The sequence below is a fragment of the Ursus arctos genome, chromosome X (genome assembly GCF_023065955.2).
Source record: "Ursus arctos isolate Adak ecotype North America chromosome X, UrsArc2.0, whole genome shotgun sequence".
Taxonomy (NCBI): domain Eukaryota; kingdom Metazoa; phylum Chordata; class Mammalia; order Carnivora; family Ursidae; genus Ursus; species Ursus arctos.
The window spans coordinates 21,579,987-21,652,075 of NC_079873.1; the positions used below are offsets into that span (position 1 = coordinate 21,579,987).

The following is a 72,089-nucleotide window of genomic DNA, read 5'->3' on the forward strand; positions in this document are numbered from 1 at the left end:
CCTCCAAAATACACTTAGCTACCAAAACCACTAGCAAAGCCATCAAATCTAAACTGGGCATTCTCAAATTCCTTCTGTATGACAGTACCGAAAAGAATCCCAAGAACTCTGATTCATTCACCATCACCAGGAATCCATCCCATGTTCTGGGCATCTTCTCGTAGCATAAAAATTTATGACCCCTCTCCAACTTTTAACCCTCTTTCATTCTGTTCCCCCAGAAAACCTCATCTTTTGTGAATGTTTTTGCTCTGACTGAAAGCACACATTTCCCTGAGGACAATGCTCTCCACGTAATCTCAAGCACTTGCTCTCTTGCCACTGTGACTAGAATAAGCATCAGGGCTTTACTTGCTTCTCACCACCACTCCCAGGCAATTGCATGGTTATTCCCTATCTGTGGAAACTTCAACTTGAAAGGTAAGTACATTGACCTGTCACCTGCTATTCCTCTTTGATGCAGGCATGCGTACACCTCCAGTCTTTCTCCCTCATTATTGAACAGATTTAGCTGTTGTCTCTCTCACATTCTCTCCAAACTACTCATTTCCTAATTCCTGGTCATCTCTGGTTCCAAGTAATTGCCCATGTACTTGGCCTTCTTTCGTGTTAGTATGGATAAATTGGCTGTATCCCTGGTTAAGGCTAACGCTTGCCTTAGTGCATAAAATCATCTCTTATTTACTTAGGGTCACTTTTTCTGCACTTCTCCACTCCCTATTATTCCTTTCCCTCACTGTGAAAACACTTCAATCACAGTGGAGTCACTTAGTGACTTAAGTGTTCTTCTTTTGAGATATATATAGATCCCCAAATCGTCTATACTCGCTGTTTATACGTGCTTTCCTTCAATTCTTTCTTAGTTTGGGGTCAAGCAGGATTTTTGGTTTAACAAAAACCTGTTTCTGAAGAGGTCACATAAACTTAGCACATTTATTGGCCAATTCTCAGTTCTGAAATTACTGGAATTTTTAGTAGGTTTTCACATCATGTTTGACACCTCCTTTCTCAAAGACTTTCTTCAAGTACACCTCTCACTCTGGGCTCTCCTCCGACCTCCTTCCTACGTTTAGCTGTCTTTATCAATTCTTATCTTCCCTTCTTCTAGTTGATGGAGTGTCTTTGTACTTAAGTCTTTTGATTATAGTTCGGTCTCTGTGCTAGGTAATCTCAAATAGACTCAGGCTGGTAACATTCAAATTCATGCATCCCTTGAATGTCAGACTCCTTGATTTAACTGCCTACTTGACATGTGAATTTGAATGTCAAATAGACATTTCAAACTTAACAGGTTAAAAACTGAATTACCAATCTCCCCCTACTTGGCAAAACTGTTCTTCCCATAGTCTTGTCATTTATCTCAAAATAGAAACAAAACCCTTAATATGAACTACAAAGTTCTACATGAGGTGGACCTCTGAGACTCCCCTGACATTATATTCTACTACTCTACCTTCACTGAGTCTACTCCAGCCAAATGGCCTTCTTGCTAACTGCAGAAAAAAAAAGAAAGAAAGAAAAAAAAAAGAGAGAGAGAGAAGAAAAACATTCAGTCCCTGACATAGAGGCACTGGGCTGACACCACCAGGCCACAATGTTACTATAAGCTGTCCTGATGCCAACAATTAGGTCTCAATATTAGGATAACTGGTATGATGTTCACAGCTAAGCCATATTGTTTCCTTGATAACATCAATGGCACTATATAAAGTGCCAGGAATGTGGTCAACACTCAATCGATATTAGCTGAATAAAGAGATTAAATCAATAAATGTCATAAACAAAGGCACATAATATGGATTTTTCCATTCTAATTATAGTATATCTGAGGTATATGGATGGTTCAAGTTGGAAGAAGCCCAACTACACATGTCTGAGCATGTTTAAAGTAGATTTTACTAATAATCATTATCTATTTCATTTAGCTTGCATCAACTTCTAACTTATTTTAAAATTTGCTCTTTTCTGCTTATTTCATCTTCTAGAAGTACGTAGCTAACCATTGATTTGATCCTGTTTTTACAAGAATAAGAGGACTTGATTTTGGTTTTAGGTTATATGTCTTGTGATTTTGTTCTAACTTGAACTTAGCATCTCTCTATAAGATCAAAGGAGCAATTTTTCTTTCATTATGGGTTCTTTATTCATTGCAGCTTAAATTCTTGGCTGTTGTTAGTTGCCTAGTTGTACCAGTAGTTCTGGATAAGGCTTGAATATAGGGCTGCACTGTGATTTTGTTGATATGTTGAATTTAATTTTTTTTTTCACCAGGAAGTCACATTTGCCTGTTCCCTGTATATTTCATTTGACTTTCCAAACTTGTTATTTAGGATGTATGTAGGTAAACGAAGAATTTAATCAGTATTTACCCTTTCAGGAGACTCCTGTCTAGGTGGAATATAAGAAATCACGTTGATAAATGTGTTTTTGATAATAAATTTTCTATAATTCTTTTTTTAATGTATGAAAATGTGCTTAAGATAGGTTTAAAATTTCAAATGTTAATTTATCTACTTCAATATTATACAGTCACATTAGAATAAATATTAGTTCAATCATAGTGAATATTAAATATTCCCATTATAACAGATCTTAATAGGCTTAGGTATGAAGAACACAAATGTATAATATTCATTAACTAAGATAGTTATAATTTGTGTAAGTAATTTTTTAAAACATTTATATAATCTGTTTTCAGGTTAACTTATTTCAATGGAGAAACATTTTTAAGTTTTTATTTGATTTATACTTTGTAAGGATTTATCATTATTGTAAGTACAGAATACCCGTAACTTTTTTTTTAAATATCACATTCAGTAAAACAAATGTGTATTTATTTGTCTATATCTAAATGTGGCTATACTGTGAGTTTGCTTATAGAATATATACTGTGAAAAACAGAATTTATTTTTGGTATTTTTTATTAAAGAAATAAACTGAAAAATACTGATTTTAGATTTATCAATTGATAGCAGTGCAGCTAGGTTTTTCATCTGTTAGATTCTCTGAAGTATCTTACCAAGTCCCCTTTGCCCCCTTCAGGAACACCTTCATTTTTACTCGAAGAGAAGAGGGACAGTTCAATTCTTCAAATATTTTAAAAAGTGTCTCAATCTCCTAAAGGGCATATATGAAGTGTTTACAGCTATCACCAAACTTAAACATGCTATATGGAACACTGTTTTACTAAATCTGAGAAAATGAGAGTGTCCGATCTTACCACTTTAACACTGTTCGATAGTCTCCCCACTGCCTCCCCAATCCATGGTTTTGTATTCTGTGGTCAAACTGTCCACAAAGTCAACAAAGGTCTAGAGGCAGATAATCCTCCTTCGGACATATCATCAGGTCAGTAGTAGCCTAATTGTATGTCACAAATTCTTATGTCATTCACCTCACTTAATCTCATCTTGTGGACATTTTATTATCTCACATCATCACAGGAAGAGTGTAGACTATGAACCAATAACCATTTGAAGAGAGAAAGACCACATTCAAAGAACTTTCATTACAGTATATAGTTTATATAGTGTTCTAGCTTCTTATTATTGTTAATCTCTTACCATGCCTGATTTATAGTTATCGTAGGCATGTACGTATAGGAAAAAACACTATGTATGTTTAGCCACTATCCATGGTTTCAGGTATCTAGAGGGGAGCTTGGTATGTATTCCCCAAGAATAAAGAGGGATTACTACATTTTAGGTCAAATCAAGTGCAATTAGGCAAGAAAATGAAACAAAAGTATAAGGTTTGTCACACAACAAGCAAAACTCTCCTTAAGGACAAACAACATAATTGTCTATATTTAACATCCTAAGGAACCTTTGTTTTTTTCCTAAGGAATCTTAAAAATCCTGTTAGAATAAGTAAAATGCATATGCAAGTATCAACTGTATTTGTTTATGAAAGGAAAAACTTGGAAAATAAAAGAACTGTTCCATTTGAAATGGCATAAAAATTTAAATAGAGAATAAATTTGACAAAAGATATACCACTCTTCTACATTCCTAAGTCAAAGAAAAACTAAATAGAGTGCTATCTCCAAGTTCATATAGTTGAACACTTAATATGGCTAAGATGTTCTTTCTAAATTGATCTAAAGATACAGCACAATCACAGTCAGTATCTCAGTGATCTTCATTGAAACCTGTAAATGCAGGGACACCTGGCTGGCTCAGTCAGTAGAATGTGCAACTCTCAACCTCAGAGTTTTGAGTTGGAGCCCCATGTTGGGCATGGAGCCTACTTTACCAGAAACAAAAACAAAAAAAAACAAACAAAAAAACATGTAAATGCAACAGACCTATCACTGCCACCAGAACAATTTGAAAAAAAAGAGGCAAAACTGCAGGACTTAATACTACATGATTTCAAGACTTCCCATGAATCTTCAGTAGTCAAGGCAGTGCAGTTTTTATAGGATGTTACGCAATTAGACCAATGGAACAAAAATCGAGTCCAGAAATAGACCCACACATTTATAATGAATTGATTTTCACAGAAGTGGAACAATTCAATGGGGAACAAAAAATTTCAACAAATGATGACAGAACAACTAAATATCCATCAGGAAAAACATGAGCCTCAATCTCTACTCACACACACAAATTCAAAGTGAATCACAGACATAAAGGTGAAAGCTCCAACTATAAAACTTCTAAAACAACAAAAATCTCTGCAATCCTGAGAAAGGCGGTGTAGACAGACAATAAATGCACTAAGCCTAAAACAAACACTTAGAAATTGGTCTTTGTCATAAGTAAAATCTGTTTCTCCAAAGACCATAAGGAAAATAAAGTCAAGACTCGAATCAGAACAAAATACCTGTAATACACAAAGACCTTGTATCCAGAATATGTTAAGAACTCTTAAATCTCAGAAGTCTGTTTTGTGAACACACTTTATAAGATAAAAAACAACAACAAACTTTTTTGATATTATTTAAGTAATACGGCAATTTCCTTACCTGAATCATTACAGAAATATTCTGGAAATGAGGCACGCTAATCACCTAAATCCATTCAGATATACCTAGGAATACATAAAACACAGTTAAATAAAAAAAAAATTCCAACCCAAAACCAAAGATAATAATCAAACAATAAAAACACCAGTTCTTTGACTAAAAAAAGCATTATTTTATCAACAAATATATTTTTTAAGATTTTATTTATTTATTTGACAGAGAGAGACACCGAGAGAGGGAACACAAGCAAGGGGAGTGGGAGAAGGAGAAGCAGACTTCCCGCTGAGCAAGGAGCCCGATGTGGGGCTCGATCCCAGGACTGTGAGATCATGATCTGAGCTGAAGGTAGAGGCTTAACCAGCTGAGCCACCCAGGCGCCCTCACTGTCCTTTTCTGTAAGATATTTTCTCAAACCTTCAAAACTCTCATATATATTTTGTTCTTTTTGATGATTGCATATTTGGTTTCAGGTTTTTTTTTTTTTTTTAATTTTTAAAGATTTTATTTATTTATTTATTTGAGATAGAGCATGCAATCCGGAGGCAGAGGGAGAGGGAGAAGCAGGCTCCTTGCAGGGAGCCTGACATGGGGCTTCATCCCAGGACCCCAGCATCATGATCTGAGCTGAAGGCAGATGCTTAACCCACTGAGCCACCCAGGCCCCTTTCAGTTTCTTTTCTTTCTTTATTTGAAGTTCTAAAATCTGGTAACAGTGTAACTGTGTATTGCTAAAGTGATTGCTGGACATATTAAACATCCATTCAGCAAATTTATGGGACATCCATGCCAGGTCCATAACTCACAAATGAAGAAAATAGATATGATCCTTGGCCTTATGGAACTCACAGTTTAGCAGGGTTGATGAATAATAAATAAGTAAACAAATAACTAAATAAATAACTATAAACAATGGGTTTTTATGATGGAAAAGGGCGGTATAATTTCAGTTCAAATATAAAGTCATCAAGAACAATTCTCTAGTTATTCTCCCTTTCTCTGGTTTCTCTACACTTGGTTTACCAAGTCTCAACACCAAAAATGATCTATTTATTTTACCTTGAAACATCAATTTTCAGACTTGACATTTTAGGTTGGAACGTCTGGGGAAGGATTCCGTAGAAGATAGTATCAAAATGTGTATAAGATAATTTTTCCTAACTTAATCACACTTGACATTGACTCTCAAATATAGAATATTGGAATTTCATTAAAATTTGCAATTCTTAACATCAATAGCTAGTTAATGACAATAGTGCTAAGACCTGTTCAAAAATTACAAATTTCAAGTATTAATATTTGGATGTTTAATTCAATATGCAAAGTCTTAAAACCATCATGAATATGGTATTTAGAACATCTTCACATTGATAAAAGACTGGATATAATTTAAGGGAACAAGATTATATGTTATGCATTTATGCATATTTCCACAGCTGTAAATTCACAACTAGCGTAAAAGGACTGAAGTAAGTAATGACGGTGTTACAGTGTTGTGGGTACTGCTTAAATAAACTTTCTTCCAGAACAAAGCGCATCATGGAGGAGAAATTAGGTAGTATAATCCAAATTCAAGAAGACAGGAACAACAGGAGCAAAGAAAAAGTTTAATAAAATTTAAAGAATGGAACACAGAAAAAGAGTGGAACACAGAAAAAGCAGAGTTCAGAATATCTAAAGGAGGATTCATTGTTAATTCATGAAAACAATAAAGAGCAAAGTCTAGAATCATGAACTTAGAAAAACTATCCTGACCAGTTTACTCTCTTAAAAGCACAGGAAAACAAATTTGATTTCAAAATGTCAAACCAACAACAAATAGATCCTGGTCAAAACTCAATACAAAATTACCACATGAAGAAAACCTAAGTACCAAAATAATGTATAAACACTTAATGAAAGGGAATCTTTGCCCACAAACTAGATTTTTATTTTTATTTTTTTTTATATTTTTTTATTATGTTAGTCACCATACAGTACATCCCCGGTTTTTGATGTAAAGTTCGATGATTCATTAGTTGCATATAACACCCAGTCCACCATGCAATACGTGCCCTCCTTACTACCCATCACCGGCCTAACCCATTCCCCCACAAACTAGATTTTTAAAAAGCAAAATTTCAATCTAAAACTATTTTTTCGGCTGTGCTGAAATACATTTAACATATAATCTTGTGTACATTTAAGGTATACCATGGGCTATAATACACATACATACTGTGAAATGGATATCGTAATAAAGTTAACACCATATCCACCACCATGTATGCTCATGTTCTTTTGTATGTAAAGAGAACATTTAAGATTTATTCTCTTAACAGTCAAGTACATGAGATACCCCAGTAATATTCATCCTGTTAAAGGAAATTGGTGCCATGTGACTAACATCTCATTTCCCACAAGCCCCCCGGCCCCTATCATTTACCATTCTATATTATTTCTCTGGGTTCAGCTTTTATTAGATTCCACATGTAAATGAGATAAGGAATTTGTCTTTCTCTTATTCATTTCACTTAGCATACTGCCTTTCAAGTTCTGTTTTTGTTCGAAATACCAGGATAGTGCTTTGTATGGATGAATAATATCTGAGAAAAATATCTCATTATTTTAAAGAAAATAAACATTTTCTTTATCCTTTTTTTTTCTTTTCAAGATTTTATTTATTTATTTGAGAAAGAGAACATGAAAGAGAGAGCAAGTGAGCATGGGCGGGGTGGGGGTGGGTCAAGAGGGAGAGGGAGAAGTAGAATCCCGGCTGAGCAGGGAGCCCAATGCAGGGCTTGATCCCAGGACCCCAGGATCATGACCTGAGCTGAAGGCAGATGCCTGACCAACTGAGCCACCCAGGCACCCCTTCTTTATCCTTTCATGTGTTGATGGATACTTGGGTATAGACTGTTTCCGTATCTTGGCTATTGTGAATATACCACAATAAACATGTGGGTGCAGAGATCCAGATAATGATTTTTTTTTCCTTAGGGTATATATTGCTGGGTGATATGGTAGTTTTGTTTTTAATTTCTTCAGCAACCTCCCTGCTGTTTTCCATAGTAGAGGCACCAATCTACATTTGCACCAACAGTGCACAAGGGTTCCCTTTTCTCCACATGCTAGCCAACACTCATTATCTCTTATCCTGATAATGGCCATTCTAACAGGCTTGAGGCTGCATCTCATTGTGGTTTTGATGCTCAACTCCCTGATAATAGTGATGTTTAACAGCTTTTCATGTACTTGTTGGTGCTGTTCTTTGCAGGTCTTCTTGGAGAAAGGTCTATTTAGGTTCTCTGCCCATTTTTTAATTACATATGTTTTTATTGTTCTTGATTTATAGGAGTTCCTTATTTTGAAGATTAACCCCTTATCAGACAGTTTGCAAATATTTTCTTCTGCATAGGTTGTCTGTTCATTTTGTTGAATATTTCTTTTGCAGCTTTTCAGTTTAATGCAGTACCACTCGGGTTTTTGCTTCTGTTTCTTAACGCTTTGGGTGTTATATCCAAAACATTGTTGTCGAAGCCAACATCAAGGAACATTTTCCCTACATTTTCTTCTAATAGTTTTATGGTTTCACATCTTTGAATCTGTCTGCTCTACACTTCTTGTTCCCTCTTCTCAGGAGTAGGGGGTTTCTTAAGATTGTAGGCCTTCCCTCAATGTTGCAAAGATAAAATACATGCTCACAAGCTTTTCCTTAGGCAGCGCTGAATGACCAAGTTTATGTGCTTTCTACAGACCACACAGAGTGGGGCTGTGTGGTGTGTGTGTGTGTGTGTGTGTGCGCGCACCTGTATGTTCACTAGCCATCTGCAAAGTCTTACTCTCACCACCCTTGTGGACCTGTACAGGGAGCTGGCCATGAAGCGAGTGTACGCGGTGATGAGGCACATTCCCAGTGGCTCGCAGGCCCATCTTCTTGATGGATTCCCTGAAGCAGTTAGTAGGATCTGCCTCTCTCAGAGTCCTGGCTGCTGCTCTCTCAGCTGCTTCTTGCACCTCAGATGTGCACCTCTCCTCAGTGTTCCGGACAGGGGCAATAAACAAGTGGGCCTCTTTGGCAGCATTCCACACTGCTGTGGAAGCCACGTGCTTGCTCACACATCCTCACTTTCCTCTATGGAAGAAATCACTGGCTGAGACTAGACTCTTGCCATTGAGCTGTGGAGCCATGGGGTAGGGGTCATGTGGGTCAAGTGAAAGAGTCCCTCTTATTCTCTTCAATGCATCTAATTTTTTTTCCAGTGGTATACTGGAACTTTTGTGCTGGACTCCCTCTCATCCATGAGGGACTGTAAGAACTGATGTTATTGGGGGATGGGGTGAAGACAATAGAAAACTCCTATTCTGCCATTTCGTCAGTCCCCCCAAAGTTATCTAACATAATGTCACAGTTATCAAAGAACAGGGAGTAGGAGAACTTGGTAACGAGGTGATTGGAGAAAAGGAAGATTCGACAAAAGAACCAGCAAGGCTAAGAATTATAACTAGAACAAAACTATTTCAGGTACAGAAACTAAAAAGAAAAGCAAATAAACACAAGGAATACTGTGTTAAGGAAAGGAGTATATAAAATATAAAAAAACTCTATACATATATTCCCATATAAATAGGAAAAAGCTATACAACACATACATGGTTGGGGGGGGGGGGACACATCAACCAAAGCTATCAACACTCACATACATTGTAGTACAATTTTATAGTAGGACTATAAGAAAAAGGAAAAAAAGGGAATGTTTGGGCAAAAATGCAAAACTGCATATAAGGGAAAATAATCAAATTTTAATCAGATTTGACAACAGTAATACTTCATGCCAGAAGGCAATGGAAGTGCCTATTCATTATATGTTGGTAAAGAAAATTTTAGCTAAGAATTTTATATCTACCCGATAAATATTCAAGTGTTAAAGCCAGAAACAATCTTTTGCACATTCAACACCTCAGCAAATCTTTTACCATGAGACTTTACACCTAGTAACACTCCAGGGAATCAACTTTAGACATCTGCAATGACTAGAGAGATAGCAACTTCAACAGTGGTAATGAGAATTAAACATTACCTATACTAAACACCATAGGCTAGTTGTAAGGGTGACAAGATAGTATATAAAAGTCAGGTGTTCTGAAAATACAGATGGCCTCAAGTAAGAAAAAGAGAGAGAGAATGGGGAGAGTACATGAAAAGTAAAATAAACTTGCAGATTACCTTATAAGCATTAAATAAATGAAATAGGACTATTTCAAATGTGATGCTAAGAGAAAGGGAAGAGATGAGGAAGAAGATATTAGCTAAAATTAATCTCATACTTGGGAACCAATAAATTACAGCCAAATAAAGGGCAAAGGAGACTATACTTATAAAGGTAATCATTATTGAAAAGATCTGAAGCTTTCCTAAATTCCAAAAGATCTGGCCAAGAGACAGAGAGAGACACACACACATGTACAAGTGTTAATGGGTTGAGTGCACCTTTTAAAAAACAATTGCTTTAACTTAACAGTGCTAAATCCAATAATATGCTCGGTGCAAGAGATAAATACATTCAAGAAACTAAGAAGATTTTAAAGGATAGACATAAAAAGAATGTAGAGTTCAGGAGATTTTCTCCCAATTTTCACTTTCCCTTTAGAAATTGGGCATTCCATAACACAGTATAAGAAAACATAAAACTTCAGTCAGAAAATACATTAAGACAAGGAAAAATGCAATGATTCATTTAATATTTTTGGAATATTTTCAATAGGCTTGTTTTAAGATAGCAGGCCACATATTTAAATATCCAGGATTACATTACTTCAAATATGGACATACAGAATTCTTGAAACGCAGTCCTATCATTAGTGTATTCTAGGTTTCCCTCTTTTTAATGGCAATTAAAGGGGGTACATACTATTTATTCTGATTCAAAAGCATTCTAGGGCAAACCTTTCATTATCATCACAGCATCCATCCACACTCGGAACACTAGTTAGTAATTGCCAAACTGTCATGGGATAGGGTTAAGAAAAGAGATGACTAGAAATCAGAAATATTACAGGTAGAAAAAACACAATATTTAAGAAGTTGATGTTAAAGACATCCTTTGAAAATGAATTTGCTTGTCTGATATGGCTTTACAAACTGCAAACGCATCAGTAAAATTCAAGGATTGTTGAGAAACAGTAATTAATGTTTCTTTCTTAATCTTGATGTTTTAACAATGCCATTTATCCCCAAACTTCCATCAGAACATTTTGAGGACATTTAGGACTCCGAACCTATTCTCATCAATCTATTTTTAATTAAATAATATCGTTTCTTCAAATCTCTATTAACCAGAATGTTTCGCTTGTATCTTCGAATTTTCCACATGCCTGAAATGCTTTGTTTTAGTCTACATCATATTAAAGCTTTTTGTCTTGTAAAGTTCCTGATCAATATTCTGATTTTCCTGTACTTTCAGTTCTGTCTTCCTCTAGGTTTAGCCTTTTTTTTTTTTTTTTAAATCTTCGGCCCTTGTGTATCCAACCAAAACGAGCCCTCTGAAACTTTTCTGTGACTCACTAGTCCTTTTCAGCAGATGGCAAGGTTATTTAGGCTAAACAACTTGTCAACAGGGCAAGGTAATTATTCTCGTAAGTTTTTTTTTTCTAGAACAATAGGGAGTCTATGTGTGTAAAATTAACATTGACTCATGCTGAAAAAAGGAAAATGAACTGAACAAATTCTCATGAAACATGGCTATACTGAAATCATGAAAGTAAAGTACCACAAAACACCCAAGTGAACTGGAACATTCCATTGCCATTTTGTATTTTTATTTTTGTTAAAATCAAGGCTAATCTGGTACAAAAGCTAAAAGCCAAACACTCTCTTTTGCTCCCACTAAGCTTAGATAAGTAAATTGGCCTTATTGAACTGATATAGTTAAATATTTTTCATTTATCTAATTTTTCATAAATAGATAACAGAGGTCAAGTTTCCATTGGAGCTGGAGTTAGAGAGGGGTTTGGGGTTAAGAGTTCTAACACCAATCACTTATTAGCTAAGTGAAATCAGGCCTTTGTGGATCTCAGTTTTAGTCATAAAACTGAAATGATAATACTGAAAATACAGGGTTGTAAGTATAAGAGATAATGTGCAACATCGTTATTTATTCACTAGCTCAAATAAATAAGCAAAAAAGGCAGAACACCTCAAGGAACAAGATCAAAAAGAATATTTTGTTTTTCTAGCAACGAAAGTGATTTCTACACATATTTTGATGTATGCATTACTGCGTGACATCAAAGAACACTAACAGTGGCCTTACAGGCTTTACTTTTATATCTGGTAGCTGATTACCGCTAAGCCAGGTCACACCACTTTATGCATTTGCCAGAGGGAAGCTATTCATTATCATATAATCCAGCCAGCTATAGACACAGTGATCATCATGGAAAAATCTCAAGTACTTTGAAGCATGTTCTTAAAACTGTGTTTTTGTAAATGTAATTACATCGATATCTCTCCTAGCATCTCATCACCCAAATCCCAACTACACAAGCTATTCATGTGTTTGCTTCAGCTACCAATAGAGAGAACTCAGCACTTACTGATCTTGACCTTCCCAATGAAAAACAAACAAACAAAAAAATCCTGTCAAATAAAACGCTTAGTGATCAATCTAGTATTTACTGATTTTACTGAATTTTTCCCCAAGACTGAGCGGAGCTTTATGACGCCAGTCACAACAGTGCATTCCAACTCATCAACCTCTGCCACCTCCTCCAATCACAGTTGTCAGCAAACTGGAGCGTTACCTGATTACAGGTGAGGTTCTCCTAAGAGGGACTCTCACGTTGACCACATTAAGAAGTAACTACCTCTCTTTCAAATGCCTACAAAATGGTTTTCAGATTCCTTAAAGATGACCAACCTAACACCACACTATAGCAAACACCAAATATACTCTGCAGTTGTAAGTATTCTCATGGTAAAGTGTTGTGCTGGGTTGGAAAGAAATGATTCCGCTGGGGCACCTGAGGGGCTTAGTCAGTTAAGCCTCTGCCTTTGGCTCAGGTCATGATCCTGGAGTCCCAGGATCAAGCCCCACATTGGGCTCCCTGCTCAGCGGGGAGTCTGCTTCTTCCTCTGCTCCTCACCCTGCTTGGGCTCGCTCTCTCTCTCAAATAAATAAATAAAATCAGGAAAGAAAGAAAGAAAGAAAGAAAGAAAGAAAGAAAGAAAGAAAGAAAGAAAGAAAGGGAGAGAGAAAGAAAGAAAGAAAGAAAAGAAAAAGAAAGAAAAGAAAAGAAAAGAAAAGAAAAGAAAAGAAAAGAAAAGAAAAGAAAAGAAAGAAATTATTTCCCTAAGGAACGGGAAGTGGTGATGTATCTGGTGAGAAACATCTTTAAAAACCCTTCCCTTAGAGGGGTGCCTGGGTGGTACAGTCACTTAAGCATCCGACTCTTGGTTTCAGCTCAGGTCGTGTTCTCAGGGTCGTGAGATGGGAGTCCCGAGTCAGGCTCCATGATCAGCACAGTCTGCTCGAGATTCGCTTCTTCTCCCTCTGCCCCTCCCCCTTGTGCTTGCTCACACTCTGCTCTCTCTAAATAAATCAATCTTCAAACAAACAAACAAAACAAAACAAAACAAAACAACCTTTCCCCTAGAGATGGCAGTATTTGGTAGTTCCTGAGCAGTGGATTTCAGACACAAAGCATGTCAGCACACCACTGAGGAAGCCTATTAATTCCTTACATGTCTTATGGACTGCAGAAAAGGTGGGTATAAAATAGATGAGGGGGTTGTGTGTGACAGAAATATCAGAGAAGCTTGTCTAACTCAGCGTTTTGAGATCTTGAAAAGTAGACTGTGATCCAAATGTTTAGGAACAGTACTCAACCAGGTATGTTTTAAAAATGATCGTTGGGGGGGGGGAATGATCCTTGGGGCACCTGGCTAGCTCAGTCGGTACAGCATATGACTTTTCATCTTGGGTTTATGAGTGTGTGCCCCACAATGATCGTAGAGATGACCTTAAAAATGAATAAATAAAAACAAATGATCCTTAGGTTATTCTGACATAAAATTCAGCTGGAAACTTGTGGGAATTCACAGTGCCTGGATAGACAAAATCTGATTTGTGTATGCCTCCCTGGATGGGTCTAATGGAAAAGCAAAGGAGGAGTGGCTGGAATGCTGGGCCTCCTTTGAAGTTTCCTGGCTGAAAGCGGCCAGATTCTTACTGCTGCTCAACGTTCTCATCTAGGGAGTAAATGTTTAAATTTTGAAGAAAAACAGGCACACATGGTGGTCACGTACTTTACGACTCCTTGCCTCCTTGTTTTGCGCTTGCACTTGGTGTATTGATATGACCCCAATAAGAGTGGAGACAAAGCTTGGTCCAAGGCTTTTTGCCACTAGACTGTCTGGTCCTCAGGTCTCTCCTTTCTCCTACTAAGGTGTCTGGAGTAATCTTTTCATTCACTGTCTCAGGCTTTGCTGGCCAAACCCGACAACTTGCAAGAAATTACAGAAACGCAAAGCCAGACTGTAAATATAGCTGCCATAACCTACATTGAGTAAGCATGAGGTCAAGGATTTTGCTGTTCAGGGATAAAAATATGTGTAAGTAAACTGTGTAGATTAGACACAAAATTATTTTTATATTAATTTATACCAATCTGGATTAAGAGTAACTCATCTTTTTCAGATGTTTCCAGGAATGCTGGAGTAAGAGTCAAACAAACACACAGGCAATATTCAATGAAAAAAATTACCAATGATACAACTGTTACCTATATAAAACCTCAATAACTCTAAGGATTCATTCCATCAATACACAAATGGCAATCCATGGTTTTTAGCTTTATTTTACCTGGCTCTCAGAGTCATCTTTGGACACTACTCTTGTTCTTCACATTTGAGAAGATAAGAAGGTATTTCTAAGAAATACGACATAAATAATGGTGATTTACTTTTTGGTCTTTGACGAAATTGGATTTATTTTGTGGTTGAGCAGCCTTCAGTGTCCTAGTGAGGAAAAGTTCAGCACCACCCTATGAATACCAACCCACCATAGTCTCATCAGTGGCAGGTTTTGCTCAAATATATGAGAAGGCTTCCTACCGGCCAAATACAGCCACAGAATAAAAAAGTAATAAATTTTGATCTCAAAAACCTACATTTCTGATGCTACCTTCAAAGTGAACATATTATTGGTTTCAAATAGAAAAATAAAACATTCACCTTCTATGTAGTATGAATTTAAACCTAAAGCCGGGATTCTACAAGTGTGTCTCAGGGACCCTTGGTGGTCCTTCAAACACTTGCAAGCGTCTGCAAGCAAAACTCTATTCATAATCTGATGTCATTTGCCTTTTTCACACTCATTCTCTCACAAGTTTTACAGTTGATTTGTCCAGTAGGTCTAGGACATAGGCTATTTCAACAAAAAACAGAAACATGACAAAGCCACTGTGTTCTACTAAGCCAGGAACAGTTTAAGATGGCGACATGAGAAAACTCTGAATTTATCTCTTTCTGTAGACACACCCGATACTACAGCTACATACAGAAAAATTTCCTCTGAAAAAGACATGAAAAGTGGCTGAGCAGTTCCTTCACAACAAAAACCTGAGAAACAAAGGCCACATGGAAGTGGATAGGAGAGGCTAACACCGGATCTCACCAAAAACCCCAACCCAGCTCCTGGGGCCCACGATTAGGAGGCTCTCACTAACTTAAAGTTTCTTCCTGAGAAAAATATTCCTATTCCATGTGAGACATCCCAATTTTTACGACTTGGACCTGAGAGACAAGCCCTCCCAAATATGTGGCTTTGAAATCAACGGGGCTCTTCTCCAAGAGACCAAAAGGACTATAGGGATCCAAGAAACAGCTCTTCAAAGGCCAAGCCTACTCACTTACCCCAAGGACCAGTGTTTGAAAAGCACTGGGACTTTACATGAAAGAAATTCCCTTCCTAATCTGGGATATTCTCCTGGATGGAATCTGGCTTGGTGTCATTTTCATGCTGTTCCTCTGCCAAATCCTACAGGAATATTTTTTCATGTTTTTTTTTTTTTTTTTTTTTGAAAACAGTTCAAGCTATTCAAAACACTTGCAGGAGTGTAACACAACACCATACTTCTCATTTTTATAATAGAAAATATAGTTTTTACTACAAAATTATGTTAATTATATCTACATGTAATTGGCTTACTGTTTATACATGTTTTATATTCTTTTCAGTTTTAATTTCTAATATGGTAATATTAGATTGAACCCATATCAATATTTTTGGGATCCCCAGTAATTTAACAATTTAAATGGTTTCCCTGAAACCAAAAAGTTTGAGGACCACTGATGTGAAGACCTGACTATTTCTATCTGTTCTTCATTTATCTCAAGAACTTTGACCTAACAAATGATTTAACAGTTCAAGGATTTTTGACCTTCTTCTAAATAAATATGTAATTCTATTATTTTCAGAATCTGCCTTAGAAAATCTGATCCAAAACCAAAGTAAATATTGCAGTAAATTCAATCAGCAGGAACACTTGTAATTCGCAATGATGGATCAAATACTGAGAAATAACACCAAAAGAAGCATTTCTGTCAGAGAAAAAGTGTTACATAAGTTTACTTATTATCATTAAACAGTTCTTTTGGCATATTACAATTTAACATTAAATATTTTTTAATCTTTTTTAACCCATAAGGTTAATTTTATTAATTTAAAAAACATGTAATTAAATGAGAATGTCACCTCAACGATATTTTCCCTTCACGTGTTTCTCAGTTTACGATTATGAAGGAACCACCAATTGACAACTACAAAGCACCTCATTAATTATCTCATAAGATAGTCAAACAAAACATCACATCTGGTGTTAAAGAATTGTGATACATTTCTTCTTTTAAAAGGAATTCTTTGGGAGAACTCAAAAGCTAATTTTACCACCAAACTCTGACAAGATATCTCAATCTTGTGCTGAAATTGCTGGTTCAGGGTTGGACTACTTCGGAGAAAAATCTGCCAATCAAGCTAAATTGTGTGGTGGCTTGTCAATTCTTGCCCACAAGCAATTAGAAGAAAATGACCTACAGCACTTCCATTTGCACAGAGAGAATTTAAAGGCCTGTCTCCAAAGGTGAAAGGCTATTTTATTAAGCCATTGCTGACAGAAAAAGGAGACCCTCTTGATGGGAGTTCAACCCATAAATAACATTGGCCTGGCAATAAACAGTAGTAATTGTGCCTTGGAACTAAAAAGGAATTAGGGCAGACATACTAAATATAAAGCAACAAGCCTACATTACAGCAATTTGCCTTACACTGTTTTTTTCTCCTAAAATAACACTTTTGTAAGCCTCCCAGATTATGTAAACTTTTGGCATGTGTAGGAGTTTGGGCACTTGAGGGTTATGGTAAAATAAAGTGAATATAAGTTCTTTGATAAGTGAAAACTTTTCTTATATATTCTTAATATCAAATATGCTTATTTAATTTTGTGATAATACAAAATTCACTATCTTGACCATTTTTTAAGTGTACTGTTTATTAGTAGTAAGTACATTCATTATAGTGTGCACCCATTACCACCACCTCCACAACTCTATTTCACAAAACCACAACTCTGAACCAATTACCAGTAATTCCCTATGACCCCCTACTCCCAGCCCCTGGCAACGACCATTCTCTGTTAAGACATGTGGGGTTTTTTTCTCCTCCAGATTCCACATGTAAGTGAGATTATACAATATTCGTACTTCTAGGTCTGATTTCACTTAGCATCATGTCCAAAACGTCTAGCACATATCAAAGGCAGAACTTCCTCGTTCTTTATGGCTGAATATTCCACTGTGTGTATGTGTGTCTATTTATGTACACATCCCCCCTGACTACATTTTCCTTATCCATTCATTTGTCCGTGGATACTACGTTGTTGCCTTATCTTTGGCTATCGTGAATAATACTGCCATGAACAGGGGACACAGATAGATCCTGGAGACAGTGATTTCATTTCCTGCAAATACATACCTAGAAGGGGGATTACTGTATCACATGGTAGTTCTAGTTTTAATTTTCTGAGCAATCTCCATACTATTTTCCACAAGGCTATACCAATTTACACTCCTACCAACAGAGTATAATGGTGCCCTTTTCTCCACATTCTTGCCAAAATTTATATCTCGTCTTTTTGATAATAGCCACCCTAAAAGGCATGAGATTATCTCGTTGTGGTTTTAATGTGTTTCCCTAATAACATGAAGCATCTTTTCATGTAACTGCTTGCCATTTTTAGGTCTTCTTTGTAAAAATTTCTTTTCATGTCCTTTGTCCATTTAATTGGATGGTGTTTTGCTAGTAGGTTGATCCTAATTTTTCCACCTAGTGTGACAGAGATGGAACAGTAAAGTTCCAAGATTCTCAAGACCTGGTCTGTTTTTTTGTGGTTTTTTGTTGTTGTTGTTGTTGTTTTTTAAAGATTTTGTTTATTTATTTGACAGAGATAGAGACAGCCAGCGAGAGAGGGAACACAAGCAGGGGGAGTGGGAGAGGAAGAAGCAGGCTCATAGCAGAGGAGCCTGATGCGGGGCTCGATCCCATAACGCTGGGATCACGCCCTGAGCCTAAGGCAGACGCTTAACCGCTGTGCCACCCAGGCGCCCCAAGACCTGGTCTGTTAATACATGTCATCATCTTGACTATTAATAAACACCTTTTCTCTTTGTAGAAGGAGAAAAACAATGGACCTTCCTACCTTAAAAGATGAACATTCAGGGAACTTGTATGTATAATCAGTGAAAACCCATACACACTACAATACCTCCTTGGGAATCAGATTTAAGTGTGTAGAGGAAAGAATGTTCCAATTCCCCACTGTAGTGGTTTTTATTTTATTATGTCCCTCTTGCATATAGGAGCAGAAACAAACAAACAAACCTGATCGAGAACAAGTGAACTATGTAAACATAAGACAAGATTATTGTGGCTGTTGGTAGTACAGAATAAGGAAATATCAGGTGTTTAAGCAAGGATGATAAGAGGTTAAATCCCACCTCCTTTATTTCCTTGCATTATGACCAACTTACTCAAGCTTTGTCAACTTCAGTGTTCTCACCTGACCAGTAAGGATGGTGATCATTACCTTGAAGCAGGGGCAACTATTTCCTTGAAGGAATAATTGGGAATGTCTGGAGACATTTGGGGTTGTCACAACTGGAAGGAATGCTACTGGCATCTCGTGGTAGAGAACAGGTTGCTGCTAAACATCCTACATTGCACAGGACACCTCCCCCCAAAAACAAAGTGTTATCTTGCTCGAATTGTCAATAGCTTGGAGGCTAAGAAACCCTGCCTTAGTGGACTTATTTTAAGACACAAAAGAGATTCCCTACATGAACACAACTAGCAAAGCATCTAGGACATAAGAAGTGCTGCAAATACTATTACATCACTTGTTAAATTCATCCTCCTTTGAGTACAAATGTGTTATCTACAACCATGACCTAAATTTGGATGTGTTGATCCTCCTGTCTAGTTTATTAGCTGGATGTCTAATTCTTTCCCTGAGTTCTTCTCCTCAATTCCAGTGAAACTCCAAGAAGGCTTGTATGTGTTACATAAAGACCCCTAGATCTCTTGTATTAGCTCCAAGTAAGATGGCTTTCCCTTTTGTCTACTGAGCCAGGGTGGGAGGAGGGGCAGGGAAAACCCAAGGTGCTTTCTTCCATATTGAGAGCCCCACCCCACAACTCTGCCCATTCTTTTTTTTTTTTTTTAAGATTTTTTATTTATTTAACAGAGAGGACAGCCAGCGAGAGAGGGAACACAAGCAGGGGAGTGGGAGAGGAAGAAGCAGGCTCCTAGCGGAGGAGCCTGATGTGGGGCTCGATCCCAGAACGCCTGGATCACGCCCTGAGCCGAAGGCAGACGCTTAACGACTGTGCCACCCAGGCGCCCCAACTCTGCCCATTCTTTGCCATATTATCTTCAAGTACAGTGCAATTTCATTACAGAGAAAAATCTGATTGTAAAAATAATCAGAAAGCTTAATAATTTTAAGTATTGGTAGATGTGGGATTTAGGATGCTGCTTTCATTACTGATGGTAGTGCAGAATGATGCCGTCTGACCTAGTAAAACGGGAGTACATGGATAACTCTAAAATGTAGTGATTCCACTCTAAAGTGAACAAGCATGATGGCCTCCACTGAACTATTTTTTGTGGGATCTTCAAATTTATAGAAGTTGGGGGTACTGAGGTATTGTGATTGTCCATACCCAGTAGTTAGATAAAAGGTGGCCACTCCATAAAACTGAGTACCTTGCAATAGTCAGAAACAATGAATTATGTCATAAGCACATGCCAGACACTGAAATACAGTAGTTAAGAAAGTAAACAACAAAAACACCAGAATGAACTATGCCATCCATGTAAATTTAAAATAGTTGCTTATAAACAAGACATTCTCTGAAAATACAAAATATACAACTGAATATATTAGAATACATGTTCAGGAGCACCTGGCTCAGAGGGTGGAGCATGTGACTCTGTCTCAGAGTTGTGAATTCAAGCCCCACATTGGGCACAAAAGTTACTTGAAAACTAAATATTAATTAAAAACAAAAAAAAGCATGTTCAGTTGTAGAAAGGAAGAGGAGTGGAATAAAGGGGAGAGAAAGAATCAAGGAAGGCAGGTAAGCAGGAAGGCACAAAAGGGTCTTATACAGACTAATGACAGTGTATTATAAACCTCTGAGTATAAAAATTAAACTTGCATTTAAGGTAAAAAAAAATAGGTGAAATTTGTAGATTTTATAAATGATACAGGAAACAGGAATTCTAGGAAGCTGTTGAAAAACTGCTTGAACCATACCCTAAGACATTTGACAGAATGAGATTAGTTAAAAATTGAAGAAAAGAAAAATTGACAAAAATGATAGGCACTTCAAAAAGAGTATTTGAATTTCAAAGAATCAAGAACTGTCTGTGAGAAAAATCAATAAAACCTTGAAATTACTTTCCCCAATGGCCCCATGATCAAGTTGTGGATATTAGGGGGTTGGGGAAATCAACCCGTGATATATCCAGGCATATTCTAAGATTTGGTGTAATTTAAGATTTTTAAGTATGAGGTAAACTTAATTAAGTTCCTTTTAAGAATAATATGAATTTTTTTCTTTTGTGTTTTTTTTTTCTCTCTCATTTCCCCAGGCCTCAATAATACAAAGATTTTTGAAATAAATTAATATACAATTTTTAGTCTAGATTTTAATAGGATTTTTTGTAAATTTTGCCCACTTGTGATTATCCAATACTAACTGAATACCTGTATTGCTTCCTACTTCCGTTCTTCTGTGTGTCACAGGGGTCTGTTGCAACCATCTCCTTAAGACCACTATTTTCCCTTCATCTCTAGTGGGAAAACACTTTCTGCTTCATATATCCAGATCTTCCAGTGAAGCAGCCCACACTCGAGCTATTTGAGCCCCTACAAAGAGATCGTTCAGGCCTCCGTCATTTTCTTCCTAGAATTCCCAGCCATGCTGGGGAGCATTCTGAGTAGCAGAGAGGTAGAGGCCAAATTGCCATACCTGAGTACTGATTCCAGTCTTTCATCTATTTCCTCCTAACCCTCTCATTCCAGTAGGTCTGTGATGCAACTAAAACATATGGTTCATTGACCCATCATATTTCAGTGTTCTTCACCATTTTATGTGCTTATTTTTTTTTCATTTACTCAATTTGTTGCCTGCTAAAAAAAATTAACTCTCAAAATCTTGACTCAAGCTCTGCTCACCAGACAAAATACTAGCCCTAGTTAAATACATCTGTCTAAAAATATTTGCTCTCAAGCAGGTGTAGGAGACAGAAAAATATGAAGAACCAATCCCACTTTAACTGTGTGACCACAAATCCCAAGAGATCCTCTAAATTCCTAGTAAACCTACTATACCTTTGGACAAGTTGCTTTCTTGCTCTTTGAGAATATTATTTTATACCTCCTTCTCTCTCCCCCAATCATCATGCTTTACACAGCCAATGAGTTGACTTCTCATCCAAATAAAAAAATGAATGGGAGAACCTGCTCGTATTCTTATTTCCACTCTAGATGTACTAACTTACCAACATCTGTAAACCCATTTCCTGCCTTTCTTTTAAAACAGTTGACCTGTATGAAGTGCTGACAGATCAACTCCACTACAGAGTCAGGTCTACTTCCTTCTGTTTAAGGGTTTTGCCCGCCTCTCTTGCATCATTTTTCTGCTCCACTGCATCACTTCCATCATCACACAGACATGCTGTCATTTTCCGCCATCTTAACATAAAGAAATCAACTTCCTTGAATACTGATCTCCTCGGTTCTGTAATTGTTTTTTAACAAAAAACCCTGAATGTTGATACTGTCTTTATTCATTTCACAGTATCTTCCCACCCCTTCACCAAAGAAGTGGCAAAGTTAATACTTTAAAAAGTTAAGACAAAGTTAATATGGCTAAATTTTACTTAAAATTGAATTATGGACTTCTACTTCTAGCTATGACAGTGTAGCCTGCTTAAGTTTAAACGTCTTACTAAGAACAATTACTAAATTTCAATAAATTTAAGAAAAATATTTTGAAGAAATTAGAAAGGTACCATGATATCCAGGATTTGTCAACCAAGATTCAAGAGAAAAGGGAACTACATTGCTTTTTCCCTTGAGGCATGTAAATATTCCCAAGCAACACAGAGTTAAAAAGATAAGCTGGGGGTGGGGGTGAGGAGCCCAGCTGGCTCAGTCAGTAGAGAACAGGACTCCTGATCTTAGGGTTGCAAGTTCGAACCCCATGCTGGGTGTACAAATTACTTCAAAAAATAAGTTATTTTTTTAAAAAAAGACAAAAACAGAAAAAAAGGGCAAGCTGAGTAGTGCAAAGGAAGTATTATGGCTGAGGAGCTGAGGATGGCTACACTAAGTTCCATACAGCTCAGGAGTTCATCAAATGCCAAGAAGAATGGCTCTGGTAATCACATTATAATTTAGTTTTGGTTCTGTGAAGGACTTAGGAAAAACTGCCACCCAGAAACAGACCAGCCTGCATTAATAGTAAAACCAGCTTTGAATTAGTTCAATCTAAGATAAAGTAAAAATACTCTTTGAAAAGGAAATTATTTAGATCCGTAAATTAACCCTACAGTATTTCATATACAACGTATGGTAAACAATTTATCATGAATACCGGCACAGGGCAAAAAATACATTATTAGCAAAGCATGTATAATGCTATGCAATATAAGACTATTTTTAATAACAAAGCAATGGGGAAAAAAACCCTTGATAGCCAATCATTAAATGACTAGTTAAAATAACTGTGATAACCCACTCAAGGTAACACTATGCAGCTAAGCAAAGCAATTAAGAATATCTTTCTATGGGGCGCCTGGGTGGCGCAGTCGTTAAGCATCTGCCTTCGGCTCTGGGCGTGATCCCGGCATTCTGGGATCTATCGAGCCCCACATCAGGCTCCTCTGCTGGGAGCCTGCTTCCTCCTCTCCCACTCCCCCTGCTTGTGTTCCCTCTCTCACTGGCTGTCTCTCTCTCTGTCAGAAAAATTAAAAAAAAAAAAAAAAAAAAAAAAAGAATATCTTTCTAGGGGTGCCTGGGTGGCTCAGCTGGTTAAGCTTCCAACTTGATTTTGGCTCAGGTCATGATTTCAGAGTGGCGAGACTGAGCTCACTGCAGAGTCTGCTTGTCCCTCTCCCTCCCCCTCTACCCCTCCCCCCACACACACTTGCATGCATGCTCTCTCTCTCTCAAATAAAATCTTATAAAAAAAAATATCTTTCTATACTTTCATGGAATTTTACCCAGAATATATTTCTAACTTAAAAAAAGGTAACTTCACATGTGTAAATTATAGTTCTACTTAACAGAAAAATATGAAAATCCTACCTGACAAAAAAGTTAACCAAGAAGTGACAAGGATTAAAAACTAGTTAACGTGCTATACCTTGATTTTTACATTTACCTTTGGGAGCATGAATATATTTTATGTAATTATAAATGACAAGAGCCACACCGAAGCATCAAAAGCTATGTGAAATTAAACCCCAATTCTATAGTGAGCTGGTACATTAAGCACAAGAACTATTTCAAGTTATTTTAAAAAACAGTATGACTATACATCATTAGTGGCATGTACCCTAAGGACAAAAGGAAATGGGGGAAAAAACCTGAAAATATTCTTAGTAATTAGTAGTGGTTTTCTATAATGGTGGTGTTGTTATTTATAGACAGTTGTGCATATATTTTGTGATAAAGGAGATAAAAAGTTAGGAAATAATAAAATCACCATTGGTAACTTTTTTTTGATGCAGGAGAAAAAGAAAGACACGTAAAATTCCTGAGGTTAAGTCAAAATGCTCCTATTACTATGATATTTGAATTGAAATGCATGGTATAAAATTCATGAAAAACGTCACAGTTCTGTTCACTGAAAAGGTGTAGGAACGAAGACTAACCCAGTGAAAAATCTGCACTACCAGTGCCCAGACTGTGGTCTCTAAATACCATTTCCTATTAATAGGAATAGGAGACTCTAAAGAAATGGCTGACTCCAGGTCTGATGTAGAAAATATACTATAATACCCTGAATCATTTTGTCATACTGGAAAGCATGCAAGATTTCAAATAATTGAGGGCATAGCAAAGAGCTTCCAGACCCAACTTCAGTTGTCAACTGGTAGGCAAAATCAGCACAATTTAAGCAACAATAAGATGAAGACTGCACTGGATTTCAACATTTCAAGTGTGCTTACATTCAAAAATTTGTATTGGCATTTAAGAAAAATAAAGTCCATCGGTCACCTCTGGAGAATGTTAAGTACCCAAGTCATTATTTTGAAACTGATAAAAGCCAATACCCAAACATCTTTCATGCTTCCTTTACAAACTATTGCCTTGTGTAACAAAATGTTGATGAAAAGAAGATCTATATAAATCTTGCACTAATGGTAGCAATTAAACAGAGTTAAATTGCCTAAAGACGACTTACAGGACCCAAAATGGCACTGCTCATAAATCTACAGTTTATTACAGGAATGGGATTCAGTATAGCAAAATCGTTAAAGTCAGTACATACATCACAATTAAAAGCCGTCTCAAATAGAGTCCAAAGAGGCCAGGTGCTTTATCACCTATAAAGTAGTCTGGCAAATAAGGAAAACTTGAAGATGATGTAACCTGTCTCAATCTACTACCACCTCACTGAACGCACAGAAGACAAAGGAATATAATAAATGCTATGTGGGTATCATCAGCCAAATCTTGTAAAGTACAAAAAATCGTTTTTTAGTATAAAATTTGTAAGGAAAAAAAAAGGTGGAGCTATAAAGCAGACGGATTTAAGGGCATTATCAACCAATTACAACTCTGGATGTTATTTTGGTTTTGATTCAAACAAACTACCTGTTAAAACTGTATATAGAAATGGGGGAAATTAAAAAACTGGATGGATATTTAACTACTTTAAGAAATTAGGGTTCTTAAAATTAGGTGTGATAGTAATATAGCAATTCTTAAATTTTATCCTTTAGAGATACTACCTAAGAATGTTGAGATTTAATGACATAAGGCACACTTACTAGCATGTATCAGCACTCAATAGATTATATGAGTATTCTAAATTAAAGTCAGAGAAAATGTTCACCTTCACAAGTCCTTTCTACTCGATCAGGATTCCTTAAATCCTGCTAATGAAATAACAATAAAGTCAAGTTTCTCAAAATATGCCAGAATGATGTCCAAAGCTTTATCTGGGTAGTAGTAATATCAGGACCACTTCCTCTTCATTCCATCAGATTTACGTTGGCAAGGGCAACAGATCTTTACTTGTTTAACAATAACTTGAATCATTTTTTTCTTTCTGCATTCAGAGAGAAGAATTATGTAGAATCCTAAACTTGTGATGACACGGAGATGGTATTTTAAAAATTATCATGATGATTTTGTATCATTTGAGCAAGTTCACTTAATAATTTATTTTTCTTCAATTTTTAAAGTGGAGAGGAAATATCTTTGCCTGAAGCAGAACATTTAGCACGGACTGAGCTACCATTACTCTTATAAAAACCTATAGAACAAGTTCTGCCCTCGTGCAAAATTCATCATTTTTATATGAAGGACATATTTCTTATGAAGAAAAAAATACTCATCTATTTGAGGCAACGCTGCAGACACACTTTTGTGATTTTTATACATACCATTTTAACAAAAAATATACTTTTAGTACAGGAAATAAATTCAAAATTCATTCTTTATGTCTCAGATTTAACCACCTGACCTTCCTTAAGGCAAATGAAAAGCAACATGTTTAATGAGATACAGGCATTCATAATTTGCTTTTTGAATGAACACTATCAAGGGCTTTCATTAGAATCTCAAATGTTTAAAAAAAAAAAAAGAATCTCAAATGTTCACTTGCCTATAATGCAAAAAGGATCCCACTCTAAAGGTCCAGGTGGCTTTTAATCTGTTTCCGACATCAGAAGAGGTTCCAATAATCCTGCAGGTACCAGGCACCAGGCTTTAAGTTAGCCCTCAAGATCTCAGCTTAGTGGTGTACACAACATTTATCATTCCTGGCACTGGTGATATGATGCATTTTCCCCCCTGTGATTGGGATGTATTAAAGGGTATAGTTGACTTTAACAAAGTTACATTATCCAGATGGGCCTGATCTCTCCCATGAGTCCTTTAAACCTAGAGGTCAGGGTGAGAGTCAAGCAGAGATTTAAACCATGTGGGAAGATTCTCCATTGCTGACCTTCGAGATGGGGGCAGCTGCACTGCACCAATAAGCAGACTCTAGGAACTCACAGGGAACATTAGAAGGCAAGAGAGATCCTCAATCTATAGCTAGCAAGGCAGTAAATTCTTTCTTCCAGGTTATTTAGGTATAATGGATGAATAAACTTATGATGTATTTAATGTGTACTACGTGATGATTGGATATACATACATTGTAGAATTACCGCCACAATAACATCCATCACACCTCACATAGTTAAAAGTTTCATTTTGTGTGTGTGAATGTTTAAGTTCTATTCTTCTAGCAAATTACCTGTATACAATATAGTATTACAAACCATACAGGCTGTATAATAGATCCTCAAAACTTACTCATCTTCTAACTCAAAGTTTGCAACCTTTGACCCTGATCTCCCCATTACCCCCAACCCATGGCAACCACCACTGCATTCTGTAAGTTAGGCTTTTTTTTTTCTTTTCTTTTAAATATCTCACATGTAAGTGATACCACATGGTATTCGTCTCTCTGTCTGGCTTATTTCACTTAGCACTTGGCATAACGCTCTGAAGTTTCATCCAAGTTTTTACCAATGACAAAATGTTCTTTTTGTGGCTGAATAATAAATATCCCCTTGTGTATTTTTGTAGATAGGGAGACACACACACACATAGATACATACAAAACATGTATATGCTATGTCTATCTCCCATTCTCTTTATCAATGGACTCAAGTGGTTTCCAAGTCTCAGTTACTGTCAGTAAGGTTACAGTGAACACGGGGTGCAGCTATCTCCGAGACAGTGAGTTCATTTCCTTCGGACATATACCCAGAAGTGCAACTGTTGGATCTTAGGCGAGTTCTATTTCTTAGTTTGAGGAACCTTCATACTGTTTTCCTGAACAGCTCTACCAGTTTATATTCCCAAAAACAGAATACCAGAGTTCTCTTTTCTCCACATTGTCACCAACATTTGTCACCTCTAGTTGTTTTTGAGAACTAACAGGTGTAAGGCTGTAGCACATGGATTTTTATTTGCTCTCTCTGAGGATTAGTGATGTTGAGCATCTTTTTAAACCTGTTGGCCATTTGTATGTTTTCTTCGGAAAAATGTCTGTTAAGGTTCTCTGTCCATTTTTTTTTAAATCAGATTGTTACTGAGTTTTAAGAGCTCCTTGTATTTTATTTATATTAATTCGTTAGTGGATAAATGTTTGCCATTATTTTCTATTTCATAGGCCTGCCTTTTCATTTTCTTGACTCTTTGCTGTGCAGAAACTTTTTACTTTGATGTAGTTTCATGTATTTCTGCTTTTGTTGCCTGTACTTTAAGTGTTAGATCAAAAAAAAAAAAAAATCATTGCCAAGACCAATCTTTCCTATGCTTTCTTCTAGGCGTTTTATGGTTTCAGGTCTCGGTTTAAGTCTAAATTCTACCAAATGGGACGAGGTTAGAAGAGAACCCCAGGCTTCTGGAAGTTATCAGCTACTTTGATTGCAGCCTTGTACTACCCTAAGCAGAGAACCCAGCCACACTGTGCCTAGGCTTCTGACTTATACAAGTATGAGCTAATAAATGGGTGTCATTTTAAACCACTAAGTTGTAAGAATTTGTTACACCAAATTAGAAAACAAATTCATCTAAGACCTGAATACAGGTAAGACAAATACAAGGGTGCACAAAACTGACTAAGGTAGAAAAGGCATTGGGTCTTTAAAACAAACAAACAAACAAACAAACAAACAAACCCTATAATATGGCATATTTTGAAATATACTGGCTTATAAACATTTTTTCCATGTACAAAACTATGAGGATGTGTGTTTAGCAAAGCAACAATTGCATCAATTATGATGTTATTGTCTTTGAAAGGCACTGTTGACTTGAGAGCCTTTGAGGAGGTCAGCCCCTGGCATTGGATAGGACAGGACTCTACAACATGAAGTCCCTGGGGGCCTATCTCTTAAGTTTCAGCACAAAGGTAAAATTTTGCCTCAAGAGTAGATCAAGAAAAACTTTAGGTGGTGAAATATTCTTTAAAAAGCTTTCCAGATTATTCACGCAACTCAAGAATTGTTTCTGAAAAGTGTATAGAATATATGCAAGTGTTTTGTGAGAATATTAATTCATTTCACTAAGCATTTCATTGCTCAAGCACTGACAATCAAGATGTTAAAGAGGTTGATGGGGTACCGATGATGAGTTTATTTTTAAGCGCAATTAATCTGGTGCAGGGATAATTCCATTTCTGTTTTAGATTCTTATCAGTGGTCATACAGGGACAGGATGTCAATTTTCTTCACAAGATAATAAAACTTATTTCCATTAGGGAAGTAGTACATATTTAAGGGCAATAAAGAGATCTTAATTCATACATTCGTTTTTACGTGCCCATCTTACCTTCCTCCAGTCCTCTCACGTCTGCTCTTGTGTCTGCTTTTTTTCCACGTGATTCCTGATTTAAACCAGAGTATGTTTAGAATGCATTCATAACCCAAAAATCCTCTCCCCTCCCTCCCCCTCCCTCCCTCCTTCTATACCTCCCTTTCCATCTCTAACACCATATATAGAACTCCCATTACATATAACACTAGATATATGCCAAGTGGATGCCATTATACAGGGTGATACTAATTAAATTTTTACTTGGTATTTTCCTAATTGTTTGAATGCCAACAAATCTTGTATCCTAAGTCGTCTTTTTTTTTTTTTTTAACTTTGTCTGTTCGTACATTTTCTGTCATATTTGAATCCATGGTGTAGATTGTGTTCATTAAACATATTCAGTGCCCAGAATTATACCATGGACATGTGGCTGCTTATTAAAACAGGTTCTTATAATGATGATAAAACTAACTAGTGACCTGAGAAGAGGATAAAGAAAATCTTATTTGGCCTTTAAGCCCATCTCTGAAGCCTCTTGGCATTATAGCCTTTAGCAAATGAAACCAAAATCTCAGTTTCTTAATCTATAACTTTTTTTTTTTTTACCTTAGAGGCATTTTTGTGGAATTAATAATGTGTGAATCACTTTGAGATCCACAGATGAAAAGCCCTCTCTAAATGCTAAGGATTGGTTTAATTATACCATAGGGGACATTCGGGTTTATATTGTAAAGCATGCATATTTATAGCTCTTTTATTTTAATGCTAGTTATTTTAGCTGAAGAAGCTATTTTTACTTCTGAGGCTGCTTGCTATTTTCTAGTTAATAACTTTAAGATATAAATAGTATACTATAGCTGCTAAACTCAAAGGTCAAACATGCTTCACACACAGAGGGAATTTATGTATTACCAATCCTCTTAATCACAGAGCATATGTCATTAGTGTCTTGCAGCTTATTTAACCCATGAATGTAGAAATTCATCGTATTAAAAAGCCTAACATGGGCCTATTTGTCCCTAATACCCTGAGATGTATAGCCTTGTAATGGTCACTAAGAGGTAGTGTTGAATATAGTGTTTTCTCCTATTTTCTTCAATCCCATTTTATACTCTCTGTGAGGGGGAAAAAAAAAAGGTTTCAACTATCCGTTTTTCATTTAAACCCCATGTAACAATACACCCATTACGTGGAAGCTGATAATGCACTAGGCATATACCAATATAGTTCTATTCCTGTAAGATCTCAATCTGCAAGGGCAGTCAGAAAATGAACAGATCATTTCAATACAACTAGTTCTAAAATAGTGATTTGAACACAACGTTGTAAGTTCTCATGGAAGGGAGAAACTTCCTTCCCTTGATATCTACAAAGATTTCAAAGGGGAAAGGATATTTGACTTGGTACTGGAATGATTCTTTAAGTCATTTATTAAGCAAAGTGGGCTTCGCATAGCTATGCGTTACAGCCAGTAGACTGCCTCACAATAAGGGTCTCCAGAGGCCAAATTTCTGCACCAATTGTCCTCCCTCTGTAAGGGCCAGGCGAAGACACAATTTCTCTGGGGAACCACGGAGGTGTACAGGACACTGTGACACCGGGGAGCCTGAAATGGAGTCTCAGCTTGGGCCTCTTATACCCTTCTGTTCACGTAGACCTATTATTGCTAGGTAACCAGCTCCAACGTCAGAGCCCTCTCAAAGTGCTGGGGGGATGGGTGGGGAGGTGTAGTTCCTTTAACCAGGTGTTAGCAATTGATCTCCAAGCAGTCAGTACATGATGCTGATGAGTGGTGTGAGCTTTTCCAAACTTGCCCTTGAACCAACCACGGTTACAAAGCAACAGTATCAGTAAATGTGTTTCACACCGTAACCATTGGTCACGGGTTGGCAGGTACAGGTCTGTCTTCAGCAAAAAACTCAAGCCATTTTCAGGCCGGATAGAATGAATCCTCACAGCACTGGAGACATGAGAAGTTGCACAATAATTTTACTTTACACAAATCAGTTTTACCACATTACACTTATCTGCAACCAACAACAGATTCCTAAGTTATTTTTAAATTTTCTGAAAACCAAATGCACCATTTTTTGACAACATTTTAGGTATGAAAAACTATACAAATAGCAGCTGCCTTTTTTAACTGTTTCTGCCTGGGATACTATCGCTAGTTCTCAAACATTTCGGTCTCTGGACATCTTCACACTCCTAAATGTTATCAAGGACTCCCAAAGAGCTTTGAGGGGACATATTTATTAATATTTACCCTATTAAATATTAAAATAGAAATTTAAATTCCTTTAAAAACAAAATACGAAACATTTAACTAAGAATACCGTTGTTATACCTTATTGCAAATCTATTAAATGTCTAGCTTCATAGAAGACAGGTGGATCCTCAGATTCTTCTACTTTCAATATGTTACGTGTTGCTTTAGTAAAAGTACTTGTCTGAACAAAATATGGCCTCTCAGAGAAGAATTTGGAAAAGGGAGCAACATTTTAATAGCCTTTTGAGATAATTTTGGGTATGCTACTGTAACACTACCCTCAAACTTCATAAGTTAGCTTCATAAAAGCTGTAACATGGAATCTCAAACCGCATCAATGGACTTTTTGTACTGTTACGTTAAAATGCATTGATAAATCTTGCACATTCAATGTATCTTTTAAACCTGTGTAATTTTGTAACACCAGACTCTTGTCATTGGAACCTCTTGGTTCACTGGCACTTCATTATATAACATAAAAATTATACTCATTAATATCACCACTATTTTTATCAGAAAAGCAATCACTGAAAGGCCATCAAGCTTATGAAAACATTTACAAGTTTTCACTTGCAACAAATACCATCAGTTGTTTTCCATCAAATAGGGGGCTCACGTGAATCATTTTGAGATAATGTCTTTCAAATACATAGGTCTGAATAATCATTACTTGACCATCAGTATTTTTCTTTTCAAATAAACCTAGGTGTTTCCATAAAACAAAACATCTACTTCAGTGCCCAACTCAAACAACTGCACAAGTGTTTTTCCCTGAGACAATCACTTACGACAGTATGCAGTCAAGACGGTGGAATTGGAATATTTTTCCCACTTTTACTAGGACATTAAGCAAAATCAGCAGTCTTAAAAACAGTGTGCCACTGCCTTGGTGTATTGTAAGGTACTAGCTCCTTCATGTAGTGCTGCTTTTGCAACTAAAGTGCAAATGTTAACAATGTGAAAAAGAGAAATAATCTCTTTGTATTATTATTTATTTTTGAAAAGACACAGACTATCTTAAAGGGTCTCATTGATGCCTAAGATTCAGTGAACCATATTTTGAGGACCATAGCAAACCCCCCCCAAAACGGGAACACAGACTCTGAAAATACATATTCATACTCTGGGTCTGAAATTTTCTGGCTGCAATGTCAGGCAAATCAATGAGCCATTCTTGGTCATTTTTTTTCCCCAAAGTTAGTAGCTTATGTTTATAAGGACAAAATGAAATAATGTAAAAAAAACACATTTTATGTAAAGTAATAAATGCTATGAAGGAACACTTATCACCACCACCACTGGCTTTGCATGAACACATAATGCAGATTACAACATCCCTTTAGCATTTAGATATGCCAGTGCTGTGGGTTAGCAATACAATGTTATATAATGTTTTTATGTAAACACTTTCCTCTTAAGTAATCAAGGTTGAAAGGATCACCCAACTCCGTTTATCTTGGCTCTGATGATGCATTAGTAACTGCAACTCCTTTGGCATCCCTGTAACATTTGAAATATCAGGAAGATACAGACAGTCCATTACCAGAAATAAAACATTACTCTCAGAACAGCACTGTACACACGGAACTAGTAACACCACACACCAGACTAGAACAGCCTACCTTGGAGAAGAACGGTGGCGTTCCGTCTCTCCCTCCGGTTTTCATTCCTCCTGTTTCGCCTACCTTCCAACAAGAGTCTGGCCTGTTAACCAGTTTATCTCACTTGGCTTTATCCTTGATGGAGAAGCACACAGGTTCTCAGGATGCTTTCTGAAAAGAAAAGAAATCTGCAAACACCGAGGCTTCTTAAACTTTGGGGTGCTTAAGAATCACCTGGAGAAATTTTGTAAACTATTGCTCCTGAGAGTTCCACCCTCAGAGAGCCTGACCCCTCTGGTAGGGTTCAAGAATTTGTTATTTGCAAAACATGCCAGGTGATAATAATGTTGCTAATCTCAGGATCACATTTTTTGTGGCCGATTTTTCTCTCGTGCTAACACAGACCACCTGAGAAACAGACTTCCGGGCTGTTGTCATGCTAACAGTCCTGGTCTTTTTTCTATCTCACCTAGATCACCTGGCTTGTAGGACAGGGAAGCAGAAAAAACCAGCATTCCAGATACTGGGGTGGGGGCGAGGTAGATCTAAAAGTTGAAAACAAAAGAAAAGCCAAAAAAAAAGTAAACAATTCCTTAAGGACATTGAATTGACAATTTAAATTTAGCCAGAAGTGAATTACTGTGATAGCGTGCTTGTTAAAATAAGCAGTTGATCATAATTAATTTAATTTTCCCTTCATCTTCTATGGCTCATGGATTTACCCAGTTAATTGGCACATAAAGGGAGTTTCCGTTGACTAGATTTTTTCTTTTGAAATATTTGCTCTTTTCTATTTGTTTTATAGGTTGCATACTTTAAGGCTTGACTTTTCCTTTAGAAATTATCCTTTTTGACTTTCTGTTAGTGAAGAAATTAGTACTTTTTAATGATAAATCACTTGTAGAGATGTATTAATGTAGAAGAAAATGGAAGTTTCTAAATATATTAATGGGCAATAATCAAAGACCTGTAGAACATCTTTGTCAGGGGCAAACTTGAATTTGGAATGAAGTGTTAGGAGGGTTACCCATGGATGTCCACACGACAGTCTGTTACACCATATTGAAGAACAAAGGAGCGTATTTTCTGTTATTTGTGAAATATAAAGGACAAACTGATCACTGGAAGTAACTTCCCAGTAGAAAAGCTATTCCCAAGACGTAGCCCGCCTTGCTGAGAATTTTTTATATGAGAATACAGGACAATCGCTATTGACATCCACGAATGAGATGCAAAAATGCAAGGGAAGGTGGTGGGAGACAAACAGTTGTTTACTCTGTAAATATGTTTTAAGGATGAGGGGTTGTTATTTAAATTGCTTTAAAGTCAATGATGTTCTGAACGTTAGGGTTTAGTTCTACACTTAATGTGCAAGTATGGAGGCAGTGTTTAAAGTTGATGCCCCAGATCAAGGGTTCTCTTCTCAGACTGGAGAAAACTTATTTGACGCCAATTAATTACTTTCTTTAGGGCTTTAGTAGCCCAAATTACTTCCTATAATCCAATTTCTAGATCTCATTTTGTATCTCAAGGTATTGTATACACATGTATTTTCAGAATAAAGACCTTTAAATGGCCAAATGCTGTTACCTTTGTCATATCTTCTCTGTGAGGGTGAGATCAGCTTTTCGGAAAAGAGACACATAAGCTAAATCTTGTCGGATTAAGTGAAGTAACTCAGGTAACAGCCAGTATCACTAAAGACAAGGTACTTAAAATTCCTTTAAGGCACTGTATTATCTAGCCCCCTTTGACCTACCTCACTTTCTCTTTGTTCCCTTGCTGGAGCCACGGGTCTTGCTCCTCTAAGAGGCCACTGAAACCACATCCTCGGTACTATTGCATTTGCCAGGGCCCAGGAGGTAAAATAACTATGCCTCTTCCCTTCTAGGTTCCAGGACGAGACTACCCTGGAATAAAAGATTAACAACAAAAAATTGAGTAACATGTATAGCTCCTGTATACATGAGAGACATCACAGAACACTGAGTAACTCCCCGAAACGGCCTAAATAACATCTCCTGCTGAAGACGAAAGAAGGTGTTGGTGGGTAGGAGAGCCAGTTACCGGAGATGACTGGGGAAAACACAGTAAACAAGGGCGTGGTTGTTATGCAGATTTAAATCTGTGACTTTTCAATTGATACGAGTTTCTAGGAATTTAGAATCATTTTCCTCTTCCTGTTACAGAGTGGGAGACACCCTTACAAATGCAGATTTCCCTTATACATGGAAATATCTCTTATAAAAGGGTAACTTCAGTTGGTTTTCAGAGTTTCTCTTCTGTCTGCTGTTCCTTAAATATAATCAGCGTAAAATAATCCTTATGCCAAAGAGGCCTACTTCGGGTGACATATTCCGCTTCCCTTCGCTGGTCTAGCTGTTTGCAACACCCTTCACCATATATACACATGGATTATTGATCCCTGTCAGGGAGCAAGAATTCCTGTCCCCTTCAACATCCTCCTAGTTGGACTAAGAATCAAAGTGACATGAGATGGATGAACAGGAGAAAATCAAATATAATAACATACCTATGGGTAACCAACAGAGGTGGGGAAATTTCAAAGACAGGCACAATAAAGTATATGTCATCCTAAACTAAGAAGGGGGTAGGAGTCAGGAACGTCAGAGGAAAGGAATGCAATTTACAGGAAGATGAAAAAGAGTAAATGTTTGGTAAACAATATTTGCTGGGCCACTCAGAAACCAGGGGACAAAGACAGGATTTCAATCGACGTGGCTAGGTTCTTCCTGGTCTACCACACCTAGCTTATATTATAATGTAGTGATCTATGGGACTAGCTCTCTTCCGGGAGCAGGTCCCCAATCTAAATTCTTTTAGGCAGTTGTGGGGGAGGTAAAGAACTTTTCCTGACCCTGCTGGGTTTTGATTCCTTTGTAACTCAAAATAAGCTTCATGCCAAAGTGGCCCATCTTGGGGCAGCCTGTCGTGGGGCCCCTACATCCATGATCATGTATTCCCTTTGGTCTTTATTCAAGGAGTAGCTCAGTGATCTCAGTGAGACTTTCCCAGGCCAACATATGTCAAATTTCAAGCCACCGTCCCTTTACTCCTTTCCCATCACGTGATTGCCATCCTCTATTTCATTTTTCCCATTATTAAATGTAACTTTTTAACTTTTTGTCTCCCTTCCCTTGACACACTGAACTCCAAGAGGGCAAGAATTTTTGCCTCTTTGCTTCAATTGTGTTGCCTGGAAGGACGATTAGAAAATGGTAGGCACTGTGGCTCAGCCAGTTAAGCCTCTGCTTTTGGCTCTGGTCATGATCCCAGGGTCCTGGGCTCTCTGCTCAGCGGGGAGTCTGCTTCTCCCTCTGCCTACTGCTCCCCCTGCTTGTGCTCTCTTGCTCTCTATCACTGTATCTCTCAAATAAATAAATAAATAAATAAATAAAATCTTTAAAAAAAAAAATAGTAGGCACTCATTAAATATTTGTGGAAGTAAAGGAGTGCTAACCCAATGTACAACTGTCTTCATGAAGAAATCCTGGACTGAATCTTTTAACATAAACTGAAGCCCATATTCGGCTGTTAAAATGCTGGTATCCATTTCTAAGCCAGAGCATATTCTCCTATCCTTTGTATATTATGAAATCACCAGAAAGATTTCAGCATTATTAACCTGGGTTTTGTGACATGGAGTAAAACCTGCTTGAGTCCAAACACAACAGCCTTTATAATCTCTTTATTACTGTTTTCCTAGGTATGTAAGAACGGGATTACTTCTCAGGATGGAAACTGCAGAATTGTTTTAATAATACTAAGTATGTACTCAACTAAAATTAACGCATATAATTGGTCTCTGGGTCCTTTTTAAAGTGTTAGGAATGTAGGCTTGTATGTATGCATTACCGTTCTTATTTTATCATATAGCACAAAGCACTTGTAGTCAAAAGAAAATTTAGACCAAATCTTCTAATCTCAATAGATTAAACGTGTCTTACTGTGTTGATGTAATTAAAGTGAATGAAGTCAGGATTCCAGGGCAGCTGGGTGGCTCAGTCGTTAAGCATCTGCCTTGGGCTCAGGGCGTGATCCCGGTGTTCTGGGATGGAGCCCCACATCGGGTTCCTCCGCTGGGAGCCTGCTTCTTCCTCTCCCACTCCCCCTGCTTGTGTTCCCTCTCTTGCTGGCTGTCTCTCTCTCTCTGTCAAATAAATAAATAAAATCTTAAAAAAAAAAGAGAGAGAATTTAAGTCAGGATTCCTTTAAGACAAGAGAATGAATCTGGAGAACTCACCTCCATTCAAGAAGCATGAACAAAAGCTGACTTGAGCCTGGCACTGTGCCAAACAATCCACATAATTACCATTCTCAAGACTGCATATATTACAAAGGAGATTTCTAGTGCTTGCTTCTTACCAGACATTCCTGAATCAATCAACTCTACAGTTGACCTTGATTTTAAGAAATTTTATTTTTTAATTTTTATTTATTTATTTTAAATGATCTCTATACCCAACGTGGGGCATTAACTCAGGACACCAAGATCCAGAGCTGCATGCTCTTCCGACTAAGCCAGCCAGGCGGCCTTAAGAAGTCTTAAATTGAAAAATGAATCTTCACGGAACATGGGAAACAGTATGAACTACCACAGTTGGTCCATGGTGTGGGAAACAAAGGCAGAATAAAAATTATTAAATTTCCTTACTACCTACAGCCCACTGACAAAGCCTTAAAACAGGCAGAGTAACATTCCTCTAGGAACTCAGATGCCTCTATGTTACTACTTTGCTAAAGGCAAAAGATAATCCTAGCCTGACCCCCAGGATCCTGTACCTCTCCTTTAACATATAAAAATCCCTTTGGAAACTTCCTTTATCTCTACCTGCCCCCCCACCAAGATACAAGTTGGCAATCAACGCCCAAGCATATGACCCATCCATATACATCTGAAGGGTCTCAGAACTGAGGGTTTACTAAGCAAAAACTGAGGGCTTATTCCCAACAATATCTAGCCCCTCAGGATCCTGGAAACCTTGTTTCCAAAATACCTGAAGGCTTACTCTATCCCTAACTCCTTTCCAACTTGAAAGTATATAATGGGCCACTCCTCATGACCCCAGCGCGGCTCTTTCTGCAGGAAACAGAACCCCATGGGTTCTGTCCCCGTGCTTTAATAAAACCACTTTTTTGTACCAAAGATGTCTCAAGAATTCTTTCTTGGCTGTTGGCTTCAAACCCTAAAGTCTTTTCCTACATCAGTCCATATACTCTTTCCTCTTAGTAGTACCTGTATTTATTATTTAGAATTAAATGTCTCAAACAAAATACCAACAATTTATGTAATTCTCCAGACTCCTCCATTTCTATGATATATGTAACATATATTATACATATATACAACACATAAAAACTGTACAGTTTACTGCTTTTTTAACTTAGAAACTTACATTTTCATACATTTAACATTTTTTTTTAAATATTTTATTTATTTGACAGAGAGAGAGAGCGCCAGTGAGAAAGGGAATACAAGCAGGGGGAGTGGGAGAGGAAGAAGCAGCCTCCCAGCAGAGGAGCCTGATGTGGGGCTCGATCCCAGAACGCTGGGATCACGCCCTGAGCCGAAGGCAGATGCTTAACTGCTGTGCCACCCAGGCGCCCCCATACATTTAACATTTTTAACAGTGACCCAGTGACCAATTGATTCAATATAACGTAATTTGTTTAGTCATTCCTAAAATTTTGAATTTTTGTAAGTTAATGAAAAATTAGGTGTTGTCTGGGTGGCTCAGTTGGTTAAGCGTCTGCCTTCAGCTCAGGTCATGATCCCAGGGTCCTGGGATCGAGCCTTGCATCGGGCTCCCTGCTCAGCTGGAAGCCTGATTCTCCCTCTGCCCCTACCTGCCATTCCCCCTGCTTGTGCTCTCTCTCCCTGTCAAAAAAGTAAATAAAATCTTTAAAAAAAAAAAAAGTTAATGAAAAATTAAATCACCAACATTTAAGAGAAGTGATATGCTATTTTTCTAACATATTCTACCACCTTTTTCTAGGTTCCTCTGCTGGCTGCTACTTCTCTCCTACATCTCCTCCAAACACTGGCATGCCCTAGAATTCAGTTCTGTGACCACTTATATTTTTACTCTACTTTGGTTGTTTTGATGATCTCAGGTAGTCATACAGCTTCAAATGCATCTATATACTGATGACTACCAAATGTGTATCTCCAGCCCATACCTCTTGTCTGACCTCTGGACTACTCAATACTCACTTGTCTGTTTGTCATCTCAAATATAATATGTCCAAAACTGAGATTTTCTTTTTTCTCCCCATATCTGAACCACCTTCAGTTTTTCCTATGTTAGTTCATGACAGTCATATCCTCACTATTTTTCAATCCAAAATATTTGAGATCATCCTTGATTCCTCTCATTCTCACAACCCACATCCTATTTGTTATGTTTGATCATCTCTACCTTTAAAGTACACACAGAATGTGACTGCTTCTCAGAGCTAGTGTGTAGTACAACTCCAGGCAGCAGGTTAATATGCATATCATGAAAATGTTGCCCAGCTCTCTAGAATGAGAGGGGTCCTCAATGAGTTGCCATAGAGGGCTTTTATGGTCAGTCTTTTATAGAAAACTGATCAGGGAACTTAAATCTCCTTGATGTCACCACTGATAATACCATGATTACTTCTCTGTTGAATATCTTGTCTTTGATGTTTAGGACAAACAAGGTGGTCTGCTTATGTTCCCTTATTTCTGGTTTCCTTACACCTCAGCATTTCTGGGATTTCTGTGAGCTTGAGCATGTAGCCCCCTACCTATCTCTCCCTACCTAGCCCCATCTGTCCCTTACACAGTATGTAGAAGACTGTCTGGCATATGGGGCACCTGGCTGGCTCAGTTGGTAGAACATGCAACTCTTGATCTCAGGGTCATGAGTCCAAGCCCCACGTTGGGTATAGAGATGACTAAATAAATAAATGAACAAATAAATAAATCTGCTATAATTTTTTTTAAGCATCTTATACATAGTTAGTGTTCGAAAACTGTATGTTGAGGGGCACCTGGGTGGCTCAGTCGCTTAAGTGTCTGCCTTTGGCTCAGGTCATGATCCCAGGGTCCTGGGATCAAGCCCTGCATCAGGCTCCCTTCGGGGAGCCTTTTTCTCTGTCTCCTCCCTACTTGTGCTCTCTCTTGCTATCTCTGTTGCTATCTTTCTCTCAAATAAATAAATAAATAAATAAATAAATAAAATCTTAAAAAAAAAAAACACCTATATGTTGAGTTCAACAATATTTATAACTTTGTAAATATAGGGGCACCTGGGTGGCTCAGTCACTTAAGCATCTGCCTTCAGCTCAGGTCATGATCCCAGGGTGCTGGGATCAAGCCCCATATTGGGCTCCCTGCTCAGCCGGGAGCCTGCTTCCCTCTCTGCCCCTCCCCTGCCTGGCTTCTGTGTGCTTGCTCTCTCTCTCTCTTTCTCTCTCTGTCTGAAATAAATAAATAAAATCTTAAAAAAAAAATTTGTAAATATAATTGAATTTCTATTACATGCAGCCAAAAGGAATCCAAAATGATATAATCATCAACTTAGTAACCTATGATAAAATGATTTAAGTATACAAAGAATGAAATGGGTGTTGAGTTTCTCTTGACTCTTGGAAAGAATATTGTCAGAGTAGCTTGAAAAACAGCATCTATAAAAATAGTATAGACATGTATTAGAATGACCATTCTATAATCATATAAATTCTTCTCTATCTTCACTCATTCATTATTTCTTTATTCCACAGATGGTTTGGGTGTTTACTAGAGTGTCAAAGAAGAAACATCAGATGTGTATCCGAAAAGGACACTGAATCATATATACAGTATAAATACAAAATGAGTATTAGTGGGAAAACTTTGAGGCAGAAAAGCCACAGTGAACACAATTTCCTATTCTGTCATTATTCTGGATCTGGCATAGCGGATGTACCATAAAAAGTGGTCCAACAGAAAGCAAGCCCACCCACACCTACCATGTTGCTTGATGTATTTATAGGATAAGTACATGAGGGAGAGATTAGATAGTCAATTGTGTAATAATGGTAGGTTCTTGTTTGAATGATGGCAGGTTCTTGACATATAATAAGTCTTAGGGGAGACCTACCATCTAGTTTGGGAGGTTTGATAAATGTGAGCCTTGGCTGAAGCTGTACTTCCACTTCAAAATGGAACTTTACAAGACTGATCTCAACTTAGTGAATTTTTTTTTAAAAGATGTATTTATTTATTTATTTATTTATTTGAGGGGGGCACAGGGGAGGGACAGAGAGAGAGGTAGAGAGACAATCTCCAGCAGACCACCCGCTGAGCTCAGAGCCCCACCCAGGGCTAGCTCTCACAACCCTGAGATCATAACCTGAGCCGAAATCAAGAGTCGGCCACTTAACCGACTGAGCCACCCAGGAGCCCCATCAACTTAGAGGATTTTAATTGACAGAGAACCTATGGCTGGTTGGAAATGATGGGTTGGTTAGTCAAAATTTTTCTTTTGGTGAGATGATCTGTGTCTACTGGCCCCAGTAAGATACAAACAGTTTCACTTTAAAGATCATAAACCAGAACAGTTTGTTAAACATGTATATGAAAACACATATTAGAATGGCTGGCTTATGGTGGACACTCAAATAATTATACATTGATTCTGAATCTGAAACAAAAGAAGTAGGGTTATTAATGAGAGTATGCCAAGGACTATTCTACATGCTTCATATATCTTATTTATTTATTTCTCACACCAACTCTATGATATGTCCCCCATTATTCTCATCCACACTTTACATATGGTAAATCTGAGGCTCAAACAATTGTCCCATATCACACAGTTGTTAAGTGAAAAATCATAAACCAAATTCTGGCATGTTTCTTCCAGAATCTACACTCTTAACCACTGGGCATTTTACCTCCCAATTTCCTTCCATACATTTTGCACTAAGGTAATATTAAAAAGTGTCAAAGAAATCTTTTTTCTTTCTTTCCATGGTTAAAAAAAAAATCTACATTAATTTTGGGTTTATGTGCAAAAAGAAAAGTGGTTTCTTGTGAATTTCATATTTATATTATCCTATGCTATTAATGTGATAAAAATAGCAAAGAAATAAGGATCTGCTTCTGTGACTGTAGTAACTTAATTAAAGGAAAGTCATTTAAATTCTCTTTTCCCCTTTCTATAAAATTGGGGTAAATTGGCCACTTAACTTCTCAAGGGTATTGATATTAATGACTGACTGGCTGTAATAGGATTTGGAAGTTTAGAGGAAAGGCAGTATGCAAGAATGAATCATAAATTGCTATGGTTAGGACTTTCCATTCTTAGACAGATTTTAAATCCTTTAACAAGGTGAGCAAGCACTGATATAAAGAGCAGAGAACAGGAAAATGTTACGTCTGGACAGAGGCAAGGAAAATATAGGTGTAAAAATGGAAATTGTCACTGTCCTGTGAAACACATCATTGTATTTGGGAAGATTTGAATAGTTTAAGAAGTTTATTTCTCTTCTATTATTGCCTTTTGGAGAACAAATTTAGATTACTGACATGATAGTTAAAGAATATATGATAGTATCTGACGGGGTCATTAATTCAATATTATTCATATCTACATTAATAGATTTCTCATTATATTTCTACTTGGGTTTATAGATTTGCTGTGAGAGAAGTTGATTTGGATAGAAGTTACTCAGACCATTCGTCTGTTTCTCTCCAATTGCACATTTAATTTTTCTAGGCCTGTTTAGTCACTTGAACACCTTGATCATATAGCAGATATCTGATTATTTTTTTAGCAGTAGTCATTAAATGCACATGAATCCCTATCAAGAGTCCTTCGAGCATTTTTTAGAATGCCCTTTACTAACACGGGCCCTCTCCATCTTCCAAAGGAAGACGAAGTGTTGCACCTACTAAGACCTCTTAGTGATGACTCCACCTGAAATACACCTGTTTTATTTATGACTTCCTTGTCTTGCCTTCAAAAACCTTTCCGTTTCTGCAGCCCTTTGGAGCTCCCCTCTACTTGCTAGATGGGATGGTGCCTGATACATGAAATCACTTAATAAAGCCAACTAGATCTTGAAGTTTATTCGGTTGAATTTTGTTTTCTAATAGCTCAAATGCATTTTAAAAAAACAAATTAAAAAATAAAATTTTAACTACCCAGAGTTTCCAATTCACCAATGTGGTTGTGGCAGGCAGGATAACGCCCCGCAAAGATTTCTATAACCTAATCTCTGAGAATATGTTAAATTAGGTGTCAAAGGAGAATTAAAGTTGTAGATGGAATAAAGTCACTAATCAGCTGACTTTCACTTGTGAAGATTATTTTAGATTATCTGGTTGGGCTCAACATAATCACTATGGTCCTTATAAATTAAGTGGAAAGGGGGGGCAGGAGAAGAGAGTCAGAGAACAAAATGTTACAGAGTAAGAGGTCGGTATGATGTGATTGTTCACTTTGAAGATGGAAGTGGGCTATGTGCCAAGTAATGCAGGCAGCCTCTAGAAGCTGGAAAAAGCATGAAAACAGACTGTCCCCTAGAGCTTCCAGAAAAAAAATTTAATCCTGACAGCTTTGTGATTTTAGCCCACTAAGATCCATTTTCAAATTCCGGCCATAAGAACAGTAAGGTAATAAATTTGTGTTTTCACCTGCCAACTTTGCGATAATTTGTTACTGCAGCAATAGTAAACTAATGGAATCATTTAAATCTTTTCTATGCTAAAAACACATACAAATTAAATCTATTAATTGACTTAACTTGAAGCAAAAAAAGTAATAATTGCTCACTTTGGGCTTTATCAGTGTCTAATAATTAGTAATTTTAAATACACTGGTAATTTGACTTAGGCAAATTTTTCCTTTCTTTCTTTCTTTCTTTCTTTCTTTCTTTCTTTCTTTCTTTCTTTCTTTCTTTTTCTTTCTTTCTTTCTTTTCAAATGTTATTCTTTTAGTATTCCTTTTAAAACCTATCTATGTACATATTTATTCAGGAGCTTTGAAAGTGCTGCCTGTCATTATCTGAAAGGATATAAAGTAACAAGAGAATAAAGGAAAGAAAATATATGTAGTGTACATATTTAAATACACAGAGAGGAAAGAGTAGAAGACATGGTGATGGTATAAACTGAAAAGATATTTCACAGGTTTACGGAGTTATGGAAAATGATAGCTTTAAATTTTGGCATTTTTTCAGTTGCTACAAAAAAATAATTATTGGATTTATGAGAGTAAGGAGATGTATTGTTTTTAAATTATTTATTTTTAATTGAGGTAAAATAAACATAACATAAAATTTACCATTTTAACCATTCTTTTTAAAAAAGATTTAATTAATTAATTTATTTGTGAGAGAAAGAGAGAACAGGGGTAGAGGGACAAGCAGACTCTGCGCTGAGCACAGAGCCCAACACCGGGCTCGATCTCACAACCCTGAGATCATGACCTCAGCTGAAATCAAGAGTTGGATGCTTAACCAACGGAGCCACCCAGGCACCCCTATTTGAACCATTCTTACATGTATAGTTCAGTGGCGTTAAGTACATATACATTGTTCTGCAATCATCACAACTTTCTTCATCTTACAAAACTGACTCTGTAGCCACTGAACAACTTACCATTCCTCTCTCACCCCAACCCCTGAAAATCACTATTCTACTTTTTCTCTATTAATTTAACTACTCTGAGTATCTTATATAAGTGGAAACATACAGTATTTATTCTTTTGTGACTATCTCATTTCATTCAGCATAACGTCTTCAAGGTTCATACATATTGTGTAGACTGTGTCAGAATTTCCTTCTTTTTTAAGGCAGAAAAACATTCCATTTTGTGTGTATACCACATTTTGTTTATCCATTCATCTGTTGATGAACATTTGGCCTTTTGGCTATTGTGAATAATGGTGTGTAAATATCTTGTCAAGCCCCTCCTTTATATTATTTCGGGCGTATACTCAGAAGTGCAATTGCTGTATCATATGGTAATTCTACTTTCAATTGTGTGAGGAACTGCCATGCTGATTTTCATAGTGGCTGCACCATTTTATATTCGCACCAGCACAAAGGTCCCAATATCTCCAAGTCCATGCCAACACTTATTATTCTATTTTTTGGAAAATAACCAATCTATTGGGTATAAAGTGGTATCTCATTTTGGTTCTGACTTGCATTTCCATAATGATTAATAATTTTGAGCATCATTTTTCATGTTCTTTTTGGTCATTGGGAAACCTTCTTTGGAGAAATACCTATTTTTTTGCTCATTTTAAAGCAGATTGCTTGTTTTTTTGTTGTTATTTTTATTGTGATTCTGGATATTAACAGCTTATTAGATATACATTTTGCAAATATTTTATCCCATTTTTTTAGGTTGTCTTTTCTCTCTCTTTCTTTAATGATTTTATTTTTAAGTAATTTCTACACCCAATGTGGGGCTTGAACTTACAACCTTGAGATCAAGAGTCACATGTTTCACCAGCTGGGCCAGCCAGGTACTCCACCTTTTCACTCTACTGATAGTGTTCTCTGATATACAAAATTTTAAAATTTTGATGTACTCCAATTTACCTAATTGTTGTTGCATGTGTTTTTGGTGTCATAACCAATAAATCATTGCCATATCCAATATCATGAAGTTTTCCCTTATGTTTCCCTCCAAACGATTTATAGTTTTAACTCTTATATTAATCTTTAAACCATTTTGAGTTAAGATTTGTCTATGATGTAAGATAAGGATCCAATTCATTCTCTCACATGTAGAGATCCATTTTTCCAGGACCTTTTGTTAAAGATTGTCCTTTTCTCATTGTATGGCCTTCACATCTTGTCAAAAATCATTTGACCACATATGTGAAGGTATATTTTTGGATTCTCTATTCTATTCCATTAGTCTTTATGCCAATACCACACTGTTTTGATTACTGTAACTTTAAGTTTTGAAATCAGGAAGTGATTCCTCTACTTTTATTATTTTTAAAGATTATTTGGCTTATATTGGGTACCTTGTACCTTTTAAAAAAGATTTATTTGGGAGAGAGAGAGAGAGCGCACGTGTGCACACGCATGAGTAGGGGGAGGGGCAGAGGGAGAGGGAATCTTAAGCAGACTCCCTGCTGAGCATGGAGACCCATGTGGGGCTCCATCCCATGACCCTGAGATCATGACCTGAGCTGAAACCAAGAGTGGGATGCTTAAACAACTGTGCCATCCAGGCGCCCCAGTGAGTGTACTTCTTTTTTAAAGTTTAATAAAATGAAACTCTGAATGAAATTTATTTTCTTGGAGGAACTAATTTTTTTTTTAATGTTAAGACTATTCCAAGGCACTTTTAGAAACTGGGAGCATATATACCTTTCTCCTTCTCTCCTTTCTTTCCCTATTCCCGCCACTTTTTTCTCCTTTTTCCCCTCCTTCCTTTCTTTCTTCTTTCTTTTCTTCCTTCTTTTCTTCTTAGCTTAAACTAAAATAGTGAACCTCCCTCTTTTCAAAGTCTAGGCTCTAAGTATCCTTATTTTGAAGATGAAACCTCTTTTATTCTAACAACTCACATCATGCAATACCCTAATATTGTTTTGGAGTTACATTTTTTAATTAGGGATGGTAGTAAAGTGAATAAAAGATGTGAAATATATTAAGTGCCTAATATGTACACAAAATGTTAATAGACTCACCTAGTAACCGAAGAGAGAAATACTACATCCACATCTAAAAACAAAAGGACCTAGTGAGGATTTCTTTATAATTCTCACTCAGAACACTGGTAGTAACATTATATGACAGAGAAGTTATCCTATTGCATCCTATCCCAGGATAATTGGGTGATGGGTCAGTAGTAGTCCTTTAATTAATGACTTATTCAACAATACAGGAAAAGTCCTTTACAAAAATGTTGTGTGGCAATAGTGGGATAATCCCAGCTAGAAGATAGTTCCTGATGGCACACTTGCATACTATATATTCTGACTTTCGAATTAAAGGCCTGTATTTGTAGTATAGGCAAATAACACATTCTAAGAGTATGTATACAATAGAAATGCACAATAATAAAGCAACTTCTTATTATTCAGTATTAAAATCTTGACTTTTTTGTGATTGATTTGTTTTAAGGTTAACTTCCATACACAGCAGGTATTCAATAAATAATGTTGACTGACAGATGGTTAAATGTTAGAATGTGCTTCATCCTCATAGGCAAATAGACACTTGATAATTGATTAGGGTCAAGCATTCTTTAAAATATATTTTGCACATGTTTCTGAATAATTACTTGCTAAATTTAATTCTGAATTTAAAATGGTTTATACGATCATTAATTAGTCTCATTTAGTTTTTATCATGGGGTGCTGAATCCAAACTGGTTAAAACATTTTAGTGCCACGCTATTTACTGTTTAAAATTCTATTCTTAAAATCTGTAAAGATATACAAGGTAGTTTTTCTTCTGCTACTGCTATAGTAAATTCTAGAAGAGTACCTCTAAAAGATTGCTGCATTAAAAAAAAAAAGATCGTTCTTTAATTATTAATGAAAAATCAGCAAATTCCCTGTTCATTTCTTTTACTCATGAAGCTGAGGTCAGTTATATGAAGTCTGATTTTTTCACAAAGTAAGTTAGTGTTTGATAACTCTGTGATTTTCTCCAACAGGGCAAAAACTCTTTGAGGACCCTATTCTTTAAAGCAGTAGGAAAGTTTTAACTTCATATTGTGAAGATAATTCATGTGTATGTAAAAATCCTCATTTAAATGTTTCACTTCATTTCTTCCAGTATGCAGAATTCAGAGAAAATAGGTTCTTAGGAAATAATTTCATGCCAGAACCCCAGTTATGGCTATCCAAACGAACAAAGATATTGGACAAAAAAGGTTTAAATGGGTGACTTGAACCACTCCATAACACAACTTAAGCACTTTTTTTTAAATAACATTCAATGGCATCTTTTATTCAGACATTTTCAACATTAAAACTGAGTACTTAGAGATAAAAACTACATTGAGGGACACATGGGTGGCTGAGTCAGTTAAGGGTCTGCCTTTGGCTCAGGTCATGATCCCAGGGTCCTGGGATCAAGTCCTGCATTGGGCTCCTTGCTCAGCGGGGAGCTTGCTTCTCCCTCTGCCTGCCACTCCCCCTGCATGTTCTCTCTCTCTCTCGGACACATAAATAAATAAAATATTTTTTTAAAAAACCTACATTAAGATAATATTTTATTTTAATCCATTGATTTAATAACATTTTATTTGAATAAAAACATCTCTAAATGAAATGGTCAGGTCAGATAATCTTCCAAACTGATATTAGAATACTAATGTTAAAGCATGGAAAGCTAGGTAAAAAATCAAAGGGCCATACTTGTGATGTGGAAACAGTAGTATGTCATATGTCAGCCATGCTTATATGGTGGTGTTTTGAATATCATTGAATGAGTGCCTGTTAACATAATCTGTGACGTATTAAAAGTCATTCTGTTTTTCCTCCTATAAACTGATGATACATGTTGTTGAAAGACAGCTAACAACACTTTGCCTGAAATTCCCTTTCATGACACCAGATGGGGGGCACCTGGCTCAGTCAGTAGAGCATGTGACTCTCAATCTCAGGTGGTGAGTTCAAGCCCCACACTGAATGTGGAGCTTGCTTGAAAAAAACAAAACAAAACAAAACAAAACAACCCGCTAACCATGACACCAGGTGGTGCTTCCCATCATGAATTGGTTCTAAATAAAGAATTCTTGAGAAATGTTAAAGAATAATAGCACTAAAAGAAATTTTTAGATTATCTAACCACTACTCTTATCCCACCCTACATTTAACAGATGAAGAAATTCTAAAAAGTTAAATAGCAAGTGACACTAGCAATGTCCCTCAAATTTCTAATGATAGATATGGGCAGGAACCCAAAAATGCTGACACCAGTTGTTTGAATTAGTATTCATTACTCTGTACTAAAAATCCTGTTTCTGTGCTAAAAGTTATAGGGAACTGTTTACACAATATGCAATAGGGAACTGCTCTATGTAGATGTGTGTGTGTGTGTGTGTGTGTCTGTGTGTGTTAAATTACAAAACCATCTGGGGTCAGTTCCTTCCATTATTATACCAATCTCATGTTAACCAATTCAATAATATTTTTTAAAAGCCTGTATCTTCTCAAAGGAATTTTTTTTTACTAAGTTGTGGCACATGAATAGCTGTATTTTCAGGTAACACTATTTTGTAGAATTCTATTTACCAAAGAATGTAGCTGGAATGTATAAATCACTTATTCCATATTTACTGATAAATATATCATACTTTTGAAAATGTTTCCAATGAGAAGTTAGGAATTGTCATGCAAGGTTTGGATTATTGTATATACCACCAAAACTTTATGGTGTCTCAATGGACACATCCAAAGGGATCTTAGTGGAAATATGATGAGAGGAGGCATGATTCTTCCCCGGTGTCATTTTTGTAAGTAGAAGATGTAGCCTTAAAAACACTAGCTTACCATTCTCCAACAATGGGGCTGTATTACATGGGTTTATCAATACTTTTTTAAAAATTCCATCTGTACCACCTCTTCTAATGTTGGAGAAAGCTCTCACTGCCATTTTTACAAAAGATGATGGATCAGTTTGTTTTCTTCAGACACAAGCCTTAGGAAATGTGTGGCTAGAATGAGTAAAAATTTGAGAAAGGATAGGGGATGGTAACAAGATCCATGAATAAAACCATAAAGTACAAGTAGGGAGACCCAGTTCCAGGGAGGGTGCTGAGAAGGCAAGAAGGGGTTTGGGTCTAGGAGGCAGCCCAAATAGTACAGTTTCTAACCTAATCACGTTTGTAGGCTGATACTTTAGAGTGTAAGAGCATGAGTGAATTGAATTAAATTAGGAAGTACTGCTGTATATTCTTAATTAAAATCATAATATTCATTGTTTGTGTAGTATTTCTCATGGCATCATCAACTCCCTAAAGATATGTAATGATATTTTGCAATTTATCAGATATTATGTATCTTTGTACTAAGTGCATGAATGGATTCCTAAAATTTATTGCATGTCAATGATTTAAGGAAAATAGTACACATGCGTTGACATCTTTGCAAGGCAGGGCGCGCATGCACTGAAACAATTCTTATGGATTGCCTACGACTGAGGTTAAATCCAAACGCTCTTTTTGAAAATAACTCATTTAGCATCACATTAATAGTCATATTATAAGAAGAATGATGTCCAAATAATTTTCAGAAAAGGGCACTCTAGTGTCATTAGGGAAGTGCCCTTTTTAAGGGTCAAACCATTATAGTTAGCAACTGTCACTAAGAAGGTAGCCATCTGTCACTATTTATTGTCAAAAGAAACATTCATTGACATTGCTTAAGTGAACTCTGTTAGCATTTTTCACTCTCGTTTAGTTATTATGTCTACAAGTGGCCATTTGCATAAAAGCCCACTGGCAAAGTCTAACAAAGAATATATAAAATTAGGGTTTATTTCAAGCACTATTTGGATTTCTTTGAATGAAAAAGGAAGCAAGAGCTACAAAAAGTAATTTTTTTCTCATCTGCAATAGTGCCTAGTTTATGACCATGACTATCCAATATCAGTAAATGACAAGTCAATAAGTTTTACCATTTGTAGCTTCTAAAATCCATCACCAAATCTGATAAAGATCTGTGTATATTACTTCAGTATATAGTGCCATCAAGAAATACACTATTTTGGGGATAATATTAGCAAGTAGAGAAAAGGGGAGGAAATATGTGATTACAAGTATAATCCTAACTTTAATATTCTAAACAGACTTTTTGAGATGACTATAAAATATTCAACTATTTCCTTTTAATGATAGGATCCAAAATGGTTCATTTCTTTGCCTTGAGTACTTCTTTTTTCATTTGGAAGTCATTTGCCTTTCTTTCTATTCATCTTTCCCAAGTTTATACCCTTAAGATAAATTTTAGACATATAACAAATTGCTCGTTAAATAGTTGGCCTTGTCAAACTGATAGGCAGGAAGGGAAAAAAATTGCTCACTTCTAAAGGTCCATTTACTTATTAATGACAGGGTAGGTTACTATATTTTCTATGTATGAATTACTTCATCCAAAGCGGAGAGCCTGGTGAAGAGAAGCGGGATGAAAGCTAGGCTTTTGAAATGCCACTTCATAAACCTCTCTATGACTTAGATTCCATTTGTTATAGAAATGGTTTTGGAATATGTAACTTTTATTTTACAAAGGGCCTGGAGGAAGGCAAAACAGCAGATCCAGTAAGCATCCTTCCTGTGGATGAAACATTACTCGAAAATCCGTTCCATTACTTATAACCTGTGAGGTTTTGGGCAAGACATATTATTTTCCTGAACCTTAGCTCTCTCACCTAAAAAAGGGTTTGAAAATAACTATTCATGGTATCATTTTGAGGATAAATACTACTTAGAGTAGCTACCACAGTTGGCATTACGTAATTGGTAGCTGTTATTATTATTATCATTATCAGTAGTGACACAAATATGGGGTGATGTTCATAAATTACAGTCATCTAATGGACAATATTGCATATAGCCAAGAATTCATATATAGTTTTGTTCTCTTTGTTATGAAACTTATCATTTTATGGATTAAAAGGAATCTTATATATTTGTTTTCACACTTTATAACTGATTTTACATTTGTGTAATTGTTTTTGTTAATGGATCCATTTTCAAATATTTAGGGATCACTCACTAAATTTCTAACAGTGCCCTTTTTGGGGACAGGGCACATAACTTAATTAATAGTCACTGGTGTGTCTTTTCCTGTCCTTTATATCAACATGATAAATAACTTAACAAAAAACAAAACAAAACAAAAAATCAACTGAAAAAACAAAACAAACAACCCAACTAGATTACAAGTGATCTCCCAGCATTCATTATGAATCCTGATTAATTACTATTTTCCTATGTAGACAAGACTAGCTGATTTTGTCACCTATCTGCTTATATCCCTTCAGTGATTCTCATAGATTATAAGAACAAGAACAAAATGTTGAAGTCCAAGACTCAACCAATCTCCTTATTAACACAATGCCAGCCACATTGTCTTTCTTCCCATTCTTCAAAAATCATCATGCTCCCTCTTGCCACAAAGATTTTCACATGCTGTCCCCTCTCACTGAAATGTTCTTAGTTTCTCTTCATGTATCTCACTCACATCCATCTTCTGACATTGACTTAGACATTATTTCCCTGGCAAAGCCATCACAATCCACCACACTCAACTCCAGAAGCTTTCCCTCGCATAGTATCACGTTCCTTTCCATCAGCAAAAAAAAAAAAAAAAAAAAAAAAAAAGAAAGAAAAGAAAAGCCATACGATAGGTAGATTTCCATTAAATGAGATGAATGCATATGAGTGTGTATGTGTGCGTATATACAAATTTAAAATTTTCTTGGTTTCTACATTTTCAGCTAAGAGTTCTGTATCTGGGATAGTATATCAAGATGAATTTGGATTTCTTTTTAAAGATTTTATTTATTTATTTAGAAGAGAGAGAGTGCAAGTACACGCAAGCAGAGGTGGAGGGTGGGGGGAGCAGAGAGAGAAGGAAAGGGAGAAGCGGACTCCATGCTGAGCAGGGAGCCTGATGGGGGGCTGGATGCCAGGTCCCTGAGAACATGACCTGAGGCTGAAGGCAGATGCTTACCCGACTGAGCCATCCAGGCGCCCCGAATTTGGATTATTTAACTACAACCAGCATCTGTCCTGCTTTTGAAAACAAAATCTATCTTTAAGAATAACTCTCTTATACCAGACCACCCAGCAGTTCTATTCCTAGGGATCTACCTAAGGTCAATGAAAACATATGTCTACACAAAGATTTGTACAATAGTATTTACAGCAGCTCTATTCAGAATGGGCACAACCTAAATGTCCACCAACGTAAATGGAAACAAAAAGCAGGATAACCAGAGGAAAGAATACTCTTCAGCAATAAAAGGGAATAAAGTATTGATACGTGCAACAACGATGCACATTAAAAACATTATGATAAGTGAAAAAATCCAAACACAGGAGACTATGTATTGTAAGATTCCATTCATATGAAATGTCCAGAAAAGGCAAATTTAAAGAAACAGAAAGTGGATTAGTGGTTACCTGGGGTTAGGGCTGATAATGAGGAGTAACTGTAAATGAGCACAGGAATCTTACCGGAGGGATTAGAAAGTTCTAAAGCCAGTTTACGGTGATGGTTCCATCATTTAGTAAAGCTACTAAATGAACGCTAAATAGGTACACAAATGAAAAAAATTAAGGAGAAATAGTAGGACTAAAGCAAAGCATGCAAAGCGTTTTGAATATGATGCACGGAGTAAAAAGTCAACCTTGGTTAATGGTATTTTTAAAAAACAAATCCACTGTTCATAGGTGAATATCAGCTTTGCCACTAAATGTTAAGATTTGATAAAAACAAATACTACTTCTTCAGGCTGACTCTCCGTTTAATTCCTCATCACAAATGTCTTTCTTATATACCATGCTGTGAGATATAAAGATTAAGCCATTAAGATATCTTGAAAGAGAGAAGGTAAGTCATGTACTCATTTAACAGTAACACAAACCAGCATATGATTGGGACCAGGAGAGTAGTTATGCTTTTCATTTTTTTTTTTTTTTAACTCCTCAATGCATCAACTAAGACTAAATTGGAGCAACATTATATTTGAACTAAGCCCTCTAATACACACGAACATATGTACGTACATACACAGCTATGTACATATATTTGTTGATTCATACACAACTCTGTTTACTCACTAAACATATTCATGACACTCTCAATAAAACTTCTCATATTATTGGTGACTTGTATATTAATGTAGATAATTCTTTTATGACCCTGGCTTCTCGGTTACTGGACCTCCTTTCTTTCCATGAGCTTCTCCTTGGCCAACCATTCTACGATCACACAGGAATTTAGCCAATACCAATATATGCATGCTCATCCTTCAACAATATGGGTTTCAAGCATTTTTCTCTCTGAAGATTATTCCCTCCAGTACCCTGACTTCAACAATTTTTTGACCTTCAAAGGGCCAACAATCTATTAATGCTCCTGGGTTTTTATATGCTTCCCACTCCTCTAAATCCACTCTAGTATCCTTACTTTTCACCTTACTCAGATTAGATTTCACATACAACATGAATGACAAATACCTTACCTGCACCCTCAGTGTAATCTTCTCTGACTTTTGTTTTTCTTTTCTTTTCTTTTTTTTTTTTAATTTTATTTATTTATTTGACAGAGATAGAGACAGCCAGCGAGAGAGGGAACACAAGCAGGGGGCGTGGGAGAGGAAGAAGCAGGCTCCTAGCGGAGGAGCCTGATGTGGGGCTCGATCCCATAACGCCGGGATCATGCCCTGAGCCGAAGGCAGACGCTTAACCGCTGTGCCACCCAGGCGCCCCTGACTTTTGTTTTTCACTTACACTTGGCTGAAATCTTGAGTTGTAATAGTTTGAAGCAGGATCTGAAATAAGATAATGTTGATAGGGGTTTGGAACAGACTGGAAATAGTCACTAAAATAAGTAGAGGAATTATAATAAAGAACCAAAAAAATATCTGACTCAACTGCTACAGTGATTGAGAAATAGTATATGAGAAGTGTCAGAAAAATCAAACACAGAGAAGGCTCACATTTCTAAACTATTTTTGAATTTTGCATCCCGATCAGCTACAAACCTTAAGAGCCTAGTACTTTAACAAGGAAGAGCCAACTAAAAATTTAAATTGTCTTTGTTTCTTTTACAAAATAACTTTTAAGTTATTAACTATTATTAACTTTAAGTAATTTCTATTAAGGCTGCATAACCTGAGAAATATGAACATTTTCTAAAGAATCACCAAATTAAGGATAGAACTTGAAGGTTTAGTCTCAAGTGTACGGTGTTCAAGTATTATCACATGATCATTTTGATTTTTACTTGCTTTCCCCCAGGGGTAACTGGTTTCAGGTTCTGATGTGCATTATCTAAAAGACTGCCAGTACCATATAAGTATTTTGCTAAAATCTGAGAAACTAGCTAAATATATTTGTTTCTTGACATCTAGTATGCAGCCAACAATGAGTTAGTTCCATCTGCTTTAGGCTTGTGCCGCATAATGAATGTCATTCGGTGACAGCTGAATTCTGTTGTGCTGATTATCTCAAACCTGAATTTTATGGCAACGCAGACTCCCTCTCTCGTTTACCTTTATATGCCTGATAGAATATATAATTACAGTTGGGATTAGCCTAATCCATTCTCTACCTAATGAGCTGAACTAATATTAAACCCAAAATGGAAAGAAATTCAGCATATTTTAACTCTTCTTCACTCTGGAATGATTTCATTTTTACAGCTTCACTTAGTTTGTTCCATTACCACCCTCCCTTTCATTCTGGCACACACTCTAAATTAATTCATTTCATAATCTCATGAGTTGAAGTCAGTGGCATTTGACCTGGAAATAAAAATGTTATGATTATTAAACCACAAGACGGCAACTGGCAATTTGAATTGCAGTATTTGCATTATAATGTACATGTAGAAAAAACATTTTGATAATAATGATTTATCTTTAGATGAAGCAGTTTCTCTAAAGGAGATTGACTAAAAAAGTCACAGATGATTGAAACAGATTACCTTTTGTTATTGATATCAAAACTCATAACATACTCCTCTATGAATTTTACAGTAAAATTCATATAATAAAGAATAAATATATGATGTACTTAATGTAAGATGTGTCTCTTTTTTTTCTGGTGCACCCATATCTTACAGAATATGATTCTGATAGGTAAAAAGGAAAAATCAGAAATTGATCACATAGAAAGCATTTAGGTTCTGGAAGCAAACCAAAAAAAAGGTCTATTTAGTGAACATTTGTAATGTGTAAAGTGATCATCTAAGCATGGCCGCAATGACGCTACTATATTTCCTGTTTCAAATACGTTTTGAGCTAGTTGTGCAGATAAGACAATACATACAGAAAATTCAGGGTAATATAATAGAAGATGCAAAGAACTTAAACAGATAACATAAAGGAAAACACGACATCATAAATGAATAATCGATACAGTAGGCTAGATTCTTTCAGAATCACCTTCCTGCAGAAAACCATTATATATTCTGATGGAAAACAACTCTAAGGCACTAAAGAATGGACACAAAAAGAAACCAAACCAAACCAAAACAACAACAACAACTGGAGGAAAGGGAAGTGCTTTGAGGAAAATTCCTGGGTTGTAAGGCTTCTTGCCTGAGGGCATGCCCTAATTTTGTGGCTACTAGATTTCAAGGAGAAGATTGCAGTGCAACTGGCTGTAGGAGTCAGAAGACAGAGCTGGGGTGTGCCAGAACAGTTGGAAAGTGATGAAGAAATCTGGAAGGAGAGAGACACAAAAGGGAGAGTCTTAAAATAAGCATGTGGGTTCTGCCTATATTCTTGGATAGTGTCTGAATGCGGCAGGAGGTGGGGAACATGTAAGAGCTAAAAGGCTGAAGGAAGTGAACAGTTTCAGCGGCTGCCCATGATGGAGGTAGGGATTGAGGAGTGTGGTATGGGCAGGTATAGAGCTGGGATTCAAATGAGTCAAATTAACTTCCAGCTAGAACGAAAATAGAGAGTGATTGGGGCGCCTGGGTGGCACAGCGGTTAAGTGTCTGCCTTCGGCTCAGGGGGTGATCCCGGCGTTCTGGGATCGAACCCTGCATCAGGCTCCTCTGCTATGAGCCTGCTTCTTCCTCTCCCACTCCCCCTGCTTGTGTTCCCTCTCTCGCTGGCTGTCTCTAACTCTGTCAAATAAATAAATAAAATCTTAAAAAAAAAAAAAAGAAAATAGAGAGTGATCAGAACCCAGAATCCCTACATCTCATCCAGGATGTGCACTATATAATAAAATTGTCCTAACTATGTGTGGAAACAGAGAAATAGGACTCAAAAGAAAAAAGCCCTACATGTATTTGTACATTAACGTACAAATATCATTTGTACTTTTATCCACTGACAATGAAAAACGAAAAAAATCATTTACAATAACATTTTAAATGTTACAATATCATTTAACATACTGAACAATGAATTTTTTTCTGAACAATTAATTTAATCCAAGCTTTCAATCATGAAAACAATAAAACATTAAGGAGAAAAATTGATGAAGACTTGAATAAATGAAGAGAGATATTAATATTGCCAAACTGTCAATTCTCCTCAAATTGATATATAAATTCCATCTGAATAATAATCCAAGCAGGGTATTTTTTGTAAAAATCAATTATGTTGAATCTAAAATGTATATGAAGATGCAGAGGACTGAAAATATACTTATGAAGGATAACTACATTGAAAGACTTATACTACCTGACTTTAAGACTCAATATAACGTTATGGTAATCCTTGCATAGCGATAGACAATACTTCAGTGCAACAGAACAGGGAGTGCAGAAGTAGGTCCTCACTTTTACAGATAACTGATATTGGACCAAGTCATGCACACGTGCACGTGTGTGCATGCACACATGTGCTCACACACATATCAAAGGGAAAGGAAAGTCTGTCCACAAGTGGTGCTGGAGTACCTAGGATATGGAAAATAAATGAACTGTGCTACCTTTTACCTCACAACCTATACAAAATTAACATAAAAGGGATCATAGAGCTAACCCTAAAAAAGCTAAACATAAAATTTCATGAAGAAAACAGTAACTTGGAGTAAGCAAGGCTTCCCTAGCCAAACAGAAAAAAGAACCCATAACAGATAAAAAATCATACTTTAGGTTTAACAAAATTAAAACTTTTGCTCATCAAAAGACACATTTAAGAAAATTAATTGGTAAACCAAAGACCTGGGAAAATTCTTTGCAAATTACATGTGTGACAAACTATCCGTGTCCACAATACATAAAGAATTTCCTAAACTCAACAATAAAAATAAAACAATTGAATAAAAATAGGCAAAAAAAATTAAACAGGCACATCACAATGAAATCACATAAACAGCGGCTAAAATGAAAAAGACTGACATCACCAAATATTGGAAAGGATGTGAAGCAACTGAAGAAAATGAAATGCACTGTTTTTTTGCTCATAAAATAACAACCATTTTAAAAACCACGAGGAAATTTGAATAAAGTTAATCATACATATATACTGTGATAGAGCAATTCAAATTCTAAGAACTTCTCCAAAAGAATTTTTTTAAATGTCCACTTAAAGGTTTGTGCAAGAATGCTAAAGAGGCTAAACACCCCAAAACTGGATGCAATCCAATGTCCACCAACAGGAGAACGGATAAAAAACTCGTGGTGTATCATATAAAGGTACACTACACAACAAAAAGAAATGAACTACTGATACACTCAATATCATGGACATTACAAACAAAAGAATCAGGATACAAGAAGTTATATGCTATATAACTTTATTTATATAATGCTGTAGAACAGAAAAAAAATAACTCAATGGGAAAAATTTCAGAAAAGTGGCTATTAGGGCTCTGTGGAGCAGCCAGGAAAGGGGCATGAGGAAAATTTATGGGATGATGGAAATATTACACGCCTTGATGGAGATGTAAGCTTCCTGACAGTACACAAGAGTATGCATTTGTCAAAATATATCAAATTTCACAGTCAAGTTCTTTGCATTTCAGAGTATGGAAATTTCAACACACACAAATAATGACAAAAATATTGAACTAAATTTGGGAATCATACTTTTCACAGTCATGTGGGTTAGCAATTCTGAAACTATTTTACATGTATCTGGACTTGAGAAAATGGGTTAACATATTGAAGGTACTGGGAGCTTATGCAGTTTTCCACAGAGGTTTTGCTAAGGTATACTCATACTACCAGTGTACGACAGTTCTCATTGTTCAACATCCTCATCGAAACTAGATATATCTTATCTTTGTATTCTATTCTGTATTTTTAGCCCCTACCCCAACTTTGGTCAGGAGACTTTGTGTAGAATAGAACTCACATAGAGCACAGAGCTCAGAACAGATCTCTATCTAGAATATGTCAGCATGTAAGTGATAACCAGGAGAAAAACTATTACGTTTCAACGAGAAAGAGCTACCAATTGAATAGAGGGACAAACATGGAGAACAGCATTACAGAGATTAAGTGAAAAAAGAGTGTAGTGATGAGCCCTGGGTGTTATACGCAACTAATGAACCATTGAACACTACATCAAAAACTAATGATGTATTATACAGTGGTTAACTTAACAAAATTTTAAAAAATAAAGACATAAAACCAAAAAGAAAAAAGAGTGTAAGGAAGAGCTGACCAACAGTGTAGAAGCTAGACAAGTGTCATAAATTAACAATGAGAAAGTGTTCATTTGATTTGGTGTTTAGAAAGTCAGTTTCATTAGTGAGATGAGAGTGATTGATTGAGAGAGAATGTGTGGGGAGATGGAAGGTATATTTGGTTTAAGTGGATTGCTATGCATTGAAGAAATAATGCAATGTGTGAATATAACAGATATGAAGAGAAGAACAGAGTTTGACTATAACCGAGAGAGGGATTTGGGACCAAGACTTTTTTTTTTAAGGATATGTTCACTTGTTTACATGAAGACAAAAAGCCAAAAAGGGATACAGATTTAAAAAGGGTTAAATAGAATAAAAATGATTTATATGAACTCTTGAAGGAAATAGGAGCTAGATGGCAGTTCGGGGCTAAGAGTAGGAATGTCCAAGGTAAAATATGATGGCTAACATTTATTTAGCACTTAAGATGTTCCAGCCACTACTATGTTACTTAAAAATCTTAATGTAACTAGATGGACAAGTATTGTTATACTGATGATATAGAGAAGGAAACCAAAACAGAGTCATGCATGAACCTGCATGAATCACACAGCTAGGGAATTAGAACCAGGGTCCAAAACCACACAATATGGCTCTGGGAGGCAAGTTTTTAATCACTACTCTACATTGCCCTGGAATGGAAGGTAAAAGTAAAATATATAAATTGTTGGCAAGGCTTGATCCTCGTTTGATGCAGATAAGTCCAGATTCATATTGAACAATTCAGTTGTTACTCAAGACCTCTATCCAAGATTTGACATCTGCATGTTTTATAATATATTGCTATATATCTAATTTTTTTGTAAAATGGCTCCCTAAAATATATCTATCAGAGAAGGGTTCCTTCTGCTTTTAACATGAGAAAATCTCCTCAAATGTTAATAAAAACATTGTACATTATTTTTTATTTTTAATGAACCTCCATACTGTTTTCCAAAGTGGCTGAACCAATTTACATTCCCATGAACAGTGCACAAGGATTCCCTTTTCTCTACATCCTTGCCAACACTTGTTGCTCCTATCTTTTTTTTTTTTTAAGATTTTATTTATTTATTTAATGAGAGACAGAGAGGCAAAGGCAGAGGGAGAAGCAGGTTCCCCTTGGAGCAGGTACCCCTATGTGGGACTCGATCCCATGACCCCCGGGTCATGACCTGAGCCGAAGGCAGCTGCTTAACCAACCGAGCCACCCAGGCACCCTGTCTCTTATCTTCTTGATGATAGCCATTCTAACAGGTGTGAGGCTTTGATTCTGATTTTTTATTTTTTTCATTATGGTTTTGATTTTCCTTTCCCTGATGATTAGTGATGTTGAGCATCTTTTCATGTGGCTGTTGGCCATTTGGACGTCTTCTGTGGCTGTCTATTCAGTTCCTCTGTGCTTTTTTAATTGGACCTTTAGGTTTTTGTTATTCAGTTGTATGAATAGTTTATATATTTCAGATATTAATCCCTTCTCCACTATACGGTTTTAGCAATCCCACTTCTGGGAATATATCCAAAGGAAATGAAAACAAGATATTGAAAACATCTGCACTCCCATGTTCACTGCAGCATTATTCACAATAGCCAAGATATAGAAAATCCCTCAATGGATAAAAGGATAAAGAAAATGTCACACACACACACACACACACACACACACACACACACACACAGAGGAATATTATTCAGCCATGAGAAAGAAGGAAATCCTGCCATTTGCAACAACATGGATGGCTACTGAGGACATTTTGCTAAGTAAGATGTCAGAGAAAGACAAATACTGTCAGACAAAGACAAAATCAATTATATGAGGAATCTAAAAAAACAAAAACAAAACCTGAATTTGTAAAAACAGAGAGTGGGGGTGGTCGTCAGAGGCTGGGAGGTGGGGTAACTGCAGAGATTTTGTTTAAAAGTACGAACTTGTTGGGGCGCCTGGGTGGCACAGCGGTTAAAAGTACGAACTTGCAACTACTAGGTAAATAAATTCCAGAGAGCTAAGGGACAACATAGTGATTATGGTCACTGTTAACTGTAGTATAAACGTAAGAGTTTTTAAGAGGCTAGATATTAATTTTTCTCACCACAAAAAAGAAATGATAGGGGCGCCTGGGTGGCTCAGTTGGTTGAGCGTCTGCTTTGGGCTCAGGTCATGATCCCAGGGTCCTGGGGTCGAGCCCCATGTCGGGCTCCCTGCTCAGCAGGGAGTCTGCTTCTCCCTCTGCCTCTCCCCCTTGCTTGTGCTCTTCCACTCACTCTCTAATAAAAAAAATCTTAAAAAAAAAAAGAGAGAGATGATAATTATGTGGTGTGATGGAGGTGTTAGCTAATGCTAAGCCATTACACGTGGGTAAGTAAGTGCCTCTCACATTGGTGCTGAGGTAGATCTTAACTTTATTAAGATAGCCTCTATTTTTCACATTGCTGATTTGAAAGGAAGTATTGCCAGTTTATTAAAGAAAAATATGCTTAAGGTAGTATACAAATAAGATTACTAAATAATAAACAGAACTAAAATGAACAGCTACAATTATTATATAATCAAATAAAAATTGAAGCAACATAGATCCTTCTTTGGTGCTCCTAAATATCTCTTTTTATGTTATTAACAACAGGAGACAGACCCACGCAACAATACTGATGGAAATATATGTCTTTTAATTTATTACAAGGGTCATTTTTGTATAATGCAATTTTGTTAATAGAATAAAGTGGTCCATATTCCAAACGACTTTTTGAAATCTGCCATTAAAGAATCACGGAAAATAATTCCTTTTTTTTTTTTTAAGATTTTATTTATTTATTTGACAGAGAGAGAGCACAAGCAGGGGGAGCGACAGAGGCAGAGGGAGAAGCAGGCTTTCCGCTGAGCAGGGAGCCCGACACTGGACTCTGTTCCATGACCCTGGGATCATGACCTGAGCCAAAGGCAGACGCTTCACCAACTGAGCCACCCAGGTGCCCCAAAATAATTCTTTCTTGATTCAGATCTGGTGTGTTCCCCAACATTCTGTTTTCAACTTTCTTCTGCTTTCCATCTGCATAGACGACTCATTTGATAAGGTCATACCCTCCGGGTACACAAATCAAATTTCTGCCACAATTTCCAAATCTGGCTATTTCCAAACTCACTGCTTAGGATTCTGAATCAAACTTAACATCAACCTGCCGGGTTGAATACATTCTTTATTTCAGGGAGACTTATAAATCAGACTCTGCCATATTTGTTCCATTGCAAGGACTTTAGTAAAATAGTTTTCTTTTCAGTATCCATACTTATCTCATTCTAACTGTTCTGGTTTTCCCGTGTGCTTACTGGGCACTATATAGTGTGTACTGTGCACAATCTGGTCAGGTCTAGATCATTTAACATTAATGTTCCCATAACTTCTTATTACACTCCTTCATTCATTCATTAAGCAAATACTGTAGAAGGTTTACTGTGTTCCTAGGGCATGTCTTCATGGAGTATGCATTCTATTGAATGGCTGCCCAAAAGAATTTTCTGCAATTATGGTAATGTTCTGTGATATCTGCATTGTTCAATATGATAGATAGTAGCCACATGTGGCTATTGAGCACTTGAACATGGCTAGTGCTACTGAATCAATTTTTTAAAATTTTAATTGAAATTTAATTAAAATTTATATTTAAATGACCACATGTGGTTAGTGGAACTATACTAAACTATACAGAATATCAAAGTTGATAAGTTTTATGAAGAAAACACAAAATGGGGTGTGTGGTTGGCTCAGCTGGTACAGCATGTGACTCTTGATCTCAGGGTCGTGGATTCGAGCCCCACATTGGACATAGAGATTACTTAGAACAAAACAGAATGAAACAAGACAACAAAATATTTAAAACCTCTTAAAAAGAGAAAAAATATAAAATGAAACAAGAACAGGATAAGGGGAGTGCAATGGTGACATGGTTCAAAGAGAGATTAGCCTTGTAAAAAAGGGACACCTGGGTGGCTCAGTTGATTAAGCATTTGCCTTGGCTCAGGTCATGATCCCAGGGTCCTGGGATTGAGTTTTGCATCAGGCTACTTGCTCAGCAGGGGGCCTGCTTCTCCCTCTGCCTGCTGCTCCCCCTGCTTGCGCTCTCTCTTGGTGTCTGACAAATAAATAAATAAATAAAATCTTACAAAAAAAAAAAAGAATTGTAAACAAGACAGAGTATATCTCATTGAAAAGGTGACGATTGACATGACAAGGATCTAAAAGAGGGAGAGAGTTGGCCATGATAAAATCTAAGGGGAAACAATTCGTGCATGTTTCATGCAAAAATTCCTTTTGATGAATTTGTCTCTGGTATGGTGAGATAAAATCTGCATCCCTGTATCTTCAATCCACTGAAACTAGCTGTTTTTCAAGACAAAACCCTTATTTTCTTTTCAAAATAGCAATCCCTTCAAATATTTGAAGAGTACGTACTTATCACGCCTACAATTTTGTGTACTGCCTGCTAAATTTTCTAATGATGTATTTGTTGGTCTATTTATTTACTATTTTAATTCAAAAAATATTTTTTTGTTTAAGTCTCTCTCCTCCACAAAGAGGTAGCCTATAGATAATGCATGTGAGAAGTAATCTATCTAAAAGAAGGTCATGATAAAGTTAAATATCAAATAACAGATATTGTGGAATTCTAGAAAACAGGACAATTTGAATACTGAATTTAAAGCAGTGATTTTGCCTCCAAAATTCTTAGAATTTATGAAACAAACTAATGGGAATTTATATAGTTTGTCTAGTACAAGAAAGTAAAACGCAGTCACCAGTTTCCTTAAAGAAAGAAATATTTTTGTCTCCGGGAAGAAAAAACATTTTTTTAATTTTAAGTAATCTTTATACCCAGTGTGGGGCTTGAACTCACGACCCCGAGATCAAGAGTCACATGCTCCACTGACTGAGCCAGCCAGGCGCCCCAAGAAAAAAAGATTTACATGACTCTTTTTATAAGTGCAAAAAAATGTTGACAATATCTATAAATATACAGCTATAGTCAATGGAGTATTTTTACTTAATTTATAATTGCACGAGCAGTAAATAAATACATAAATATATTGGTAGATATTTTAAATTTCCCAAAGAAGCCTAATGTGCCCTCTGACTACCTTGTCTGAAGAGTTTTTCCTAGTCTTCTGCATACCCATATTCTCTTTCCTGGAGGTAACCAGTAATATAAGTTAGATATATAACATACCTGAATTTGGGCCATGTACTGGCATAAATATCTATTTATATACTGATAGAAAGTCATAGTATGTTTTTCTGTGTGTTTTTCATACATTATATCATTTTTTCAACATGTTTTGTCTCTAAGCAATATGTCTTGAAGTTCTGTCTATGACAAACATTTTGGGCATTTATTCTCATCACTGCGTGGCACTCCACAAGATGGATATCCCACAGTTAAATGAGCTAGACCATTTTTGATGGTCCAGTAAGTGGTGTTTATTATGAACAATACTGAAATGAGCATCCATGTATTAAATCCTCTTCATGTTCATGTGCAACTTTTTCCCAAAATACAGGCACTTAGAGAAGGAATTTCTGCATTTTGTTTTTAATATATTCTGTTGAATTACATTTCAAATTGTTTAGAATTATATACACACACAGCAGGATGATAGGTGCACATGCCTTCCCTGGAGCCCTTGTCAATATACATATTTTCCAATTTCTCAATGATTGCCAATCTAATGGTTGAGAATAATCTCAGTTTTGTTTTTATTTTACCCTTTTGTGATGACCGATGGGATTGACTATCACTTCATATATTTATTTGCTTTTTTTTTATTTTTTATTTTTTTAAATTTTATTTATTTATTTATTTGACAGAAAGAGACATAGCCAGTGAGAGAGGGAACCCAAGCAGGGGGGGTGGAAGAGGAAGAAGCAGGCTCCCAGCGGAGCAGGGAGCCCGATGTGGGGCTCGATTCCAGGACCCTGGGATCATGCCCTGGGCCAAAGGCAGATGCTTAAAGACTGAGCCACCCAGGCGCCCCTATTTATTTGTAACTTAAATTTTCCTCTTTGATTCTCCTGTTCTTATTTCTTACCTATACTTACTAATACTTCTCTTTTCCTTTTTGATTTTTAATAATTCCTTTTATAATATAGAATCTAAATATATATGTATTTCCTTTCTACCTATTAAATTATTCAAGTTGTTTAGAGTTTCTTTTTTCATATATATGGTAAATTTTAATGAAGTCACATCATCAAATTTTTTTCAAGTTTTTTGCTGTTTGTATCTACTTAAAAATACATTTTTACAATCTAAGATCATAAATATATTCACCTATGTTTTCTGTTAAGCTCTGTGTTTCCTTCTGAATTCATTTTTCTAAAGGGAAAAGTATCAAATTTTCTTTTCCACAACAGTCATCTGGCCTACACTCCGTTCAGTGGCCTGTGCTTTCTCTCACATTTTGAAATGTCACTTTTTCTCATATAAAATTTTATTATATACATAGATATACTTTGGGACTCTATTTTGCTCCATTTATTACTTTGTCCACTTCTGCACCAATACCACACTATAGTCTTTGGTTTTAGTTTCTTATTACTACCTTAGCAAATTACCACAAATTTAGTAGCTTGACACAATATAAATTTATCATCTTAACAGTTTGTTAGGTCAGAAGTCTGACAAGGGTCTTCCTGGGCTAAAATCAGGGTGATAGCCGGCTGTCTTCCTTCCTGGAGATTCTGTGGGAGAGTCCTTTTACTGATCTTTCTAGTTATTGGCAGAATTCAGTTTCTTGCATTTGTAGCTGGCTGCCAGGGGAGGGCTGTCCTCAGCTTCTAGAGGCAGCAGCTTTCCTTGGCTCATGGTCTTCCTCCATTTTCAAAGCCAGCAGTGGCAGGTCAAGTCCCCATCATGCCTCAGATCTCTCTTCCTTATTCTTCAGGCTCCTATTTCTGAGCCTCTGGGAATGGTGCTCCCTTCTTAATGACTTCACTTAGTCGGGCACACCCATATAACCAGGATAGTCTCATCTGGTCAAAATCCTCAACTTAATCATATCTGCAAAACTCTTCTTGTCATGTAAGGAAACATATACTTAAAGGGTCCTATCTTTGTTTATCTTTAAAACTCTTCTTGCCTAATCATTCACATTTACTCGACTGCATGAAATTGAGTCAACTTATTCAGTTTTCTGAGCAATCTTGGTGTGATTTTGATTTTTATTATTTTAATGATCATTTTGAGAAAACCTGGCCACTTTACGATATTTAATTTTTCCAGGAATGAAGGAATATAGCTTTCCACTTTTAAGGTCTTCCTTTAGGGGGCGCCTGGGTGGCACAGTGGTTAAGCATCTGCCTTCGGCTCAGGGCGTGATCCTGGCGTTATGGGATCGAGCCCCACATCAGGCTCCTCCGCTATGAGCCTGCTTCTTCCTCTCCCACTCCCCCTGCTTGTGTTCCCTCTCCCGCTGGCTGTCCCTATCTCTGTCGAATAAATAAATAAAATCTTAAAAAAAGAAAAAGGTCTTCCTTTAGGTTTTTCAGTAATATTTCATTGCTTTCTCCATAAAGACTTGCTAATTATGATCTCTTACTATATATGTGTGTGTATATGTAATTTTTAATAATTTTTTTTTACCATTTTTAACTTCTTTAAATGATTCTTAACTGTCTATAGGAACACCTGTCTATAGTGTTTGCTTGATAAAGCAAACTTAATCCACTGATGATACATAAAGGTTTGTCAGTTGATTTTTTTTTTTAATCTTACTCAGGAGATAAATATGCTCTGTAAGTTATAAATGCCCATACTTCTTTTAAAAAATGTTTAAATCTATTTTTTATCATCTTATTATATCAGTAATTATCAGCACTACCGGTTTGTTGGAGAGTAAGAGATGAGGTACACTTACCGTATTTGTGACTTGGACAAAAATGAACCTAACATTTCACTATGACTTATGACATTCATTACAATCTTTTTATTGATATCTGTCATCATGTTGAGGGACAAAGGGGTGCATAGATGTTCAATACCAAGAGAAAAAGACTATTCAGACCCTTTTGGCTTTCTTCCCAGAAGTTATTCTTTCCTTCTTGTTGACAGAATCCCATTCGTTTGTGTTTGTTTTTTAAAGGAATAGGCAGCTACAGTTTTAGGGAAGGTGGGATTGGCTTCAGACGCTGGGGTTCACTAAAGAAAGTAAATTATTGTAGTCTCTTTTTTTTCCCCCATCACTTAAGATTTAGATTTCGTTTTATGACCCAATCCTGGCATATCGAACCAGCTGAGTGGCTTTAGAGTAAGATTTGCCAGTCTTTTTTTTTCAGTGTTGTGTTAACCCGTGTCCATTTACAAAAAGCACAAACCTTCCAAAGCTTTCAAATACCAGCTTTTGTTTTTCACCCAAATTTATAGTTATTCTCAATGGAAAGTTTGGTCTGACACAAACTACTCCATTATACCTGGAGGCCAATCCGTGTGCATTAAAAATTTAATATGTCTATACACTAAAAATCAAAAGCAACTTCTATTTTAGTTTTATTATTTAAATGTAATTTCTGTAATTTTATTTGTTTTAAAAGGAAACAAAAATAATTTATAAACAAAGTGAAAAATTATATCCTTGAAGCAATATGAAGTGCTGAAAAATAAATTAACACCTGTAGAAAATGTGTTAAAACTGATAAAATTGCATTTCTCAAAGAATAAAATGTATGTGCCTAGTAAGAGAACGCAATTCAAGTTTGTTCGAAATTATAAGAACCTAAAATTAAATTTATTACTTTTTAAAATGTGTGGATTATGAAACTGTAAACAAGAATAATACTATGGACTGGTGTGGATAGAGTCACAGAAGTATTTCTCTTTACTGTCAGTGGTTGCAGAGCTACACAGAATGTGCCTTGAAACTATTTTTTAATGCACCAAGAGTTTCAGTTAGGTGAACTACCTTTAATAACATCATTTCTCTTTTTAGATTGTATCCTAAGTAAATAATAGGAATTACAGGCTACGTATAAACACACAAACACACAAATATACTTCAACAGAAAAACAGTTAAATATGAATAGATTGATATGACAGAATACTAGACATTATAATATTTACAATATGTATGACATTGCTCATTTTCTTCATTTATGACATCTTTTTTTTTTAAGATTTCATTTTTAAGTAATCTCTACACCCGATATGGGGTTCAAACTCACAACCGTGAGATCAAGAGTCACCCACTCCACAGACGGAGCCAGCCAGGCGCCCCATGCCATCTTTGACCTGGAGCAAATTATTTACCCTCTTTTTCTCAATGTCCTCATATGTAAATGAGAATATTGATAACACATACCTCGGGGATTTGTTGTATGGATTACAAATGCTCATCACATTGCTTATCACACAACAGGCCCCTTAGAAATGTTATCTAGTATGTATTATTATACATTGAAATAGCAGAAGTACTTGGGGGGGCAGTTAGTAATCCCTTATTCCTTGTACTAGAAAGCCACTTTCATTCTTAGAACTTTTGATGCTTAACAGAGTGTACACCAGCAAGCATAAATAATCTAAATAATCTATAGTATAGACCACTCCTTCTCAAACTTTAATGAGCATATGAATCACCTGGGACCTTATTAAACTGCAGATTTTGATTCACTAGCTCTGCTTTGGAACCTGGATTTCTAATAAACTTCCAGGTAATGAGGATTCAACTGGCCCATGCAACACACTTTGAGTAGTGAGAATATAGACAAGTGGTGAGCAAACAAAGGCCCCCAGACCAAATTCAGTCTGCCATTTATTTTTGTTAATAGAGTTTTATTGGAACATATTATGCACTTGTCTGTTTCCATATTGTTTATGGATTCTTTCATAAGATAAAAAGGCAGAGTTGAGCAGTTGAGACAAAGATCACATGGTCCACAAAACCTAAAATATTTACACTCTGGCCCTTAATAGAGAGTTTGCTGACCTTGGTATAGACAACATGCTTTATTAGTATGTTTTATATTAAGAGAATATAGAATATATATATAATAGAATTAGAATATATTAGAATAATAATGTCATATTTCACAAGAATTCTAAAATATAAAAGCAAGAATTAATGAATATTAAACATAAATTGCTAACAGAAATTTGGAACTTTTCACTCCATCTCAATACTAACAATCTTCAAGTCTTGGGATGCCTAGGTGGCTCAGTTGGTTAAGCGTCTGCCTTCCGCTCAGGTCACGATCCCAGGATCCTGGGATCAAGCCCCACGTGGGGCTCCTTGTGCAGCGGAAAGCCTGCTTCTCCCTCTGCCTCTGCCCCTCCCCCTGCTTGTGCACACTTGCTCTCTCTCCCTGACAAATCAATAAATAAAATCTTTAAAAAAGATCTTCTAGGCTTATCAGTCCAATTGTATTCATAAAAACCCATGGATTAAAGTAGAAAAAAAGGTATTGTTACTGCCAAGTCCACAAAGCTCATCTTTTTTTTTTTTTTAATGTAATCTCCACCCTCAATGTGGGGCTCAAACTCACCACCTTGACATCCAAAGTCACATGCTCTACTGACTGAGCCAGCCTGGCATCCCTTCACAGACCATCTTAAGGAAGATAGGGGTTAGGGGGAATCATAAAGTAAAATGTTCAGAAGATGCAACATCTCACTAATAAATCTCTTTAAATGCTGATTAGGTCTGTAAGTCAGACGTAGTCAACCAAATTACTAAGGCATTAATAGCTTGAAAAGTGTTTCTACATGACAGTCAACGTCCTATTATAGAACAATATCCAGAAAAACCATGGAAAGTCCATCTCTATAAAAGGTGTTTGCAGTTCCAGAGAATATTATCTGCTCACATGGCTACACAGATTAAGTAACATTCTTGATTTTGGATCAGGCTTCTACAAAAATGCATGCCTTTCCAGGAGAGATAATAAGCTGAAGATATAAACTTCAAGTTTATGACTGAAGTAGATTAAGGAAAGAAGGAATGAGTTACTATGGATATGGGAGTTCCGCAATGATCTCTCCAAGTTTGCAAAGACCAGACTAGGTATTCTCATCTTATATGCATGCATTTTTAAATATTTATGCATATAGTATCGGATTATGTATATAATGCTTCTTCTTACCTTTCTTTCCCCACACAGCATACTCATTATATTTTAAGATCCACACAGCTTTTTCTGTATCTCATTTGTTGCTTCAAACTGCTGCATATTCAGGATGTGCTATCATTATATTTCCTACCCACTACCTCAATTATGGATACCCAGACTGCCTTCACTTCTCTATCTCCAGAGAAAATACCATAATAAAAATCCTCATGAACGTACTCATATAGTCCTTTGAATATGTTTTCCGTAAACATCCATTGAATCCTACGTGTTTGAAGAGTATTCAATTATTTTGAAAAATGATATATTGTTAAATGATAATGTGTTTACCCTAACAGCATATAAAGTATGTGTTTTACATGCACATATGGATGTACATATATAAGTGAATATGTAGGAATATATGCAATAATAGAATTAAATGGATAAACATATTATAGACTTTTTCTTCTTTTTGATTACCTATATAAACCAATATTTCTACAGTAAATGTGCTATTTGTAAATAAATAAAAGAAATAATCAGAACATTAAAGAAAGCATGTTCTATGTGCATGTGATTGCTAGTAAATGTAAGAATAAGTATATTTATGTGCATCCTAAAACTGGAATTAATAAATTAATCCATGTATGTGTTTTTTCAATAATTTATCTGTTCATGTGTAAATATGTGAATATATGTGTATGTATATATATATGCCTATGTATATCTATGTGTGCATGTGTCTATGTGTGTGTAAAACATATACTTGCTTTAAGGAGTGACCATATCCTTATTCTCAGTTAAGGATAATTGAACCAAGCAGAGAAGCCTGGGTTAAAAAACAAAAAAACAAAAGAACGCTGTAAATTTTGAAGACTTTTTTTTCACAGGATGGCTACTGACTAATCCAGTTGTTCCTCTGTATAACTTACATGCCGCCTACCCTCACTCAAGGACTTACCCTCCCTATATTTATGCCAATGTGACTTATATGATAGATATGACATAGGGATGCTATGCATGACTGTAGGCAGAAAGAGTTCAGGGCCCCTGGAAAAAGAAAGACAAGACAGTTTTCTTTACATAAGAAAAATCATTTTAGGTTCTCCACCATATTGTGATCTGTGCCTGACTGGCACTTCTTGCCCAAAGCACATTTCTCACAGAACTTTCCTGGGATATGTTGAAATTGCAGAAGAACAGACCTCAGTAATTAATGGTTTTAATGGAATAAAATAATGTAAGAATAAACAGTCACTATCAGGCCAGGAAATAGCCTAATTATATCAGGGCAACAAATCAAGATAAAACTCCCCGTACTGGTAAAGACTGACCCGACGCACATTCTTGAGTTATGTTTGCAGGATTTAAACCCCTTTGGGCACTCAAATATCTGACCAACTAGACACAGAATTGATGATGCTGATCCTTGCTAACCCTCATGACTAAGACGTGGACTCTGTCACCTTAAGATGATTTTTGCTCCATTTACACGCTGAATTCCCCATTGTGCAAGCCTCTTCACGAATGTGTGTACACCCTTAGCTTAAAAATCCCTCGGCTTTGTTGTTTGAGGAGACACTGCTTTGGGAAATAGCCCAGGTGTTCTCTACTTGTTGCAAGTAAACCCTTCCTTTTCCTATTCTTTCCTTGGTTGTGTCTCTTGGCTCAACACCCACCAAGAGGCAGAC

At 36.4% G+C, this 72,089-nt stretch overlaps 1 long non-coding RNA gene across 1 annotated transcript; it reads right to left on the reverse strand.

Moving 5' to 3' along the window:
- Positions 1–2,255: 2,255 nt before the first annotated feature.
- On the reverse strand, positions 2,256–34,899 carry LOC123000144 (uncharacterized). Its single transcript, XR_006407917.3, has 4 exons — positions 34,749–34,899; positions 33,011–33,160; positions 29,135–29,189; positions 2,256–5,034 (listed from the first exon to the last, which is right to left on the reverse strand). It is a non-coding gene; the product is annotated as an uncharacterized LOC123000144 (long non-coding RNA).
- Between the last annotated feature and the right edge of the window lie 37,190 nt (positions 34,900–72,089).